At 40.1% G+C, this 72,089-nt stretch overlaps 3 protein-coding genes across 9 annotated transcripts; 2 read left to right on the top strand and 1 right to left on the bottom strand.

Moving 5' to 3' along the window:
- Positions 1-14,488: 14,488 nt before the first annotated feature.
- agr1 (anterior gradient 1) lies at positions 14,489-23,472 on the bottom strand. 6 transcript variants are annotated; one of them, XM_046054055.1, is made up of 10 exons: positions 23,365-23,414; positions 22,125-22,192; positions 19,571-19,698; positions 18,882-18,999; positions 18,627-18,690; positions 17,917-17,969; positions 17,022-17,098; positions 16,585-16,648; positions 15,902-15,985; positions 14,489-14,627 (listed from the first exon to the last, which is right to left on the bottom strand). In XM_046054055.1, exons 4-10 carry the CDS (start codon positions 18,976-18,978, stop codon positions 14,578-14,580), a joined length of 489 nt encoding a protein of 162 aa, XP_045910011.1. In that variant the 5' UTR covers positions 18,979-18,999; positions 19,571-19,698; positions 22,125-22,192; positions 23,365-23,414; the 3' UTR covers positions 14,489-14,577. The 6 variants fall into 6 exon arrangements, with proteins under 6 accessions (XP_045910011.1, XP_045910006.1, XP_045910010.1 ...); XM_046054050.1 differs by lacking the exon at positions 23,365-23,414 and adding an exon at positions 21,798-21,986 and having other exon boundaries at positions 22,125-22,351; XM_046054054.1 differs by lacking the exon at positions 23,365-23,414 and adding an exon at positions 21,798-21,923 and having other exon boundaries at positions 22,125-22,351.
- Positions 22,467-39,718, top strand: traf3ip1 (TNF receptor-associated factor 3 interacting protein 1). Of its 2 annotated transcripts, none has more exons than XM_046054049.1 (16): positions 22,467-22,714; positions 24,487-24,555; positions 25,884-26,045; positions 26,878-27,006; positions 27,212-27,640; positions 27,723-27,797; positions 28,206-28,229; positions 28,841-28,916; positions 29,381-29,401; positions 30,078-30,165; positions 30,744-30,833; positions 31,131-31,263; positions 31,374-31,410; positions 31,554-31,627; positions 36,878-37,095; positions 37,309-39,718. In XM_046054049.1, the coding sequence occupies exons 1-16, from the start codon at positions 22,592-22,594 to the stop codon at positions 37,472-37,474; spliced, it is 1,914 nt and encodes a 637-aa protein (XP_045910005.1). In that variant the 5' UTR covers positions 22,467-22,591; the 3' UTR covers positions 37,475-39,718. The 2 variants fall into 2 exon arrangements, with proteins under 2 accessions (XP_045910005.1, XP_045910004.1); XM_046054048.1 differs by having other exon boundaries at positions 30,741-30,833.
- A 1,822-nt stretch (positions 39,719-41,540) lies between these two features.
- asb1 (ankyrin repeat and SOCS box containing 1) lies at positions 41,541-48,000 on the top strand. The gene is made up of 5 exons (XM_046054898.1): positions 41,541-41,817; positions 42,681-42,819; positions 43,600-43,902; positions 44,421-44,803; positions 45,853-48,000. Exons 1-5 carry the CDS (start codon positions 41,721-41,723, stop codon positions 45,981-45,983), a joined length of 1,053 nt encoding a protein of 350 aa, XP_045910854.1. The 5' UTR covers positions 41,541-41,720; the 3' UTR covers positions 45,984-48,000.
- The last annotated feature ends 24,089 nt before the right edge of the window (positions 48,001-72,089 follow it).

Raw genomic sequence — 72,089 nt, 5'->3', positions numbered from 1 at the left:
TCTTGGGCATTTGAGGATCGGGGGTAATACTGCAGTGAAAGTAGTGATTGCATAAACAGACCTCTGAGATGTTGTAACTTTGTGGCAGGGATCCATGATAGCTGTCAGTTGAAGGCTCGGCCCATGTGCTGTGGTGCAAGTTACATTCACCAGACGCCACAATATTCTGAAATGCAAAACATGTTGTAATCCCTCCACGTAATTCTCTTTGGAAACACGTAGAGGAGCAGTGAAGGAACACGGAGTCATTGTATGAACAGACTCACATGTTGTATGCTTAATATCTGATCCACTCTACCTGTAGGTCACAAACAAATGTGTCACAGCGTGATGTCACCTTCGTCGCCCTCTCTTCTACATCTGCAGAAACATGTTAGTTCAAAGAAGACCTTTGTGAGCTGACTCGCCACCTTTTCACCCCGAGTGCATGAACGACCTCGTATTTGAAATTTGTAAGTGACGACATACACAAGTAACTGCAGTGAATTCCTGTTCCCAGCTGTGGGACGTGTGTGTGTGTGTGTGTGTGTGCGCGCACACATGCGCAAATCTATGTGTGTGCTCAGACGTCTTTAAGCATACTCTGTGGAGTCTTCACCAAAGATGATGATGTCCATGTTTGTCTCTGCCCCACTATTTTCTTTACAAAGATTTTTTTTTATATAAATATATGGCACACTTTTTTTGGGAATTGACCCTTTACTGTTTGGTTTTTGTATACCCACTGAACAATGTACTTTTTGATTTGTACAAAAACAGTGTATTACATTCAGTATGGGGAAATTGAATTGTCAGGCTTCTTTAGTGCATCTGTAGCTGTCAGTGGCCACGTGTATATTGTGACCTGCAATTATTATTGCTGCAGTATCGTAGTTCTGTGTGTATATAAGGAACAACAAAAATGATAAATTCTGTTCCCTGTACAATCAGTTCATCCCATCCTACAAACTGTTTTGACTCTTTCCCTGTTGCTGGGATTGTGAAGATGTTAATGTTCCTGACTAAGTATTAGTGGTTCTCTGTGACTCACTGGGCACCATAAAGCATGGCACTAACACTGCCGGGGTTAATAGGCTTCATCCCCATTGTAGCCAACAATGTTCTAAAAAAAAAAAATATGCACTGTAGGGTGCTTCAGCTAAAAGTGGCATCCACCAGCTGGCACGTGTGATGTCATAAATGTACCTTTTTTTACTTATATTTCATTGTTTTATGAGTCAGTAATAGAAACGCAGGAAAAGGGAATCTACCCGTAGAAACTTTGAAATTTGGTTTTAAAAAAAATAATCACAGAAAACAGTGGCGTCCAATGCCCTCTGACAAATAGACCCAAACCAAAGCCACTAGCAATACTCCTGATGTCTCCTTTAATGTGACCCCATCACAAACAGGAATCTGAATGTTTCCCTCCCTCTCCCCCAGTCTTTGTTCTTCTCCTGTTCTAGTCTCTACAAAGTTGTCTTGAGTGTTTTGGGGGTTTTTTTTGTTGGTATATTTCCCCCCTAAAGACTGCCTGCTCGTAGAGTTTTGTTTTTCTTTCGACTGCACTAAAGATGTCAACTGATGATGTCATGATAAAAAACCGTCCCCGTTTATGGATTGGATGGCAACTATCACAGCAAGAACTGAACTGCTTCTGCTTAACCCTTTGTGAATCCCTGATGATGGTCAGTGGCCCCTCCCTCCCCGCAGCTGCGTCTGTGGTGGGTTTTCTTTGTATTTATTTTACATTTTTGGTGACTCCAGAGTGGGCAGTGTTTCGTCCACTCAGGGGTTTCAGAGCCACAGTTCCCCGTTTCTCCCTCTCGCCAGCTGTCCAATGTGTGAAAACCTCCACCAACAAAATCCACAACCTTGCATGTACTACCAACACTGAAGCTGCACCTAGCATGACAACAAACTTTTAAAGGACTCGAGTAGAAAAAAAAAAAAAAAGAAGCTAAAGATAGATATATAAAATGAACAAAAAAGAATAAAAGAGTTCTTAGTTTACTTTTGCACATGGTTGTGATTCTTTCTCATCACCTTCTGAGTGCGGTGGTCTCTCTGTGTCTGTTAACCTCACAAGGAATGGAAACAGGAGAGAAAAAACGTCTTACAACTTGCACGCTGAATGGTTCATATAAGCTGCTTTGAACCAGATTGCTTGATCACAGTTGTCCGCACATATTAACTGTGTTTTGTGTGTACTAAATGAAGAAGAATGAAATGAACTGCATCATCATGTTGATGCTTTTGGGCTGCGATACCACAAGAACGTTTTGTAGAAAGCTACATCATTCATTATGAGAATCATCACAAAGAATAAATGCATCTCTCTCCAATCAGATTGCTTTGCTGAACTGCTGATGTAAGCAGTGGTGGAAAAAGTACGCAGTTTCTTTACTCGTGTAAAAGTAGTACAACAATGTAAAAAATACTCAGTGATACAATATTATTATTATTACATTATTGGTTTGTTCATACTGATGAATAAGCGGCATTTTACTGTTGTAGCTGGTTGAGGTGCAGATAGTTTAACCCTACTGGTTCCTAACCTAGCGGTCAGCCCCCCTCCCTAAATCTGAGGGATGAGATGATTAATGGAGCAGGAAAGAGACTTTTCTCTAGTGTCTGATATTGCAGAGTTCTACCTCTTTGGGCCTTGAACAGTTATTTAAATTAAAGTTTAGAGTGGAAATATCTCTGGCGTCACTGCTAACAACTCACAGACATCTGAAATGTGACAACTAGATTACTTTTTTTTTTTAAGGGGGCTCGAGCCTTAAAGGTTGGGGGCCACTGGTTTAATCTTTAAAGGGGACTTAATATGCTTTTCCATATTTTCTGGCATATCTATAATGTTAATAAGATAGAACTTTTTTTTTTTTACTTTGAATCATGCAAAGCTGATAGACGAGCCACAGAACTACAATATAGGTCTGGAAATGCAGTATAATAATCCCTTTAACAAGGGGCCTCTTGCAATAACCACTTCTACAAACAAATTTGTGGCTTGTACAAGTTATTTAGGAGAACTTGCCGCATTCACCAATGTCCTCGTACTGTATTTTGAATTTTCTCTTGTGAACACAATTTAGTATTGGTCCAGACCTGTCATGTGCAATTAGTCTGCTGATATCCTAACTAACTGGCTATTGATGCTATGGTGTAACACTACAATACTGAACATCTCAGACTGCAAAACAACTTCAGTGATGCACAAATTGAAGAATAATTTGTCTCTGTATGTAATTCTTAAACTGGCACATAGGTGTCATTTACACTGTGGACGCTGGGGACTTGTCCCCACCACTTTTTGAAATGGCTGATTTTGTCTCTTCTTGATACAAGTTTTGCATTCTCTCCCTCCATTATATTCTGTTATATTTATATATTTTGAAATGTGACATGCTTTACATAAATAAAAACATTTCCACCATAAACTGGTGCAGAAACTTCCACCAGAATGCAGGAAATGAAGTGTTTGAAGATTTCCTGGGGGAGGACCAGCAGACTCATATATCTCAGCATGGAGGATCTCTTTAAAACACTGTTTAAGGATCTTTTTGTCTCGTTCTCGTGAACCTAATATCGCGTATCGGGATATCTCGTGAGCTAAGTGTCTCTTCACACCTCTAATCTGAGCCCCTTTGTCCCCACCACTTTTTAACACAAAGTGACGCCCTTGACTGGAAGTGTAATCTTTTGGATGCCTTGGTGCATCAGGCCCTTGGAAGAGTGTGACAGTGTGCTTCTTGGCCGAGACAGATGAATGGTTGTTGTAGCAGTTTAGATTACCACGTGCTGTGCCTCTGCAAATGTGAAACTTGCTAGAGCTGCAACTCCAGACACAGACACACCGATCCAGCCCTATTCCCTTTATTCCACTGCTAACGCTCAGGGGTCTCGACACTGTACATGAGCATTCTCGATGGGCCCCTCCCCGCATCCACAGCTATTCATTCCAGCATCTTTGTGGGCCCTCCACACATGAGGACCCTTTTCCCTCCAAGTCCTACTCCCCTGCTGACGCTGTTATAATGATAGAATTTCCTTTTATGGATCTCCAAAAAGCTGGACTTTAATCTCCGAACATGTAAAGTTCTTCTTTTAACTTTTCGATGTCGTTTTCATGAATCAACATTCATTGAGGGCAGGATGTGTAGCCTTATACATGGTATTAGTGGAGCGTTAATTGTGCTAATATACAATTCTCATGGACATGCGCTCAATGCAGAAGGCTTTCTTCATGTTTACGCATGTGATTTACACAGTTATCTGAATTTAGGAGTGTTTGCTGAATCTGACATGGGACACTCGTATGGGCCCACCATACGAAAAAAAGTAAGAGAAAGTTAAGTATACGAAAAGGGTTTTGCATGAGGCGTGTGGTATTTTATATCTTTTCCAAAACATAGTATTCTGAAAACTACTAACTAAAGCTGTTAGATGAGTATAAAATATAAAGTTGCATAAGTACAGTTGGCTGGATTGCCCAAAAGTGGGACACTGGCTAATGTGGGACACCTAGAGTCTAGTGTTTGTAGGTCCCCCATAAATACATGAATGCCAGTGAAACTATTGGTTAGCCAAAGCTATGGTGATCAAGATCAAATGACTTTTCAAATGTCCAGTCACATATGAGGGTGGAGCAAGAGTGAGAGTTTTGACAAACTTGATATCAAGGAGTATAAATGAATTTTAATTAAAACAATCCTGCTATTTTTTTGGCTTATTCTGCTTCTAAAATGTTTGTCCATTAAAAAATGTTTAAACTATATAGTTTATATTTTTATCAAATTTCTAAGTGTCCCACTTTAGGAAATGTGGTTTCGAACTATGATTTATCTAATGTGGGACAATCTAGTGGGACAGTTGTAAAGTACTTCAGTCACTCAAAAAAGTGTAGTGGGGCATGGTTTGTGGGGCAAAAATGGTTATTTACAGGTTTTTAGTGGTCTTATGCACTATTAGGAGGAGGTACTGCATGTTTAAGGACATTGGAAATTGTTATTCTTTGGGGGATGGCGGTTTGAAGGCTTTTTGTGGTTTTATGTGTGTGTGAACGTAGTAGGTGTCTTTAAATGAAAAAATAGCTCTGAATTTAAAAACCAATAAAGCCGATCCACTTAATTTTATGTATCCAATGATTCATTTAGTTAAATGCATTTCAAATCACAATGGCAAAGCAGAGAAAGACAGGGAGAGATTTAAGTAAAATAAACTAGAGTCAGGAATTCTGATTGTGCATTTAACTCTTTTCGATCTGCATAAAGTAACACAGGCCTGTTATAACAGTTGCTTAATGTTTTAATTGCATCAAAACTATCATATTGTATTATTTGTTGATATTCAGTTATCAATGTTTCATTAATCCATAACCAAGAGAATTGCTAACTTAAGAAAATGTTTATGTTCTACATGAATTAAGTTGATTTTTCATAATAGACCCACATTAGGGACAGACCTGTCCCACATTCGGAAGATGCCGATTTTCTCATAGAATTTGCAGTAAGACCGATACGTCTGTCGTGTCCTTTAGGAATGTGTTATTTACATCTTCTCTTTTGATTTGATTAGGACACATCCTGGGGTTTGTTAAATGGTTTTGGATGTTTATTTAATACGTTGGCTTCACATCACAATATGCCACAGAAGTCTGAAAAACAAAAATTAGGGCAAGTCACCCTTCTTGACTTTCCACCACAGCATGTCCTTATGCATCCCACAGAAGATACAAAGTAAGTGTATTTTACATTTATTTTGTCATTCTACAACACTGGGCTGTACAATGAAATGAAATGCATCTTTTGAGTAAAACATTTGTCCATTAATCAGTTGCACGAGTGATCATTCTGAAATGGTTTGAAATATATATCATGAATATATTCCAAGTAGTTGTCAAATTCCAGGTTCAGTAGAGGAGCTTGTTTTGCTTGCTGAGAGGAAAATTTTAGCAGACAAATTGCTATGTGTTTGGTGTCAATCAGACTCAAGTTGAGGTTGGATTAGTCAGGCAGAAGCGTCTCAGGCATTTTACTGCTGGTTTTAATCTTCAACTCACACAGGGAGTTAAGTCAGGTCATCGACTTTTCTGTGTGTGGTGTCTGTTTACAGTACTTTTAACCTCTGGCTGTCTCACAAAATGTTAAGTTGTGGGGGGGGTACATATGTTAGATATCACCAAGACTTTTATTATACTAAGATCTTTAATTGTTTGTTAATCTGAGAGGCATAGGGGAGACTTTTAAAAATTATTTCACTTTTAAACAATGCTGATTCGCTGCGATTTTACTGAGCTTACTGTCTCTGTAGCATACTCAACACAAACCTCCAAGTAATCCTCAACTTCAGTCAATAAATTATAGAAAAGTCTAAAATTGTCAACAGGGTATGGTAGAAATCATGGACGGCAACCAGTCAATAGAGAATATTGAATATGCAACGTGAGTATGTTTGTGTGTCTTCAGTATCCCAGCAGATACTGCCATCAGATCAATAATAAATCACACATCAAACTTTGCTTTAAACACCAAGCCCCTGTGCTCAAAACTCCATTGACATGATGAAAGCTCCTGGAAAGGCAGATCCGTAACAGTAATAAAAGGCGAACGCGGCTCAGACCAAAACATGTTAGAAACTCTCTGGTCTTCAATAATTCAGAACCCATCTGCTGAATCTTAACAGCCACACTGCTGTTTACATAAACATTAATATGATTGCATCTGTCAGGATACAAGTGCTACATCTTACACCATATCCCCTTTACAATAGCCAGCAGCCATGCACATCAAACATGCCTTGGGTAAAGTATTGGTGTCAGATATTTTATTGGCTTGTAATAGTGTGCAAGAAAAGTAAAAACTGACTTATTATTATTGGACCCTGGTCTAAAGCACTTGGTGAATGCAGCTGACTGTGCAGTCCTGTGGATAATCAGTCAGGCTATTAACTGTACATATGTCATTACGTTTTACTAGAAGCCTCACACAGATTTCTATAATTCAACACCAAATTCAAGCTTCACTGTAAACAAAATCGTCCATGCTAAAATATGAGTTAAACAGAAACCATATACAGTACAAATTTGGAATTAACATACATATGTAAATACACTGAGTAAGGTGGAGGACGGTGAGGCTGCCCAGCCCTCTGGTGCAGTATGAGTGTGAGAGGGAGGGCAGCAGCTTGTGCCCCTGAGAGAAATGACAAATCATTAGCTCTAGTCCAGGGGTAAATGGGAGCCACACTATTTCAAGGCCCACATTTCCATTTCAATTTTCTGCTCAACAGAGTTGATGTATGTGGCGAATCACACGGCAAGACCACTCTCCCCCTCGGCCGGCTCCAGCCTCCTGTTATTCACTGGCTAGAGTACCTCTGTGACCTTGTGTCTCTTTCTGTGTGTGTGTGAGTGTTGTATATGCAAATATGTAAATATATTTAAATTGCCACTGGCTCAAAGGCAAAGAAACAAGTGAAGAGAGTCTATGGATAAAAGTGTGTTTATGAACGGAAAAATAAAATCAGTGTTTCCATTGAGAGGTAATGTTATACAGAAGTTGACAATGAACAATTAAGTTACCTATTAGAAGAGAAAACTAGCGTGGGGTGGCGATGTTGCAGTGGATAAGACGCATGCCACTGATGTGGGAGACCTGGGTTCAATTGCCACTACGACATCCACCAATGTGTCCCTGAGCAAGACACTTAAACCCTAGTTGCTGCAGAGGTGTGCGACCTCTGACGTAGAGCAATTGCTACATTGGACAGCATACCGTTAAACAACAAAATGACTGCCCCGGATGCTGATCCCCTGCTTACAAAAATGTCATGATAGGTACAGTGAAGGAGAACTTTGTAGAAAGTTGTAGTTCTGCCTATTTTCACTGCTGTAGCTCTGCAGGTACAAGTAGAAGGTTTGATGATGAAAACAGAAACATAGATAAAATAGAAGAATTCATGGAAAATGAAAACTGCCACGAAGTGACAGAGTGACATAATAAGCTGCAGTGGGACAGACTGCAGCAGATCCAGGCCACAATTTTTCCACAGCTGAAAATATAATTTTTCCTTTAGTGCACAGGCAGTTACATTTTAATAAAATTTGATTTTGAAACATTTAACAATCATGAAAAAGAAATGTTTTACATGTTTAACGATTACAGCACCAGTGGCTTTTATGCTTTAAACAGTATGTTTATACACTGTTTGGTTACAAAAATAAATTATTTAATTGATGGTGGCAGTGGGTCTATTTTAAAATTTTATTTTAATTTAGTTTTGTTGTCTATGGATGCATTTGAAGATGCTGTCAGTGTTTGGTTGTTGTTTAATATTTTTGTTGTGCGTTTTTGCACTAAGAAACCCTATTTAAGTCCTATTTGATGGTGTTAACAGCACTCAATGAATAAAAACATATTTAGAAAGAAAGAAAAAGGAAATCCATCTAGTCTTAAGGCAAAAAAATTGACATTTTAGATATCTAGTTTTTAAGAAGAATATATGAAAATAACTACACATTCTGCTGTGGTGCATAAAATGACAATTCTTTAACAGTTGCAAAGCAAATAGATTAAAAATGCCACAAAAAATCTGTCTTGTAAACCAAGTTTTTTTCTCAGGCCAGTTTCTTTGTTTCTAGAATAGCACAGAAAATCCTACCTTTTGTAGATGTCTGTGCAGAATAATAGAGAGCGGATCGATAAGTTGTTACTGGCTCCTGGCTTCTATATGATCTGAACCACCAGTACTGGACTTTAATCTTGTATCAACTAAATTTTCAAATCCAGCTAACAAGACGACACCCCACAGTGTAAATTAATTGACTCAACATCCGCAGTCAGATGGTAATTGCTTAACCATATCCTGTGTTCATACTGATACATTGTAATTTACTTTGAGGTACTGCTAAGTGTCGCTGTGTGTGTGAGAAGAGTGTAGATAGGCTAAGTATAGAGAAGAAAGTGTCAAGAGGAGACGCAGATTGAGCTTATCTGTGAGCTCAGGCCTTCCTTTGTCAGAGCAGCTCCTTTCTGATGAAGACTCTTTGAACCTGACAGAATAATTAAAAAGGAAGGAGGAGGAAAAGCTGACATTTGCATTTTGACCTTCTTGATTTAGGTGGCGAAAATTGCTCCCAGTTTCCTCCAGAACACATTATATCAGTTTGTCCTTGCAAGTGTGTGTGTGTGTGTGTGTGTGTGTGTGTGTATGTGTGGTGTGTGTGTGTGTGTGTGTATTTGTGTGTAAAAGTATGCCTTTAAGTTTGTATTTAAGAGTGCATGTGCGTAGGTGTACTTAATAGTTCTATATGCGTACAGGCAGTGTGTATTTATGAGTGTGTGGGAAGAATAAAAGAATAGATTTATGGCATATTACCCAGCCATCTATTCATTAAGGAGCTGTTTTCCTGTAAGCGGGCTCTATTTGAATAGCTAAATTGTCCAAGCAGTGTGCAAACGAGGACTAATAGCCCAGTGCCCTTGTCACAGACGGCCCCACAGCCAAAGTCAAACTGAAGAACATTGGACCTGAGTGTGTGTGTCAGCATCTTCAGTAACAGTATTTCTGTAAAATCAAGGGGTCCTGCTTTGTTTTTATAATGTCCACTTTGGTGGGACTTAGTTTGGTAAAGTAGTGTAAGAACAACTTTTTAAGTTAGAGCTAGCCACGCTAATCCTAGCCCCATGATACTTTGCATGAATTACGGGCGCATCTGTGCGAATTTGCAGTATGGTACTACCATCACGCAGCTTCAACAAGATAATATCATACCTCTGCCCTCTACTACCGAGGGATCTTCAGTATACCCAAAAAAGTAACCTTGGATATCTGTAAGTTAACTAAATTAGTTTAGCATTAGCTAAAATGTTACTGTGGACAAGAAATAGCCTAGTCTGGCACAAAAGTTGCGTATGTGACGTCGTAAATTTTTCTCTCAACTGAAGCTAACGTTACTGAAGCTAGCGTCAAAAAACTTGTGATAAAAGGACCAAGAGTGGCTGGAGTAAACACATCAGGTGAGATACATTTCTGCCTGGAACATAGCTAACTTACCTAGCTAGAAACAACCAAGCAATGAACGTTAGTTAGCATTACCACGCTAACATGTTGGTGACGTATATTATGCGAGACGAGAAATGAAGTTCATTGAACGGTTTTCACACAAAACTAACTTTACTGATTTACAACAAACTGCAACTTTCTTGATGGACAAAATTATCTTAAATTGACAAACGTGTAATTCAGGACACAGTTCAAACAGGATCAAAAAATAAGTTGTCTCTCGCCGTTGTCAACCATACATATTTTTTTCCTATATCAGGTCATGGGCCGGAAGCGGAAGCAAGTGACTTAGGCTCCCTATAACACTCAATGCATTTTTTTATCAACCAGCATTACAATAGCTAACCTGGCTAGTGGCAGAGATGCTCTCAAGTCTCTGAGCAAGAGTCCAAGTCAAGTCTCTGAGCAAGAGTCCAAGTCAAGTCTCAAGTCTCTGAGCAAGAGTCCAAGTCAAGTCTCAAGTCTTTGAGCTAAAGTCCAAGTCAAGTCTCAAGTCACTGAGCAAGAGTCCAAGTCAAGTCTCAAGTCTCTGAGCAAGAGTCCAAGTCAAGTCTCTGAGCAAGAGTCTAAGTCAAGTCTCAAGTCTCTGTGCTAGAGTCCAAGTCAAGTCTCAAGTCTTTGAGCAAGAGTCCAAGTCAAGTCTTTGAGCAAGAGTCCAAGTCAAGTCTCAAGTCACTGAGCTAGAGTCCAAGTCAAGTCTCAAGTCAATGAGCAAGAGTCCAAGTCTCAAGTCATGAGCAAGAGTCCAAGTCAAGTCTCAAGTCTCTGAGCAAGAGTCCAAGTCAAGTCTCAAGTCACTGAGCAAGAGTCCAAGTCAAGTCTCAAGTCACTGAGCTAGAGTCCAAGTCAAGTCTCAAGTCACTGAGCAAGAGTCCAAGTCAAGTCTCAAGTCACTGAGCTAGAGTCCAAGTCAAGTCTCAAGTCACTGAGCAAGAGTCCAAGTCAAGTCTCAAGTCACTGAGCTAGAGTCCAAGTCAAGTCTCAAGTCTCTGAGCAAGAGTCCAAGTCAAGTCTCAAGTCTCTGAGCAAGAGTCCAAGTCAAGTCTTTGAGCTAGAGTCCAAGTCAAGTCAGAGCACAACCCGTTTTTCACTTACAGAGCACAACCATGTATCCTAATGCATCTACAACTAATGACACATTATAACGTTATAACTAAATAAAACTGTAACGTCGCATGATCAACAATAAAACCTGTAATCTGTTAGCAGCTAACGTTAATAATTAACATGATGGCAGCCAGCGGGACATAACTGATTACATTAATCAACCACCACAAGTTTGGTGGGCCTTGTATGAAATTAATAAAGCCAAAATTTATGATGAATGGCTCAGAAGCTGCCCGTTTTTGTGGTCCTCTCTCATGTGTGGCTGCGCGCAGCTGATACTACATGTTACGTAGGCAGGTTATAGGTAACGCAGGGAGGGGAATAACAGCAAGCTCCTCAGACGTTTCCTAAAAATAAACATTGTTCACAAGTCCCGCTCTTCCGAGTCCGAGTCTCAAACTCGAGTCCCCATCTCTGGCTAGTTCTACACAATGGCTGGCCGAGCAAGGTTTTCAGACTTGTAACTACAACTTGTCATTCCCAGCTCCGACCTCCGACTTCCAAGGAAAATGGAACGCACCATAATATTTCTATACTAATACTATAGCCTATATCTTAAAAAGTATTATTATATTATATAGTGTTTCTGTTTTTTGCACAAAATATAGAACATTCCTATAGTAGTACTATGATGATGTTATAGTAATTGTTTGCGTTTTTTCTATAGTAATTCTTTATAGTAGTACTATAGTGATATCATCTCTATATAATGATGTCATACGATATGGTTTTGAATGGCCAAGATCTAATAATATAGTAGTAAATCTAATAGTTATTATCAACAAATTCCAACAATTTGAGAATGTTTTACACTACAGCAGACAGCTACCTTGAACACCAACACACTGGTCAAAGCACCCACAGCGACTACACAGTGACCAACAGTAACTAATGCATGAAAACTGAAGGAGGTGAAGAGGGAGAGACAGCGCCTGGATAAGAGAGAAATGTGACCCACAACCAGTTCATCAGAGTTTATAATATAGGCATCCACACTTCTGTCCATGTTTGCACACTCCCACTCTCTCTCGCTCATCCACATGAGGTCTCTCTCTCTCTCTCTCTCTCTCTATGCATCTACACCTTTTGGTTATTGATGGTTTTAATGCCTGGTTTATGGGTTCTGGGAGGGTTGCAGCATCCCTTCTTCCTGTGTCCATGTCTCTACACTTTGAGTGAAATAAGTAGGCCCGCCTAGTTTATTTAAAAAATGGGTGAATTATTAAATTCTTACAAGACAGTCGGGGCCCTGGTTCAGTTGAAACAGGTGAAGCAAAGCTAAGGCCACCTCTAATCACAGCCTAAACTTGCATATATTGTCAGACCTTGTGAGACAGTATTTCTTTCTGTCACACTGTCCTTCAAATTGCGTGTGTTGCGTGTGAAACACTCCGACACTGACATCCCACACAAAGTGTCCCTGAGTTGTTTGTTCAAGGTTAGGAGCTCTGGCAAAGAATTTTATAGAAAAATGAGACCTTCAGGCTTGCAGTAGGCGTTGAACAACAACCTTGTGTTTGACAGGTAACCTAGAGAAAGTTTAGGCATTGTAAAAAAAAAAAAAGACAAAGTTTTGTCTATTTGAAATACACAAATGTTTGGATTTACATTTTCTTTAACACGTGTACTGTTTGCTTGTGCATGCCATATAGTCAAACATTTAGCATGCCAAACTTATTTAGGGAGGTTGTCTTGGTAATTATCTGCAAATTATTTCCAATCATTCCTATTTTTCTGTTAAGTAATGGTATTCATGCATCATATTCGTAAAGCAATATTACCATTTTTGGAGGCATGAAGTGTTGGAAAGGGTTCTGGAAGCAGAGTGTTTTTTTACAGACCATTGAAAGAGCACTGCGGTGAGCCAGACAGGCCCAGGATATAGGAAAGTCTGAGTCGAAAACACATTTGTTATGAAGCCAGACGTGTAAGCCTATGAAACCTATTTCTTGAGAAAAGTAGCGAGGGCGGGGATAGTTCAAAATTCTCAAGAGTTTCTGGCGAATCATCTTGGGTCCATCTAAAAGAAAGAAATCTGAAAAAACATGAGGGAAATGCAGCCACACAATGCTTCAGATGTCTGCTCTGACTGTGAAAAGTGGAAAAAAATGCAACAGAAGTGTGAATAATTTAATCATTTCTCAGTGATCAGTTTCTTTAGTGGATGTTAAGGAAAAAATATACTGAGGAATGAAACTTATACTGACCCATTTAAAATGTTTCTCTGTTTTCTGTTTTTCTCTGAATTTAAAGAAAACAAATGGGGTTTTCAGGTTGCATCTTATTAGTTATAATAAGGTTTTGAGTGTATGATGACACTATTGCAAGTTTGCAGAGCAGTCACACTGGCTGATTTTTGTCTATACCAGTCAGCTTACTTTTCTTTCAAAAGGTGAATGCACAAGAATGCTCACCACAGTGGAGCCATAACAATTAAAACAGCTCATTAATCCTAGCTATGACAGCCAAAAACTGCATCTGGGCTATTTGTGGCAATGCAGCGCGGTCCCATTCTGTCGAGGCCTGAGTTGTTTAGGAACGGTTGTTTTGCAGTTGTCGGGGAGAAGCATCTAACAAGAGGAACAGAGATGCAGCGTGAGACCAAATGCACGTCTTTGGAGAATTGTGTAGGAACTATAGGTCAAGTAATGACTACATGTGCAACAACATAATGTCTGTCAAGCATCAAGAGATGTTTGATAAACACACAGTAGAGTATACACTATACTATATAGAAGATAAACTGTCTATTCAATGCAGGTAAGAACACATTGTGGCCTGTATGTGTGATGTATGTAATTACATATATTAAACCTGTGCTTATCATCAAAATATGATCAACTTTCAGTGGAAAGAGTCCTTCCACATTAATATTATGCTGCCACCTAGTGGTTAAAGCATGCTACACATGGAAAAACAGGTCACTTCAACAGGGCTATTTTAGTAAGAGCTCTTTTGAAAACCCACACCCAGATTCTGTGACTTAACACACACTTTCCAAATATATTTCATGTGAATCTCCTTCCATTCCAACAGGTTCAGTGTGTTCTTTATATTTTCAAAACTATACCTTTAAAAGCTCTTGACACGATACAGCCACAAACAATAGCATTTCATTGTTTTGTCGGTGAGAGATCAGAATAAGATAAAATGTTTGCTATTCATGTTCATTATGTATTAGATTTGAATTTAAGTTTAAAAGAGCAGCTACACATCAACACGTTAAGCACCCTGTATGCAAGCTTCATTTCCTAGTACAATTAATATGGTGTGAAAAAAATAGGACATTTTACTTTCTATTTATTCATTTTTGTTTTATTGAGCTCTGAAGAGCATGTAAACATTTCAGGGCTGACCACTGAGCAGGTTGCCCAGCATGACTGGAGGGTGGAGAGAAGTCTGATGTCAGCTTGAGCCATCTTAGAGTTCAGTGTGCAACAACATTTTGGCTTTCTTCATGTTTTCGGCCACTGTTAAAAAAAGAGAGGACAAATAAGAATAAAGATCATAAATATTTTTCCTTACTGACAAAAGTCTCACTGCAGAAATGCTACAGTCTCTCTGTTTAATGTAGATAATTCAATTACAAGCCATTGAATAGGCCTACTCAAGATTAGATCATCAAATTAATTAAGATAAAAATAGTGATATCTTGTTTCTAGATAATAATACTTTACACTAGCAAGACATGAATAGTGTCTCACACGACAATATTTGTTATGAAGCCAGAAGTGTAAGCCTATGAAACCTATTTCTTGAGAAAAGTAGCGAGTAAGCAATGGCAATGTCGATCTGTGGGTTCACCATTTTGGTCTACACTGAAATATGAACACACAGAAAACCTGAAGTAACTAAATCATTATTGGTAAAATGTAGCATCAAAGGTGATATTTGCTAAGTCTAGCAGATCTGCGATGCTGCACATTGGCATAATGTTCCCCTGCTGTTTCATCTAGCTCCATCATCAGGTCAAATTTTGTGTTGAACCAAATTGAAAGTGAGCGCAGTTTTATAGACATATCTTGGAAGCATAGCTGCAGAGGCCCAGTGGAGCTTTCCATTATGAAGTCTATATCATGTTAGCCTGTGTAAGTTCAAGTTCAAAGTACAGTAGTTAGATAGTCGTCTTCCAAGATCATAATACCCTGGTGCATTAATCCTTCTTCTGTTTGACCAAAACGTCCATTCAAGTTTAATGATAAACTGGACCTACAAATACCATTACACCCAATTAGGTTCATTTTGATAAGACCGACATCATATGGCAAAATGTAATTTGTGTTTATATATTAAAGGCACAATGTGTTATCCAAATGTGAACAACAATGTAGCCTCAGTACCAAAAATCTAATGCGAGATTGAAACCCGACCCTCAAATTGATTAACAGATCTTTTATGCTGAACAACAATTAAGGCCAAGCTATACATATTTTATGCTCAAGTTAAAGGTTTGTTTACATCAATACTGAATGTAAACACAGGTTTTTCATCTTTAAGTCAAACATAATACGTGAACGCGCTTATCTCTAAAAGTAGTTAGAGCACCACAGCTGCAAAACTTCTCTCCTCAACTGCCACCCTGCTCAAACCTGAAACCTGCAGTCCCTCGCTAACATTCATATGAAGCCAGTCGTTCTCTCTGTCAGACCCATCTCACAAAAACAGTCTGAAGTTTCACACTGCTGACAGGTGAGGCATGCACCCCCACCCAAACTATCATTAGAGAGAGTGGACGGTCACTCACAATGTGCCATGTCACCAGGCTTGTAGGTGTAGCGGTAGTTGCTGTACTTTCCTGCTATATCTGTGCGCACAGTCTTGGATGGATCTGCAGAAAGACGTGTCACACACATAAATTGAGGAGAGGGATCAACATTATCTGATTGTAATAACTCTTGTGCTGTTCATTTTGTTAACTGCTCGTGTTTTTCTGACACTCATTATAAGCAACTAGGAATGAAAATATGAATTGACAAGGAGGGAGAGAACAGTGAATGTCAAAGTAAAAGAGAGAAAGTGTGGGAAGGTAGAGGAAAGAGGAAAAAAACAGATGACAGGTGTCAGTTTCAGTGAGACATCATGTGGTGAAATCTGGTTATTTAGGACTAGTGGTTATTTGGGACTGAGTGAAAAGTCCTAGTTTCACCTCCCACTCCACCATTAATATGCAAAACTACTGAGTCTGTTAGCCCTTATCTCTTTCCTTCTCATCAGCGCCATGTGAATGCAATGAATCTCTTATACTGGAATCCTTATTCTGTTAAAAATACATAAAATATACTGTGAGAGATTTGAATATCTCAAAATGATGTAAGTTTTGCTATTTGACCCAGTCTTATCGATTCAAATATTTTTAATTGCCTGTCTTATTAGACTGAAAATTGATTAAATGAATTCTAAATTATGATAAATGGTGTAAGTATTTACCAACAAAAAGGATTCTGGGAATGTAGTAGCCATCAACGGCCAGATTCTTGTCCGTAGTTTCCTCCTATTAAAAAAAAACAGTAGCATGGCATAAATTCAGACAGTATGTATAACGTATTTTGTACTAATTTACTCACAGATGCTATTGCTCTTTGCACATCATTTAAACCTTTAATTATACCTGATATTGCTACACTGTCAATGATTCACCTCAAGATTGTAGACTAATTTGCATATCAATTTACAAAGTGCTAAAAAAATGCATACAGACTGGTAAAATGCTTATACCAGAAGAAGGTACCAAGATGCTCACTCATCACATTACCCCTTTATATCAGTCACTCGGTCAGCGTTTTTCTCTACTTAACGCAGCCTCCACATGTCTACACTGTTTTACAGTAAAACAAGGTTTCTTCACATATTCCCAAAGGACTCACCACCAAGTTGAGCATGATGAAATCCTCTTTGGCCATTTTCTGGATGGACTTGTCAGCAGTAAATGCCTTCTTCAGCACTGTTGAAATAATTTTGTTTATCTTAGATTTGACATTGAAAAAAACAACAACTGGCTTTTAAGTAAACATTAAAGTTATACATATGCTCAATATTCATATGCTTCCCCAAAAATGCATGCAGTTTCAATCCAACTTTAATAATTCAAACAGGGACACATGTGCAAGCAGGAATTGTAAATGTGGCCAATTATATTCACTTATCACAGACTGTGTTCATAAAAGTCCTGCCCATGCATTTATGTACAATTTGACTGACACAGAGGGTTTCAGGCAAGTTAGAAACAAGTTTTGAAGGTGGGGCCAGCAGATTATTCATGCCTAGTTTCATTGCCGGAGATTACACAATGTAATAAACTATAAATGTATGAAACCCAACTTATTTAGATTGTCCTCAAATACTGTAATTGAGTTGTGAATCAAACAGAAAAATAATGGTTTTCACAATTAAATGAAGTACTGATATGTTCAGACTTTGAAAGGCAGGCTGTAAAATATTCAGCTTTTTTCCCCTCAAACCTGACAAAAATCCAAAGAAAAAAACAGATTTTGCCCTGTAGGTGGTCTTTATTGTTTATGTGTTTAGAAACACCAGCAGAGATTTCCATTGTGCTTACTTCCAGGAAACCAGCTGCGTGATAAATGAATGTAATTCTAACCTATTTTCATTGCCTGTTTGGCAGGTATTACAGAACACACCCATTGTGTTCCCCATGACACCAAGCCCAAGTCTGGGTTAGAAGGACAGTGGAGGATATGCAAGCCTATATTTTTATATTCAATGTTTTTCAGATGTAGTAAACCAGAGTTACTGCAGTACCTTGACTGTGCGGGCAGTTGTCTCGATGATGGATGACCATCAGAGGCTTCTTACTGTGAGAGCAAAACCACAGAGAAACAACTCAACACATTCGTGAACACAGTAAGCACAACGATGGGTGTCTGCGCGGTCTTGCAACATGATCATTGAGAAACGGGTCCCCATGCCAGACTTTTCTATATCCACACATTACATTAATGGTGCTGCATTCCATTAGTAATAGAGCAAATGTAGTAATGACTTATACAGTATTTTAACCAACTTGAACAAGTCTTTCTTTCCTTTCTACGTCACCTCATCATCCGTATGGACACATTAAGAGGAAAATACATCCTGCTCGCAGACTGCATATAAATTGTTGTATGAGATTCACAAAGGTATATATTTTTTTTCTAGTCAAATGGTTGCTGGGAAATCTGTCAAAGAATCCTTTTGTAATACATTATTATTGTTGTTGTTGTTATAAACATATCTATAATCAGACAGCAGTATTTTGAGGAGCTGTATTGTAAGTGAGAAAGTCTGTGATCAGATGATAGTAATGTATATGCATGCCATCTGTTAGACCACCAGCTTGAGGATGCAGTTACATCAAAGAAATAAAGGGCACAAATTACACTTTCCCATTTACATTCTTTTCTCACAGCCAAAACTCATATCCAAACAGATTTTTTTTAATTAAAGGCTGTTATCAAGGTGTAGAGTCTTACCTTTCGACCATCTTTGACAGGCCCTCCTCATAACTTTTGACCCAACTAATTCTGTCCCCCCATCCTGCAGGACAAAACAGCAATGAAGAACAATGAATGTGGCACACTGCTTGGTTCACTTAAAATTCAAATGCAGGCCTTTATTTGTGTGTAGAGTGACCCAAACTAGCGCTCACAGCTATGACTTCTGTTAGCTGATGATTGCTGAGATTGAAACTACAGTTGTGCATGCTTGAGGAAAGGAGGGTCACCCACCTCTTGACAAGGACTGAGGATTTGCCTTCTTTCTTTTCTGTTCTCCGGCACTGGCACAGATACCAAAGAACAAAGCAAACAAGACCCAGCGAAACATCACTCCTGTCTTTTGAGAGAACTGCAGTGACAGTTGGCCATTAGATTAGAGTGGAATTCAGTGAGATGTTAACTTGAGAGACAATTGGATTTGATTTTTTTCCCCTTACAGATGTCTGCTGTTCATGTTTTTCTCTGCAATGCTGACTCACCAAACAAGCTTAACATGGCTAAGAGTCAAATGGCTGTATATAAAAAGAATTCCTTAACATAATTTTCATATAAAATCTGCAGTATTATTAAAAATGCCATCTGCTTCTATGTTATTATATTAATTTATGTGAACTGTTACTTACTGTTATGTATATTGATCACGTGTTTCTTAAAAAAAAGAAAATACAAAGCTTTGTGTGCACGCTTTCTGATTCTTTTTTTTTAAGAAATAGGCATGCTGATACAATCACTGTACCATTACTATAACTTTAAACACAAATGTAAAAAAAAATATCTCACCAATCCCTATCTATAGCCGACACATTTCTCTTTACGATACATCTAGCTAGTATTAAAACACTGTGGTCATTTTTATAGCGAATGTAATACATAATTCAAGTATTTCTGTCTCTTGAAGTCACATTAAGTAAATGACTTACCTTGAGAGCACGAAGCAGCAAGCGCGTCTGATGCAGCACCGTCTGTAGGCCTACCTTGTTTTTTGTCAGGTATTTTTTTCTTTTCACCAAACTCACCAAACAGGTATATCAAAGTCGTGCGTTATAGCCTATATTAAGACAACGGAAACATGCTCATTGTTTAGGAGATCTGGCTCAAAAAGACCTACTCAGCTTTCCACATTTCCCCATACTCAAAATATTTGATCTTTCTGATGCCAAAACGTTTCAGTGTCTATCTATCTATCAAGTTCAGTGTGCTTTATTGGCATGAATGTTTCAGTTAAACAATGTTGACAAAGCAGAGGTTTGAAGCGAAATCATGTTTACACTTCAATATGGCATAACAAGAAAATGAATTAATGCAATCAAGGCCATTCAAGTTACAGTTTTGCTGTAGTCGCTTTGGTACATTTCTCGAATCATCCTCAGCATTTGTAAAACTGTAAGTGCACTTCTCGAAACAGATCTTACAAACAGCACAACAGAGTGGATGACCTGCAAAAGCCCTTACCTTGCTCAAAATCCTTAGTCTATCACTCAAAAGTAAATATTTAGGTCATTGAACATGTCAGTGCCATCAGAATGACAAGTGCTTGTGTCATTGTTTACGAACAAGATAGTCAAAATGTTTAGTCATATTATCAATATAACAGTTTAGTCTGTAAGGATTTTCTGATGTACAATTTAGGTTTTTATGACAATGATTGAAAATGAACAAGGCGGCACATTTTCTATACGTCATATATCACTTTCACCTGTACAAAGTTATACATTGCAAAAGATTGTACAGGATTCACAGTTACGCTTTTACTGTTCAAACTGCAATTTGTTGACAGACCATGTCATTGTGATACAGAAAAGAAAAAGATAAGACCGTTTTACAGCAGTAAATAGCACGACGGTAACAATTACAATTGGAAACACCTTAGGCTGAGGTTCCTGTCTGTGTGTATATATATATATATATATATATATATATATATATGCATACACATATATATACACGGTTGACCATTTTGCATGTAGTGACATATGCATGAACTTATGCCTAGATGTTTTGGGGGGTAAGACTATTCAACTGAGACAGGTCTAATACATTGTGATCAACATGACATAAGCAATTGATAATGTAGGAAACAGCAGACAATTGTACATAATCATTTGTGTCAATGTGTCAAAGCTTGCTCAAAGTAATGAGAAATTGCTTTTATGATGTGCACAAGTGAATAGAGGATGTGGATGCTGAACAATTCGTTTTGAGAATTTCAATTCTGATCTGAGAAATGCAACAAAGCGACTGAGTGCAACAGTTGGCTGAAGCACTCACTCTCCCTCAGGCTGGGACACAGGGACACACACATAGGCCTACTAGATGGCAAGGTTTGCTGTATCTTCAAGTTCTTTGAAATCTGGTATTAATAGATGGAAATGAAATTCTCAAAATATTGGTCTCTTCTGCTTGGATATTTATCACATTTCAGGAGAAAATGTGTCTCTGTTTCCATCTCACCTGTTGTACAGTGCTAACATACTGGATATTCTTTCGGTAACCAGACTTTTGATGTCAATTGCAAGGGTGTGGCCCTGTACTTGGTAAGAAGTACCAAACCTCTGCTTGATGACAGCATAACCTCTGTTTAGGGCCAGATAGCATTCAAGTTTTTTTTATTTTTGTTTCCAAATAGGTATTTTTGCTTTGAGTGATCATTTGGTTTACTCTAATTGGTGTTTGTAAAGCAGTGCTGGCTTGAGAAAGATGTCTGTGACACATTGCAGGATTTGTTAGTCTCAGGAGGACTAGCTGGCACATGTGACTCTTTTCTGGGATCAGATCTTGGGTTTTAAGAGCCTTGAACTGGAGGCAGGGGTGCCGCCAGTAATTTTGGGCCCCATGACAAAAAAATCTAATTGGGCCCACAATGGCAGGCATATAAACAGTATATAATAAATTATGCCATACACCAATAAATGATACTAACACTACAGAACATTGACCCAAATTACCTACAGTTCTGTATCACCACCACCTGATTAAATACGTTACAATAGATTTGTGTGTCTGTGTGTGCAGGCTTCTCAAATAAATTGCCATTCATGATTGGAATAATAAAGTCTGTATCTATATATGTCATTTAATGGCCATAATTTAATCTAAATGAACATATCATATCATGTCTGTAACTTACATGCAGGCTGAGCTACTTACTGTTTCCAAACTGGGTTACAGATTGACATCCTTTCCTTTGTCTTTCCTCTCTCTCTCTTTTCTCTCTTTCCTTTTTTGAAAACCAGATTTTGGTTTACTAGGCACCTCACTGATAGGCTAAGCGTGCTAAGGCAGGACCAGGCCATTTCATGCAGATGCAGGCAGGTGGTCGGTCCATATGGATGTTTACTTATTGGTCAATTTGGATTTTATTGCCAAAAACAAAGTGATCATTAATTTTGTTAATATATTTGAAATATATATATATACTCAGTGATGATGGTTTATATAATGTAAAAAATAATATAATGTTATATACGTTTTTACCTATTTTTGGGGCCCCTGTCAGTCATGAACTTTTCCCCCCTGACTGGAGGGAGTCTTGGGGATTTGATCTGAGGTGCATAAGAAAGTTTAGTGTCTTTTTTTTGGGTATCTATCACCAGTGGAATCCCAATTCTGCTCTACACGCATTTGTAGGAGACTTTCTTTGAATGTATAGGATGTTTTTGCAGAATGGGATGCTTCTCCCATCGGTTGTAGTTTTGATGACCTCTATCTGTTGATCTATCTGTCTGTCGGTCTAACGATTGTTAGCCGTTACTATGGGCACACGCAGCGCTTAGCAACCGAAAGCCCTCGGCGCATGCGCAGTCTTAATTAATGATGCACTGTGGGATTGCAGAATATTGACATAGCAACCAAGCGGAGGTGCCACCAAGTTTTTCTCTGTACCTACTAGTTCTTGCTCTCTTCTGCGCTTAAACGGTTTAGCTTTCCTTTCTACTGCTGCCATGAATGGGGCAGTGGTAAAAAAGACCCAGGACACGCTGGGCAAAGTGATAAAGAAACCGCCTCTCACGGAGAAACTGCTAAGCAAGCCGCCGTTTCGATACCTACACGACATCTTCAGTGAGGTGAGATTGATCTGCTACATTTACGATAACGTTAGCAAGCTGATGATTGTTTAAGTAGTTCAATGAGCCTCTTCCCCCCCAATATTTATGAAAAGGCTAATGTCAGAAAACACACATACAAGCGAGCCAGTTAACTGGCTATATCACCAACGTTAGCATGAACCAACATAAGTGACGCTAACTATAAGTTAGCTAGCTAACACTAACTTCACTGTAATGTTAATACCTTTTATACCTTTTTTTTCCCCAAACCACTACTGAATAGGGATGGTCAATCAGTTAAATCATTATGGTCAATCATCAACCGAAGAAAGAGTTGCTAACGTCCACCAGCAATTCATGTTACGTTTCCTATTAAGTTAACATAGTGGGTTAGCTAGTTAGCTAGCTAGCAATACCCAAAGCTGCGTTTAGTTGCTAGGCACGACCTGAGCCCACATGAGGACAACAAACCAGTTTAGTCCACTATTAGCTAACTAGAGTGAGATTATTGTTAGTATTAGCTTGGCTAAATATTGTCTGGTTCTTCGAACCCGTCACGTTGTGATCACTGATGCTGAGCAGCTTATCGTAGCTGGGCTGTTTGATAACGTTAATGCTAAGGGTTACGTTGTGCTATAATTAATCGCTGTGTATGTGTTTAACGTTACCGTTCTTGGAATCTGTTTGTGTTGTTCAAAGTTGCTTGCAAAATAAGCTGAGGAACACATAGATGAGTAAGTTACAGATATACTCGAAGCCGATCTGGTGCTAGTGAAGGAAGTGATGCTACACTAAAATGTCTGATTCCTTGGCAGCTGGGATCAGTTTAGCAAGCCACAGCAGCTGTTACTCTCAGGTGAAGAGACTGTCAGGTACAGACCGGGGTCAGTACTAATCACAAGCATCTAATCTGTGTTTAACACAGAGGTGATATACCACTTGGGGACAGGATGAGTTAGATGGCATGAAAAAAGTTGTTACTCAGTGATGGAGAATGTAGCTAGAATAGTATATATGAAATACTTGACGTCAGAATAAAATCTAATCTACATTTTTTCATTTAGCTGACGCTTTTATCCAAAGCGACTTACAATTGCTATACATGTCAGAGGTCGCACGCCTCTGGAGCAACTAGGGGATAAGTGTCTTGCTCAGGGACACAATGGTGGATGTCTCACTGTGGGAATTGAACCCAGGTTTCCCACACCAAAGGCAAGCATCTTCTCTATGCGCCATCACCAACTCAAATCCAGATACCAAAGTTCTTCTTTCCACAACTGAATTTTATTTCTGTTACACTGCTAACTTGTTACAACAGAATCCTTTTGACACGTGGTGTCAATCACAGCAAAATCTGTTTCAAGATCTCATTCTCACTTGCCTTCTAGCAGTCTAATATTTCACTGTAGGTGTATATTTGATCAAGGGAAGCATGTCAACATGTGGGACTCCGTGCTTCTGATTATGTGTTTGACTGCAAGAATGGGCCATCAAATAACTGAATTTTCACCATAAACTCTTGAACCGGACTATTAGGGCCAAAAAAGCACTCATGAATTAACTACACAGTGACAGTAATTCACATGTAGATTAAGAAGCTGCAATGTTAAAGTTTAAAATGATTTTTGACAAAATAACTTTGTTATCACTATAAGCTTGCGTTAGAGAACCACTAGTGCTACATCCTGGGACATCAAATAGATTTGAGGACTAGATGTACATCAGCCACTTTATTTATTTCTTAATTTTTAGGTATGTGACAACAGAGTGTTTATTTGTAATCATTTCAGGTCATCAGGAGCACTGGTTTTATGAAAGGCCTGTATGGAGAAAATGAAATGAAGTCAGATAACGTTAAGGTAAGTTGACCACACACTGTACACCTGGTTAAACTGTTTGGATATTGTTTTGTTTTTTTGTAACCTCTGGCCTCCTCCTACACAAAACTGATATCACTATACGCGGGTTAATAGTGTTCCCTTCATATAAATTTGTCTTTGTTAATGTGCTGCATGTGTATAGGATATGTATATGTCCTAAGCAGCAGCGTGACATGTGTTTGAGATCACCTGTGCGTTACATGGAACAGTCTGCGTGTCGCGGTAACACTACACGCTGCGTGACACACTGAGTGAGAGGATCTGGCAGGACATGACAGAGAGGGCCTGCCAAGGTGTCAGAACTCAAGTCTGCTGTTTGAGAGCTGACCCCAAATCAATACTTGATGGGAAGATGCTAGGCTTTGATAAATGTCACTGTTCAAAGCTGTTAAGGTAGGCTAATTTGGTCTGAATTGAGCATTAGTTCTAAGTCCAAAGATGACACCAAAATTTCACGTCTGTTGGCTGGGGATGAAACTTTAACTATAGTTCACTGTAACCAGGATACCACTGTGTGTGTCACTCACTTGCATTGGATTTTTAAGATGTGATCAAAAACATCATATCTCTAGAGATCACACTGTTGTTCCTCTACATTGATCCTTGTCATCTCTTATCTGAAAGGCACTCCATTGGGTTGAATTAACTACCTCTCTTTCTGTATAATGTTTAACATCAATTATGTATTTTATTAAACTGTCTGGAGAGCACCTGTGCAAGAGTGGGTTACTCAATAGAAATGTCATAAATAAAGGGATCAACGCTGCATAGGCCAGCCTATTATCAGATGTTACACAGAAGGCCCAGGTGGTTGCACCAGCTACAAGTCCTTATATTACACAGTTGGCAGGCTTCTTAGATGTGGCAGACTGATAGACTAGAAGCACTGCTTAGCCGGGTCATTTGTCTGGACTAGGGTCTGTTTTATTTACATGCATACAAGAATGCAAGAAATAAATCAAAGGAGGGTTGGATATTTGTTCTTCCAAGATTCTCACTTGAAATTAATAATGAAAGGTGGGAAATCAGTTAAAGGGTGAACACATATTGAGATTGTTAGGCCAATTATAGTCAGAAATTGGGTGTCAGGACAGTAACTATGCATGGCTATGCACACTATGTAGAATTGTAGCATGTAATTCGTGTTGAACACTGCAAGGATATGTGTATCTCAGGGGTTTAATCATTCAAAACAATGTGTTGGAAAATAACTCCCATTGGAGTCCCTTTGCTTTCACAACCACATCCTATCTCTTATCTCTCCTGTGCACTTTCCTGCTCATCACAGCATATTTTTTTCTTTCTAGGATAAGGACTCTAAGATAGTCTTCCTCCAGAAAGCGATAGATGTCGTGATGCTGGTGAGTGGTGAGCCCCTGGCAGCCAAGCCAGCACGCATTGTGGCCGGCCATGAGCCTGAGAAAACCAATGAGCTGCTGCAAGCCATAGCCAAGTGCTGCCTCAACAAGGTCTGTGTTCTTTGCAAAATTACACACATCCACAAACTGAAAAGCTGGTTGGGAAACACTCACTCTTCAATTCTCCAATGTCTCCTATTCATTCATTGATCCTGAACAAATGTAGTATGGCACTACATAAAAAGAAAATTCACAGTGGTATTTTTTTAACTTCAAAATATTATACTCTTGTGGAAATTTTCTAGTCACCTTTGGGAGAGCTTTGAAATGTTTTAATTGAACCCTGGAGGTGGAGTGTAAACAGATGAGTTGGTGCCTTGAGGATAGTTGTTCTTTAAACAGTATTTTGATATCATGTCATATAGACAATCCTTGGTAATTTAAATGAATTCATCTCAGATATTATGCAACATTTTTGCTTTGATTTTGCTGTTCTGAAGACACTTGATTACGATTGTATTGGAGATGGTATGTCAAGTTTCTCAACTTTTATGCGTTTAGCTCTGAAAGTAAGATATATTCAGATAAGGAATGCGCCACTAGTCAAATACATGCTACATGCTGTTGAATCAAATTAGAAACACAAAAATTAGAATTTCTTTCTGAGCTTTTCTGATATTTATTTGTTCTTTTCCAAGCTTTTGTATCCATCTTTTTCTTTGAAGAACATTTAACACTGGTAAATAGAACTTTTACATTGTTGCCTCAGTGTTAATTTGTGCTGCACTCTTGAAACCTTTTCTTTGCCCCTTCCACAGGGAGGACACACAGCAGAAGTTTGCATGCTGCTTTAACCTCCTTATTAAATATATTAACAGTTAATTCTACTTAATGATATTATGGCTAAATTAAATTGAATGATTCTCCTGCACTTGATCTGCAGATGTCCAGTGATGATGCGGTGAAGCGAGTGCTTGCAGGAGAAAAAGTGGACCCGAAGACAAAGGCCAGCACCTCCAGGTCACAGGACAAGGAAAATAGGGAGGGACGTGAACGTCATCTGGATAAAGAGGTGAGAGATCTCATCCCACTCAAATTGTGGAGTTTTGTATCATGTATTGTATTGTATGTATTAATCTGCTCAGTCCAGCATATGGTGTAAAATGTATTAGCGGGCTTGAAAAAAATCAGTCAGATGATCAAATGATGAGTTTTCGAGTATGTAGCCGTGCCTGGTATTAAATCCTCACCCTCTGTGCTGACATGAACTTTTCCAGGAGAAGAAAAAGATTACAGAGCGCAGCGGGAGCCAGGACCAGAAGGACCCAGACCCGCCCAAAGAGCAGGAGAGCCGACGAAGAGATGTTGAAAAAGAGAGCCACCGTGACAGGGAGCGCTCTGACAAGCACCACCGCAGTGAGCAGGACCACCACGCCAAAGACAAGAGCCGCGACCGGGAGCGGGACAAGGATAAAGACAAAGGACGAGTCAAAGACAGGGACAAGGAGAAGGACAAAGAGAGGGATCGAGAAAGGGAAAAAGACAAAGAGAGAGACAGAGAAAAGACGAGAGAGAGGGATTCCCACAAAGACCGGGAAAGAGACAAGGACAAACGAAGAGACAGAGACAAAGAGCGGGAGAAAGAGAGAGAGCGATACAAACAGGGGGAAGAGAGGAACAAAAATGGAGAGAGTGGCAGTAGCAAGGTATGCCACTTAACCCCACTCATGTGTTAAATGTTAGCAACACATGCGTTTTTTTACATTCTGTGTGTATGTTTGTGCCCAGGTCAGAGTATCAGAGGAACTACAGCAAAAACGCAGCCACGAAGAGCCCAGCAAAACAGCCAAACCTGTGCCAGCGGTAAGTCTGGAAGTTTTCTTCTCTTTTGGTAGAAAGTCCACACGTTATATAATGTCTATCGTTGTGGCCATTTTTATTTTCTTATCTGCAATCATGGTGTGGCAGAGTTTCCTGTATGTCCAGTCAGCCAATTCGAGAAACATAGATATTTTGATTTTACATGTTAAATTAAATATTGTAACACCTTTTCTTATAAACCAAAATCAACTATTAAGCCCTGCACAATCAGTAGAGAATTAGACCTGTGTATTGCAGACGTTTTAGTGTTAGAATCTAGTCACTTCTGCAATGGCCTTGTCGAATAGTGTTTAGCAGACTTGTGAGGTCTTATTTTCTCTTGTTATCTGTGTAATTGATACATGTGAAGATTTTGTGTATGCGGTAATGCTGTGTTCTTTGCCTGTGCAGCCTGCAGAAGCAGTTGAGAACCAGGTAAGAACTTTCTCAGTAAGTCTGCTGTAAAACAACTAAGTTGCCATTGTAAAGTGTAAATGTTGGTGTGTGGTAAGGCTTGAGATGTTCAATTAAGCAATACCAGCCATGCTTTGTTTGGTGCTGTTTTGAGGAGGGTTCTCACACTTCTTCTTCTTCTTTGCATCTCAAAATAGTTTTTTGTCTTCCTGGCTCTTGTTCATCTTCATTATGTTCCTTTGCATGATGCTTCTGCAAGAATGTCTGCTGTTGAAGCTCCCAATGCATATTCTCTGACCAGTCACTTTTGTCATTTGGCTTTTCCTAAAGGAAGCTGCTCTGTGTGCTGTGCTAGAATGTTGCTGCATCCCAGAATGTTTTTGCATGGAGAGCTCTGTCTGTAGCATGCTTTAAAATATAATTCAGCATGTTTATTTGTGCTTAATAGCACTATACCGTAGCTCAGTGTACCCGAGGTTTAGATAAAAAAAAAAAAAAAAGATTAATGTTGAATGGTTAGCACAATAGAGAGCCAAATCATACCGACAATTAGTGAGTGATATGTTGCCTTTAAGTGCTTATTGCCCTAAAGTTGTATACGTTTTTCCTGCTCGTCTTTCCTTCTCTCACAGTCTGATAGTCCAGCTAGAATACCACGGCCTTCATCTGCCAAAGGGCAGAGACGAAGACCCAAAATTGGAGGTCAAGGTACCACCCAACTCTTTTTCCACCCCAACACCCTATTTTGCTCACCTATACCAATGAGGCATATCTCACATAGTTATTACGGATGTTTACAATAACTGAACTTTAATCATTGGCAGAAAGGTTTTTTTTTTTTTAGTATGTCCAAATAGATTTTACAGTTGACTGCTTTCTGCTTGCACTACTCTTGTCTAATAAAATAACTGACTAGTTTCCCTTAGTGGGGGGTAGGAATGACTCATCAGGATTACTGTTGGCAGAAGTAATAAAAGCTTCATCGAACTGATATTAAGAAAAACTTTTCCAAAAAAGATCTAGTATTTAGTATTACAAATATTCAACAAATATCAGTTCATCTATTTTTCACACCCCACACTTAGGGTGTCACAGTGCTCTGAAATGACTTTCTTTTATGGTTGTATTAAAATGGGAACTAACAATGCCTTGTGTTTTTCTGCTCTCAACAGATGAATCTGACAGCGAGGGAGGTAAGTGTTCCCTTTTTCATCTCTCTTGTGCAGTTGCATGCAATAAAAATGTTACGGTTTTTAACATTCACACAAGAAATTATCAAGTGGAAATGGGGTCAGCATGACAGCAGAGCTCGTGCACTTGATCTAAAATGCATTTTGAGGATTGTTTTGGTAAGCTTCAATAATGGAAAAGGAGATTATTGATCAAATGAATAATCCTCTAATGTGACTCAGACAGCAAGTGTCTTTCTCAAAATGTCAGAGAGCTCCTTTGGGTTCAGGCTACACATCGAGTCATAAAGTCAGTGCAATCACTCATTGAGTGACTGAGTGACACACTCGGTGATTAAGGGCAATGATATTTTTTGTTAAAGCATCTGAGCAAGTTTATTATGAAAGGCCAATATCATATACAATGTCTCAAAAAAACAAAAACAAACCCTTAGCACAGATGGACAAAAGGAAGAAATCCCACAAGAGGCAAAACAAAGACACATCCCCCCTCATTATACAGTCGGGTTTGCAATAAGAAAATGTACGTGGCAAAAAGACGTAATATAGATATAAACATAAAGTTTTATCAGTTTGTATTAGTTCCAGAAAAGTATAGATGGCAGAATTTGTGTCCTTGTTGAAATTGTGCCACAGTGTGTCGAATTAATAATTCAAGTCACTGTTGTCTTATTCACAGATGGAGATGATCAGTTAGCCCAGAGGCCTGCCATCCAGGAAAATGGAGACACTGCAGGCTCCTCCGTGCCATCCGACATGGCCTCCAGGTCTGTGAAGTCAACACTTACAGCACTTACAGCTTTGTTGAGGGACTGTACGGGGTACTAATCAAACATTACTCTTCACTTACAAAATAAAACAGCTCACAGCTGTTTGTCACATAAAAAATCTCACTTTCACTACTGCTCTCACATTTATCTGTAAAACACAGACATAAACCAGGCTCGATACAATATAATCAAAACCTGAACAAAAGAAATTGCAATATTGTGCAATAGCCATTTAATACATGATACATTTATGAAGCTTATGAAGTGTAATGATGACATGTTAATTTAGTTATGTCGTCATTTTCGGGGTGTGGTATGAATGTTATTGCATTATTCATGTTACAGTAGGTCACTTGCATAATTGCCTTTAATTATGTATTATAATTATGAATGCTCTGTTTTTAAACTGACTAATCAGTTAAAATGAATTGTCTGGGCAGCTGTACTGTTATTAATATTGTGAATGTTTGTTTTTCTGGGCAACATGTATCGTCTCACAAGGTGTAGCCCGTGAATCAAAATAGAAATTGCTCGTAGAAATACACACGCATCCTAATCCTTTCATCCTCCAGCAGCAGGCGAATACCACGGCCCAGCAGTGCTCGCCCAGCACCTCCCCGAGTCAAGAGACAGGAAAGTTACACTGATGTGACCCCAGCTGAGAGGTGACTCCACCACACATATTCATTAATGTCACGAGTCAGTGGTTTTGAAACTGCAGGGGGTGCGTGGATGTTAAGCAAACCTATGGATCATGACTTAGATTATTAAACAAAATGCAGTAAACACACTGGATGAAGATGGTGTTTGTGACTGTATAATAATAGAGCAAGTGGAACGAGGGTAACCAGTCTAACCAGTCAACAGTTACATGAAAGATAAAGGTGTGACACCTTTCACACAGTATAATATGATATGTAAGTTTTCAGGAAGAAATGAGTCAAGCTCTTTCTGTCTTTCAGGCTTACCAGTGCCAAGCCCTCAGCACCAGTCATCATGGATGGAAATCGGCTGTCTGAGGATGAGGAGGACGACGATGAGCAATTTGTCGTGGAGGAGGCGGTTCCTCCACCTTCAGATGCTCCTAAGATGGAGGTGATAAATGACTTGAACAGCGAGTTGTTAAATACCACTGGTAAAAAATTTAAAAAATAAAAAAAAGCCTTGGATACTTATCTACTTTTTTTTTTTTTTTTCAATTACAGGACACTGCACAAGAACTCAACAGCGAAGACAAACATGGTACATGGTCATAGTTGTTTTGTCTCTTTTTAGTTCACCCTTATTTTTGAACGAGCACTAATGCCATTTTTCATCTTGCTGAATTAAGCCAATTTGAGGAAACAGATCTTCGACTTTTACCCTCGTTGTTTCTCTCACTGTAGGTGGCCTAGTCAAAAGGATACTTGAGACCAAGAAAGACTATGAGCTGTCCCCATCTCCAAAATCTAAAGAACAGGTATGTACAGTTATAGTAGTAGTTCCACTAGAGGGCAGTATCAGCCTGGTTCTCTTCTCTTCTCAGCTCATCTTTATCTGAGCCTGTCTCTAGCTGTAACACATAATACAGGTAAATGTTAAACCTCACCATCAGTGCAATCAGCCATTCTTTCTGGAAAGTTTGCTCTCCAGGGCAAGCGTTTTAACCTCAGTGAAATGCCCAGTGCAACACTGGTTATTATCAAAAGAAAGATGTAAACAAATGGAGTGGAGAGGTGTAATTGCACCACCTTCTAACCACAAAAATGTTCCCCTTCAGTGAAGCTGAAGGCCTAATAACCAGACAAGCAAGTATGGCCCCTAACAGACCACACACATTAAGATGTCTGGAGCAAAATGAGCTTGTTTTCTGGGGTTGCTCAATATCTTAGGTATGCTTACATTTTTTGATTACAGACTTCTCTGTTCTTTGTACAGTTTGAGGGTATTTGCCATCTTGCGAACTAGCTTTTAGAGCAATCTTGTTCTGATTGTTCACACCCCTTCTCCGTGTATGGACTTAATCCAGTAAACGGACAATGCACAACCAGTTTTTCAGTCAAAGGCTTTCAGTCCTGCTGTATTTTTGTCTCTAAACGTCCTCCATTAAAACTCAGACACACACACAGGTTGAGTTATATCTTTCTTTTCATCTTCTCTTTGAGTTAGACTTTATATTAGACATGAAAGTCCAACTTTTTCAAGGTGATGCATTACTGCTGTTTCTCATGCGTTCCCCTCTGTCAGCTTATTTATCAGCCAGAGAGAAAGAGAGACATCTTTCATCATTATTTGGAGTGTGAATCAGTGTGAAGCTTACAGTTTGGTCTGTACTCCATGGCGTGAGGTGGCGTACGCTGTCTGCTTTGGGTGGTCCTCGTCACTGAAGCATGCTCTCCCAGAATCCCTTCCTAGCTGACCACCCTGACTCTGATGGATGCACTGTTTTGGACTGTCACTCATGCAGAAAGGCCCCCTGATCTATCCCTCTCCTGACTGTGGCTTCAGACATCTTCCCTCATAACTCACACCTGACATTGTCTCAGCTCAGCCACCAGTAAACGGGAGTAGCTTGACCGGAATTTGTAGGCCCAGTATTTAACCATGCTGACGTTTTAAATGTAGTGTTTACAAATCTCTGCCCACCTCAACAATCTCTTAAAAATAAATTATCTCCCAAAAACTATGCAAGTACATGCATGCACAGACACACACAGGCAACACATCCAAAATAGTGGCGCTCTTTATGTAACATGAGCTTTGCCTTGTGGAGTTTCAGAGGTTCTAAACCTCCATTTCAGAGTATCCTGTATGGCCTGCGTGGTCAGCTTAGAGCAGGTATGTCAGCACATAGGAACTGTTCAGTCCTCCTGACCGTGCTCCGTCAGCTGGATAAAGAACTATAATGACTTCCTTCCAGACATGAAAGGGTGGAGAAGTCAGCTTAATGGAGTCGTGTGTTTTTTTCTTTTTCTTTTTCTTTTTCTTGTAATCACGGTAAAACACGCAGGGTCAAAAATGTAAATATTGAGCTTCCTCATTCTATGTGGTATGACAGGTTTGAAATTTCAGCTGCCGCAGTTCATTTTTTTAAACACCAAAGTTTATCAAAACACTGTCTAAATGAGTCACAAACCACCCTGATTTAAGACGCGACATCTTTCTCAGTTTCAAAAATCTGTATGTTATTGTCCCTATTATAATTTGTGTTCTTTGTCATTTCTGAATTCATTTTGCTATAGTTAATGTCAGTGCCTAGGAGCCCCACTGCTGTACTGATGTAAATAAAGGGAATTCTTAAACAGTCAAATGATTGTATTAAACCATGTCCCACCACAGTGTGTGTGACCAAAGAATTTGCTGTATATTTTCGGGGGTGACCTTCCTCATGACCCCTCGGCGGTATTGTATATTATTCCAAGATACTTCTCGTTTTATTTAGACAGAATCTGCCCCTTGCAGCAGCTGCGTTTTCATAAGAATTTTTGTGTACTCTTTCCCCCTTTTCTTTGCCCCCATCAAATTAGCCTTGATGAAGGTTTCTAATGTATAAATAAACCCTGTGGCATACAAATGGATGGCTGTTGAGTGAGAGTCACGGAGGAGAAGGGCCAGAATACTCTCTGCAGAATTGTCAAGAAAATAAATACTCCTCTCTGCAGACCTCTGTGTCTTCATAAACATCCAGCGTTTTTTGTGGAAACATAAGGAAGTGACCCTGTGGCGTTCCATTAGTCATATTACTTTTGTAGAGGTCATTTTGACTTGTTAAAGGAATTTGGTCATGGTTATGAGGAGTACCTACCTGAAGCACTCACAAGCTGTTATCAGACAAGACCTCAACCTTGACAGCACAGTTTGATTATGATGTAAGAAGTCAAATCTTTACACTCTTCAAAATAGCCCTTTTCTCCCATGAGAACCTCTGAATGATGCACCACCTTTTTAAAATACAGTTTCCATTTTCAGGTACTGCAGTATAGCAGCACTGTAGTAGCACTGGCTAGTGGTCCCTTTTTTGGAGGTTCCCTTTAAGTTCACCCTGTAGCCCAGAGTGGTGATCTCAGTTGTCTCCCCAAGGGGGCTACAATGACCCTTGCAGCAACATCCTGTAACCTCATCGGCCATAAGCTTTTCTCCTCACCTCACTGACTTCAAGCTATTTTTATGATCTAGCTAGACTTTTGAATGGCCTTCTATGTAAAATGGTGAGGAAGCCCATAAACAACGTCCAGAGCCAATTCTTATCCCATGCTTCCCTCCCTGGCTCAGCTCTCAGGGACAGGTTGTAAAAACCATCAGGATGTGCATCAGCGTCTTCAAATGGCCACAAGTAGCCAGTACAATTCTTCCCAGAAGCTCTCAAGTTGTTATATGTGGTCTTTAATGATCTACATGTCCTTTTGACAGACCCTTTTTTTGTCATACTTGTGTTTGTGATGATGAAAGAGTTCACGTGAGTTCAGAAAGAGGGATGGTCTTTAGCAACTGAAATCAAGCGCACTGCGCCACAACCTATTGTAACCGCTATACATTGATTGTGGGCAAAGAATGAGAGGTTTGTACATTTGTCTCTCATCTTCCCGTTTTGACCAGAGTGGCTGATTAATGAATGAATAAACTATAATGAAGCTTCTCCCCTTGTGATGGAAGCGCCAACAACTAGTCAAAGTCTAAATTATTGTTTTCCCAGCTAATGATACCCTAGAGGTTGCTCTGCTGCTGACAGGTTCTATGCATGCCCGCCATTTTTCTCGTCAGAGGATACTTTGAAGCATGTTTTCCTCTTGCCTAATAAAATCCCTATTAGCAGTCCATAAATAACCATTTTGCCCACATTTCTTAGCTAAGCTTATTATGCATTTGGGTGAATTTCACATTTTATTGTTACAATACATCCATGAGAATTTCATTCTGTTGTCCCTCCTTTGAAGGAGAGCCAAGCAGAGAGTTTAGAGTCAAAAGTAAGTGTGTTTCCGTTCAACAACAACATGAATGCTGATGAAAACAAGATTGAGGTATTTACTCACGTACTTTGACAAGATGGTCACCTCGATTAACAAAGCTGTACTGTAGGTACAAAACACTTTAAACCAAACTTCCTACTCTTAGTCCACCTGCCCCTTCTAGCACCATTGTCATCCCATTGCTTGGGCTTTTTGCCACTGTCTGGGATAATGGGAAAATCTGCCCCCCCTCCCCTCTTACCTCCTACTCCTCTGTGGTCACCACGTCTAAATATTGTTCTGTGATCTGGGCGAGAAAAAGGAAAACTAGGAGCACTCAGGTCTCGTAGACCCTGACAGAGACCTCCATAAAGCTGTGATTTATATCTACCCCGACAGAGTGCACACGAACCAGGGGTCATGTTTTCGTGCCAAGTTTTTTATTTTCCAACAGAGAAGGGGGGCGGGGGGTCCTGTCTGGGCTGCGCAGACCAAACCGCAGCCAGGCAGGCCGAATGAGCCGTAGTGTGTTTGTCTAGCTGCAGGGTTCACAGCACCCATTGGAAAGCCACCCACCTTGTTAGGGGACCGCTGGGCTAAGGCGTTACAACCCTCACACTCTCGAACAACCACAAATGGGTAACGAAGAGTGAGGTTGTCAGAAATTTGTACTTGCTTCCTGAAAATCAATAATGTCAAACGGTGATGTTTGATGTCATTTCTGCACTGTGGTCTTGTCTATTCCAGCTGCCTTTTTAAAATTGTAATTACTGTGCTGTTTAGTTTGTTTCAAGAGATGTTTGGCTTGATAAGGCAAATGCTATATGCGCCAGCTATGCCAAGCATATGTGGCCGGCTGCCCGAGCAGGCTCTGTGACAGATCGTATGTTTTGAAGAGACTGTCATTTAGTTTACACACTGTCGCAGATATAATTTCTGCTGCCTCATGAAGGCAGGTGTTCCCATCTGTGCATAAATTGGGCCAAGAGTTGAACTTAAAAGGAGGCATAAGTGTTGAAGTTGCTACTTACTGCTGTAGTAAAATAACCCCACTGCCACAGCCTGTTACTGAAATAAACAAGACCTTAATACCAAGAGTGCGGGTGGGGGCTGTGTGTTCACTGTATGCTTCGCCTGAACCTGTGTGTGTGTGTGTGTGTGTGTACACACACTCAGAGGCCTTGGTAAAGCCCAGCTGAGCAAACATCCTTGGGTTTGCTCCCTGCCAAGGGAGGTCCTCCTGATACCTTCCCTCCTTTCACCATGGATGGACAACCCCCCCCATTACACACACACACACCATACACCGGAGGCCTTCATTTACCAGTCACCCTACTTTGGCCGACACAATTCAGCCGCACGTTTGATCTTTATATATACAGCTAGGTTGGTAGAATTCCTGCCTAACATTTTTAGCCTTGAAATCCTAAACCACTAAATGCAGCCCTGCTCTGGTTGTGGTCATTTGAGACTTTTCTGGCAAAGGCAGAATTCCTAAAGAGGGTTTATTATGTTTTGGTCTAGGGACACAAGTGATTTTTGTTAGTGTTCCTACAGCTGTTTGATAATGTTTTGTTTAAATCATGCAGATTATATCAACTGTTTTTTTCAATTCCCATTAAGACTTGGATGTAGAGAAACTTGCATATGAAAATAAATTAATCATTTAATTTAATCATACACTCTTCAGATTTAATTCAATGTTCAAATTCTTCGCAAGTTGACAATACCAAAAATGTCATCCCCTGAACCTCACCCACTGTGTTCACCACCTCCACTTCCAGAATGGGCTCTCTGAAGCAGCACGGAAAAAGGAGCGGGACATGGTGACGCGGGAGATAGAGCGGCTCCGCTCCTCCATCCAGACAGTGTGCCGCAGCACCCTGCCTCTGGGTAAGATCATGGACTACATACAGGAGGACATGGACGCCATGCAGGCTGAACTGCACACCTGGCGACGGGAGAACAAAGAGCATGCACAGGCCTTGCTGCAGGAGCAGAGGTTGGTTTGGCACATCCATAACAATATGGCAATATACTTCATTGCCAGTTCATTGACAGACTCGCGCTCTCATTTACAGATTCCAAAACATCATATACAATTCTGCTTGCGATATATAAATAAAATGAAATGAATTAATAAAATTATTGCATGTCTGTAATGAATCATCCCTTCTGTGTTTCTGTGTGTGTGTCATGCTTGTAAATTCTGCAGAGCGACAGACAGGGCAGTGGAGCCTCTTAAGGCAGAACTAGCTGAGCTGGAGCAGCTGATCAGGGACCAGCAGGACAAGATTTGTGCTGTAAGGTCCAATATACTGAAGAATGAAGAGAAGATTCAGAAGATGGTGACTGGAATCAACTTTTCTTCCAGAACCTGAAGTGAGACACAAGGTCTACAAAGAAAAACTTTCCTAAAAATGCACTAAAGATGTGAAGATTTAGTGATAAACGGTTTCTCCTTCAGAATAATGGTAAGACCAATTTTCTTGATGATGTAGGATGGGACCAAACATTGCACTTTTAGGGGTTTCGTCAGAGAGGGGATGGACACAAACATATTAGACACCATCAGTCAGATTTTGATAAATGAAAGCTCTCTATGATGGTTTGGAGGTCTGTCTCTCATCTAACACCTGCTGAGACTGACAGGTAAATACATGAATAAGATATCTTCCTGCTCTGCACACTAACAGTACCCCATGTGTTATCCCTTTTCTGTAATGGTGCCTTTGTGGAATGAGCCAGTGCACAGCTCATGACCTGAAAGTTAAACTAGATAGTTATATTTAATGCTGGGTCTGTTCATAAAAAGCTATATATTCTAAAATGAACAATAATTAACCTGAGCATGATTTGCTGTACACTCGGCAATCACTGGACCAACTTTAAAACCCATATCATTTTTTTTTATTAGCCTAGAAGAACAGTTTTTTGGAGTGTGGCACATTTAGTTTCGTTGTGTTTCATTGCCTAACTTACTACTACACGTACTACACAGGACGTGTAGGTTCTTTGGAGTAGTAAGCAGGCTTCTGATTTGCTGTTTTCCGTGAGGAAATGTCCAAATACATTTTCTATGTGGTATCCTGGTTTGAGTTTGTCCTGGGACCTTTTACATGTCATGCCGATGTTTCATTTATCTTTTAAACATTTTCTTTCAAGCTACCCTCCCTAAAAAATGAAAAAAGACCAAAAACATTTAGACTGTTTTCAACAACATTTTCCTGTGCTTACAACAACCTTATCCCATCTTGTAAAAACCGATCACAGTTCATCTGTTGTTATTTCGCTCTTCCACTTTAGAAGCACCACTGCACTTTGATAAGGGAGGTACTTCTAAGTTGCTTGGATAAAGCTTTTTGGCAGCAAAGCAGTGTTACAATTTGTTCTTCTCTCTCTGATAGATATCTTCTAAAACATAGACACACTAATATACTTCAGGGAAAGGTAAGCGTGTACTCACTCTCCTTGCAGTGTCTGCCATTGTGGAGGACCCTCCATTTTATTTGTACTGTAGGATTTGCCAAACTGTTTCTTTTTCGGGACAGAGACAACATTTGGTCAGATGGCAACTTTTTGTGTGAACCTTCAATTCTTAGCTCCTTTTGTGACTTTGAGAAATGTACAGATTAATGAAAATATGAAGCAATACCGGGCTGATAATTGAAGCTGGACGGTAGAGACGTGGGACTGAAAGTAACCACTGGCCCAGTTTTCCCGCCATCTATGTTGACCATGTGGTAATGAAAGTGCAGCTGCCAGTTGTACTGCAGATTGGCCTCCCTGAAGATACATACTGCCAATGTTTACAGGAAAATATTAAATAAAAACAAAAAACACACTTGCTGTTACATCCTGGTTGGATTGATGAATGTAAACCAATAACTTTAAACTTTAAAAATTCATACTTTTTTTTGTCATGCCCAGTTGTATCAAACCTAGTTAAACTTTTTCAGATGTGAATGTGATGACCATTCATACTGTAGCTAGACCCACTCTTCTCTGCATAGACCTCCAGAAAATATATTTTCTGCCAAAACATGGTTTTTCCTGCAGTGTGTTACCGAGAGGAAAGGTGGCACCACGTCTCATAGATCAGCTCTCTGACATTACTAATGTCTGAAATTGAAATGTTTAGCTTCTGACTAGCAAATTGTGTTTAATGGAACTGTTTATTGGCATCGATGGCTACAGGAAAACGTTCAAAATGACACTGATATTATCTTTTGAAAAAGGCGCACACTGCATTGCTTCAGTGGGAAGAATTTACACTGATGCTATTCATTTGACTGATCGCTTTGAGAGCTATTCAACAGTAAAAATGTTATCTCATTTAGTCTGATTGTACTCCGTTTTCATCTCAGTATTATATTTAGTCCTTCAAATATAAATGCTAATTACAAATACATTAAACATAAAAAAAATCTTACAAGCAACACTCCTAGAAAAGTGAGGAACTGTGTGTTCATGTCTTATATGAAAGTACAATTTACACTGTAAACTATTTGTATCATATGCTCTGTTTCTCTTTAAACTGTACATTATGTATATGTGGAGATTGTATTATAGTTTAAATAATTATATAATTTTGTAGTGGAGTGAAATAAATGGTTACATTGTAATAAATATTTGTCTCCTCTTGTTTTTGTAAGAGTAGTGCTCGGAGTAGTTAAGAGAAAGCAACAGACTCACAGTTAAGTTAGCCTTAGAATAGAGGTGTGGATTGCTGACCAAAATGATAAATGACCCTGGTTTGTGTTTTTGACGAGTTTATGTGAAGTCCTTGTGGCGTCTGGCACGGCCAAGTCACACTCAACGAGACTTGTTTCTTTTGAAGCCTTCTCCGACACGGAGACCCTCAAGTAACATTAGCAGCAACGTTTCCCTGGAAAGCCATGAAACAGCTGCAACATGCACAAAAAGCATATTAGGAAGGCCCTTTAACAGCAATTAAGCAAGATTTGGACAGAACATAAGTGATGCAAGTCAGAGATTTAGCCAAAGGCCCCTTGCAGAAGGCATGGACACCTGCTTTCAGCAAAGACGCTGGCCCCAGTCTCAACAGATGGATTAAAAAAAAGACTACAGCACAGTCCAAAGAAAGGACAGCTTTATATTCCATCTGCATTTCCCTTTTAACTGTGGGACTCCACAAAGAAAAAGTGACTTAAGACACGACTGCCTCTTAACTATCAAAAAAGGCTCTTGAATTTTCCCTTGAATATCACAATGGACCACGCTGCCAATGAGTGACTACACCTTTTACTTTTACTTTTGTTGCCTACATTCACCTAATCCCTGTGTTAGGCCAAACTAAAAGGCCCAATCACTTTTTCAACTTTAATCTCGAATATTAACTACACTTATATCCTCTCCAATCTGACTTTGTTTGTGTTCTGCTTCAATTAAATTACTATCAAATGGTTATTGTTCTGAGTGTTGCAAGTGTGATCAACTCTGTGAGCCAAACACACTGCTAGCTGTTCATAAATACAATTAAACTAATTAATGGCATTTCAGAATTGTCTAATTATCCTCCTTGAAACAGCCATGTCTTCACAGAGCTGGAAGTCTGTAAACGACCCCTCGCATGGCACTGTTGACCTGTTGGTTTATTTTTAGAGCATCACCAGGTCCTCAGTGTGGAAGGTTCATCTGTCATCAGGCAGCATAGAGCCATGTCTGCATGCTTCCCTGGTGTGTTACCCACCTAAAAATGACGGGTGAAGAGAAGGGTGGCACTGCACTTAAGGTATACATTCTGCAGTTACTGCCTACATGCGACCAGCAGCTAAACAGAATGCCTAATACTTGAGTACACAGAAACATGGATATAGAGTACGTAGAAGCTGTAAGAGTTAATAAGTAAACTCCTTTCCTTGATCATGTAAGTCATTATCATGAGCACTTCTGGTATTCCTCTTTGACCTAATGTGCCATAATGTGCCTCGGACAGTATTTTGAGTGTAGTTTCTGTATTGGTATCTGTTTATAAGTTATATTGGCCTATATATCCTCCTGCTGTATGTTATGACCACAATATTCTAACAACTAGGCTAATATAAATGATGCAGAGGACATGTGTGTTACATCTTACAAAAAAAAAAAGTATGTATGGGCTGATTCCAATATATAATTTTAATTTTACTGGTTATAGGCTTAACAAATAAAATAAATCTGTACATCTGTCCATCTATGGGCTACTGCCCTGCTTTTGTTCAATTCTGTACTGTTTTTTAAAATAAAAAGTATTTCTTTTACTAAGCATACATGTGTGTGAATTGCTTATGTTTATCTATGTATTTAACAGTTTGTAATTGACTTGTCTGCCTTTTATAAGGTGTTAAAAGTCTCCAGAAACAGTGGTCATGTTCCCCTCACTGCTGTCCGGGCGTTTAAAGCGACGTTTCCCCTTTAAATCCGTCCGGCTGAGCGCAGTCAGGAAGCTGCGCAGTGAGCTGAACAGACAGCGTCATCAGCACCGTCACGTTTGTTTATTTTGATGTGTCTTGTCTGATTTCGGTCGTTGGGTTTCGTGTATTTTTTTGTGGGGGGGGGAGAACCGCTGTCGATCCACCGCCGAAGTACTATAGTTTCAGGTTGACGGCGTGACATCTCAGCAGCATGGCCGACGGTCCGGAGGGTGATGCAGACGAGCCGCCCAGTATCAACTTCCCTCCGCTCATTACCATCTCTGATCTGCCCAGTGCCACTGCTGCAGGTAACCACGGCTGAATCAACTGTGCACGATGAGTCATCGCTCCTGCCAGGGGCGCGTGTGTGCTCCACGTGCAGTGTGCGTGCAATAACTTCAGTGAGCATGACAACAATAATACAGATGTGTGGCGTTGTTAAAGGTGTCTCCTGTGTAATAAGGTGTGGTCCACGACAGTCTGTCTGGAGGGAGAGATCGGTTGCAGCCAATTGCCAATCTGCATTTTTGTTATCATAGCCGAGAAATGATGGTGTTATATGGATGTATTTGGATAAGAGAGCTCATATGCATTATTTACTACAAGCGGTGGACACAATACTCCTGTACAATGAAATGCAATTCCACACTATAGCCCTGCAATAATTACATCTAGGGAGCTTGTGTTCAATTTCCCATTAGACTGCGTCAGAGAGGTCTTGATTTATGGTGCTCTTGTTACAACTGCTGTGTGTGGGTCCCATTAGGAGCCCAAGGAGGGCCAGCTGTCCACCAGAGGTTTCAGGAGCTCCCCAGAAACATGAGGAGTAATTTTAAGGCACAACTGGGCAATCTTCCCACCTTCAGCAAGGACGTTTGTGCAGTCATGTAACAAAATAATAGGCAGTGATAGAAGCTCTCAGTGCATGGTCCTCAACAAATGCTGGGTGTATTTTCACTAAACATGAAGATCTGTGCTGTGGGAGCCGAAAAATCATTTAAGGAGTATATACCATACGTTAGCTTAAAAAAACCCCCAAAAGATCTGATGTACTATCTATTGGAAGCGTGCAAGCAATTTCAGTATTTTTACGTAGTTGACAAATGATGATTTATGGCAAGTGCACAACAAGCCATAGTTGGACAGTTTTTCTGTGTGTCCTCCTCACCAGGCCGTAACCTAAAGGAATGGCTCCAGGAGCAGTTTTGCGACAAACCACTGGAGCAGGACGACATGCGGCTACACAATACAGCCTACGTCGGCGATCTTGACACCCTGAGGAACCTGCTGCAGGAAGACAGCTTCAAACGGTGGGAGGGAGTGATGATAATAGTAAAATTGAATTTGTGTAGCAAACAGCTTTTGTTAGTGCTTTACCAGGATAAGTGTAAAGCAAATGATAAAAGCCAAGCTAAATGCAGAATGCTGGGGACCCCCTAAAGGGCCCCTTTGAGAACCACTGCTGTACAGAATATGTCCATACACATCTCTACCATAAAACAGTCTTGCACTACCAAACATGTCCTTTTATCAATGCGTGCTTCATGGTTTATCGTTGATGACCAGAGGGGTATTGGCTTACTATCCCTACAGGTAATGAAACTTTTAATGCTCACAGTTTCAGGGCCAGGCAGGACCATTGTAGAATGGTCAGCACTCACTTAACCCCAATCCCACAGTGGTTGCACGCCACACTCATACTTGCTCCCAATCTCCACACCCAGCCAACCCATTATTACTCACTTACGCCAGTTCATCTCCATCCCACATGGTTTGCAACATGCTGCTATTTCAATAAAATTTATTGGGTTCGCCCTGCCCTGCCTAACCCAACTTGGCTGAGGCAGAAGTGTTGAAGGCAGTATATTTTAGCAGGTAGTTGCTGTAAATATTTAAATTGTGATAACCGCACAGCAATGATATTTTAAGACTTTGCTAAGTTTCTTTTTTTTATGTGTTTTTGTGGTCATTGGCCTGCTTTTATTCTACAAAAATTCATAGAGAAAGTCAAAAGCTCAAACATGACAGATCCAGTATGTTTGATCTAGGGATCCAACTAATAACCCCTCCCCTCTCTCCCTTGGTGCCAGGCGTATCAATGAGAAGTCCGTGTGGTGCTGTGGCTGTCTGCCCTGTACCCCTCTGCGGATCGCAGCCACAGCGGGGCACGCTGCCTGCGTGGCCTACCTGATCGCCCAGGGAGCCGAGGTAGACCTAGTTGATGTAAAGGGTCAAACAGCCCTCTATGTGGCTGTGGTTAACGGTCACCTGGACTGCGTCCGGATCCTCCTTGAAGCCGGAGCCGATCCAAACGGAAGTCGCCACCACCGCAGCACCCCGCTGTATCATGCTGCACGGGTGGGGAGGCTGGACATACTGCAGGAGCTCATCAGGTGAGGTTAGGAGAGTCTGAAACGTGATCTGTGTTAAGCCCAAAACATTAGATTTCTCTGACTTCTCATATATGGGTTGAATGTGTATCACTGATAATAAGAGTAGGTTTATATCCTCCCCCACTACTGAAAACCGGTGGCAGTCGATCTTTCAGTCATCTTTCATGTTTTGTTTGTGCGGTGGGTTGTCTAGGGGTCAGCATTCTGATCTACAGCCAACTGTGTGATGCAGTGTGCTCCACTGCTTCAGGCAGCACTTTGGTTATTTCCTGACTTTAAAAAACAGCTTCTTTCATCTCTCCCAGAATCCACAAAAAATAATCTTTTCAATCTTAGGGTCCCAGCAGTCAACAACAGCAGGCCACGTGGGACAGTAGTCACATTGATGAATATTTGACAAAACAAACATTCTGAACAGACTGAAAAGCAAAAAATTGGCCACTTTTTAAAACTAGACACATTAATTGTTTGCGCACTTTTTCTCTCTTTAAACTGTGTCCATGGCTCCCTCTGTCCAGGTTCAATGCTGATGTAGACATGGACCACCAACTGGGTCCCCGGCTCCTCTTGAGTGCCCGCACCCTCAACACTCTGGTGGTTTGTCCTCTCTACATCAGCGCTGCCTACCACCACCTCCACTGTTTCCGACTGCTGCTCCAGGCCGGTGCTCAGCCTGATTTCAACTACACGGGGCCCGTCTGCCAAGAGGCTCTGACCCGCGGCCTGGCCTCCTGCCTGCTGGATGCTGTGCTGCGACATGGATGTGAGGTGGCCTTCGTCCACCTGCTGCTGGACCACGGAGCCAACCCGGCCCTCGTGCCCTGGGACGAGTCAGAGCTGGAGGCTCCCAATCGGAGGAAGGTGGATCCGGAGGCGCTCAAGGTCTTCCTGGAGGCGAGGAGTGAGTAAAATATGTGAATATACAGACATCAGTGAGGACCGGCATTTTATTAACTAATAAAGTCAGGAGGTAGTTCAGTAAAAATCCCTGTGGGCGCTGTTCAAGGCTGATTGCTGTTCACAAGCTGAAGTAATTTCTAAAGAAACAGTAATGTTTTTTAGTTGATTTTTAGTTATCAGATGAATGGGTTGTTGGGGGTTTCGTTGTCAGTTGGTTGTGGTTACCTCATTCCCACCTAATAATTTCTCATTTGTGTGTGTGTCCATATCTATCTTTTTATTGAGTTGAGAGGTGATCCCAATAAAATTCAATGGGTTTTGCAGTGTCTGTATGAGGGAGTCCGGTGTGAGCCGCATGTCACGTGACTGAATTAGGGCCCCATAGGCAGTTGCCTTGATTGCCTATGCGACAGGTTGATCCCAGCCAACAGTGCCCCACTTCTTTGTTGTTGTTTTTATACCCCGCTTCATCAGTGGGCCACTCTGCATTTGATCTGACACAGTAGGAAAAGGTGTAAAAAGTAAAATGAACGACTAAATTCCATTTAGTTGCTTTGGTTCAGGGTCCTGCTATTGGGCCTGCTGACTCACTGTCACACTGTCATGATTACTGGGACACTAGAATAGAACGGAGCCATTGCTAATCTTATTATTAACACCTGTGACAAGTCAAAGGGTCTGCTGTGAAAAAAGACCATATGGCACATTGCCAGTTTATTGCCATTTGGTCCAAGGATTTCAACTCATAAATGTTCTTAATAAATCTGATTTCCCTATTTGGAACATTACTGCGTTTACAATCCATAGGCAGGTTAGAGTTACACTTAAAATACATTATGTATCACCATTTGTTGACAGCTCAGACAACAAAAGCGAGGAGCTGACTAACTGACTAACACCATGGCTGGCAAAGAAAAATGGAAAATTACATAATTTGAGTGATGATATGAAAAAAGTGGCCCTCCCCTGTTCTCATGGTGTACCTGCATCTGTAATATGGTTCTGCTGCAGCTGCTCAAGAGATCCGCCTTTGCCCTTTTCTCTCCTCAGGATCCCCTCGTAGGCTGACACATCTATGTCGCATCAGGATCCGCAGAGTGATGGGCAAAAATCGTCTGAACCATATACCGTTGTTACCGTTACCACAACCCATCAAGAGCTTCCTGCTTCACCAACAATGACAGCCATCCATCCACCTTCTCTCCTTCCACTGAGCTCATCCCACCCAAACCTTAGAAAATCTCATCCCCCAGGATAGAGCCTTTTGTGAACCCAATTTGCTAATTGCTTATTATTTTCCTATAATAAACAGTTACTTATATTATTTTTCAAACATTTTGAAGTTAACAGTTATGTTATACTCCTATCTTCCAATTACTGTAATAATTTATTGAAATGCTTCTAAAGTTATCAGAGAAGCCTTTGCATGTCCTGACTTGTGGAAACTATATGTGTATCCTAAAAGTTTGCCTTGTGACTTCCCAAATCTGGTAGCTCTTTTGCAGCTTAACAATCATAGTGAGAATGTCATTTGGTTTGAAGCAATGACTTAAACACGCCATGTATTAAATACCCTGTTCCAAGGCAGAGGACCATTACACAGATCCAGCTCTTAGAATAGTTAATTTCTCTGTTTTATGTAAACTTGGATTTTTGGCCTTTTACCAACTCTCAACCAGAGTGAATGGCAAAATGTGCTGCATGCCAGTATTGTTAAGTTTATACTGTGTACTGTATCACTTACATTATAAGTCATCAATTATTCTGCTTCTTTTGATGCATAAAGCACTTTAATATGGCTATCAATATCAGGGCTGGACAGTGGGTTAGCACACATCTTACACTGCCGTGATGCACTTAAATTCGGTGCCGGGTCGTGATGGAATCTTTTTTCTTTCTTTGTCTTTTTTTGCCATATGCCTTAACATTGAGTTTTGGAAAATGGCCGCAAAGATTGATCAGACCAGAAATGTTTTACAAGGAACAATTAACAAAAGCTTAAAATGAGCAATCTGACATCCTGGATCTTAACAGAAACACTGGTAGCAGGAGAAAAGCTTTTATTTTTAACACACCACATTCTTTGAGTAAAATGCATTTATGCTGAATAGAAATTACCCAGAAAGCCTTCTCTGTGAGCCTGTTGTACCTAGTGTCTACTATGCATGTCTGTTGCACAGCTTTGCTTTGTTTCTCAAACATTTTTACTGGTCACTGTTGGTGCGTTTAGCTTTGTATATCTCATATTTATTTGCATACAGTAAATGTACAATCATTCTATATTCTCTCCTGTATGTTTTTTTATTATCTAAAACTACACATGAGGGCCTCACCACCAGAAAGCCAGGCAATTCTTTAAAAGTAAGATCACTTTCTGTGCTTCCTGTTCTGTTAGCCATCTCCTTCAGTGACCATGAGAGAATTATCCCTTCTTCCTTCCTCACAATCCCTTCCAAGATCTGCTCTAGTCCAAAATTACTGAGCCAATTTCGAGGACAGAATCTCTGGAGTTTAGGTTTGGTTGAATCTAGTCAAAGAAAATCACCCCTCTGTCAACACCAGGGCAACACAACCCACAGGGCTTTTGATCCAGCAAAGCTTCAGCTTACTATTCGTTCATCAGCTCTTGAGGGAAATTCCCCCATTATGTATTATTTTTACAGGTTCATACCTAGCAGTGGTGGAAGAAGTTTTATCAGCAACATTGATCTAAAGTATTAAAAGTAAAAGTACTGTCAGTGTTTAAGTATTATATATGATGTTTTTGGATTAATATTACTGCTTCATTAATGTTGCATCATATTCTTTTCTTTGTGACAATGCATTCTCCCAGCTTATCCAAGCAGGGTTTTCGATGGTTTGTTTAACTTCAGAAGTTGCTCAACTCATAAAGTAACGCTTCATCCTTCCATACAGAGTCAAATTCAGAATTACCAAATTTCGAGGTACATGGTTTTTGCTAGACAGGAAGGGTATGAAAAAAATTGTAATCTGCAAAGTAATTTGTTAATAAAGCTGTCAGACAAATGTAGTTAAATAGAAGTATAAAGTTGAATATGATGGAAATACCCGAATTTGTACTTGAGTAAATTTACTTAGTTACCTTCCACCTCTGATACCCAGAGGTAGATAAGTGATTGTTCGCTGTCACTGGAGCCACATGTTACCACTCTATAAATAAAATTGGATTGAATGTAATCTGCATTTGGGTCTAGGATTAAATCCTACCAGAGTGTTTCTTTCCTGTTTCCAAAAATGTGTCCGTACACATCTAAATCAATCTTTATACAGTGGGAACTGAACAAGTAGCATGGCCTCATGGGCTCATACAGTATGTTTTTTTTAACCTAGCTGATATGGAGGCTTGTTGGACACTCCCAATGTGTTGCACACTAAATTGAAGTCTATCTGTCTCTTCTCATATGCCTGCAGCCTTGTTGTTGTCTTGTGACTCATGACATCTCCCAGAGAAAGTAATACAGGGTGATAGAGCTCTGGAGAGGGACATTTGTTATTGTTGTGAAGCAGATAAATGAGCCAAGATGTCATGAAGTTTGAGAAAACCACAATTTGGTGTAAACCCAACTGGCCCCGTGGAAAATGCAGAGCCTGGGAACCCCGAGTGGAAGCAGCAGGGAGCGCAGGGGCCGAGGGAGAAGAGGGATCTCGATCCAAAAAGTTCTCGTAAAGACTCAAGAAGATGGACTGGGTTTCTTTCTAAAAAATGCATGGGTGGAATGAAATATATTGTGCAAACATGTTTCAGAGAATTATTCTTTTTTAAGAAAAAGCCTCTGAAACAGCATTTAGGCTCTCATTGGAATGTTACATTAAGAGACTTAATCATTCATTTTTTTTAAAATGACAATTAATTAACAAAAAGCATGCTGTGAGCATGCGTGTGCACAAAAAGGCACAACTGTCACATGAGGTCTCTAGATGGCACTGTCTTCCTTTCAAGCATGGCAGATATCTCGATGTCTCCCAGTAATCACTCCTTCCCTTTGCCTTTCTTTCCCATCTTTGCCCTTGTCTCTCGTTCTCTCCTTTGCCTCTTCGTTTTTTTTCTTTCCGTTTCACTCCGTCTATCCTCTGTCGTCCTCCTCTGAATTTGCTACAGAAGATTCAGCCCTAGACCTCAGCGTGTGTCCTCAAGAGCCTCATCCTTTCAGAAATCATCGAGGTCTTTCATTAACAGAACACACACACACAGAACAGGCCTCTTTGCACCAGTGCAGAGTGAAGCAGAGGATTGGACAGTTTGGTTAAACCACTATCTGCCTGTGGGTAGTTTCCATTGCGAGGGACTTCTCTTTCAAGTTAAACTCGTTTTATGTTACGTTTTATTTAGGAAGCCCCTCTCTTATGTTTCACTAAGACAGACTTATTAAAGAGTTATTAGAGAGAATTCTCATAAGAGTTTATTTCCTATGTGATATTCAGAAGTAAGCCCAAGCTTATTGGGGGAAAAAATGATAGAACAAGATGAAAACACATTACACATTTTAAAGCACAGAAGGTGCACTTTCACGGACTCGTTTGAAGTCAAAATATTAAACATCAGGAAATTATATTTTATTAGTGACTAGAACCTCAAATCATGATCAGCATTAAAAGCATTTAAACACTAAAGAGACTTTCTTTGGTCGTGCATTGCAACAAAAAATAACAGAGATGGTAAACGATTTATTTCTTATTTCCTGGGCCTGGAAAAGCTGAATGGTGTTGTTCATTCCTAAGTTTATTTGCACCGCAAACTGCAATCAAAATCTCAACAGCCTCTGCTAATATCACCGCAGTGTTCCGCTTCAACTGGGGACCAGCATGCAAAGGGATGTTAAAGGCAGTGCAGCTCGCTTCATGAGGCGACCACAGCTTTTAGACGTGGATTAAAGGTTGTTTCCATGGATTTGGTGTTTTCATATAAAATACTGTTTATGTGTGTATTTGCGTGTGTGTGTATGCATATGTTAATGGTGTTTGCTTAACAAATATAATTTGAGTTAGGGTTAAACCGAGAGAGTCTAAAATGCATGTTTGTTTAGATTTAAACTCACCTGTAAGTTGTTAAGTAGTCCAACCAAAATCACTTTGTGTCTGCCTCTTTATCAGATGGCCTGCTGTCCTGCACTTGCGCTGGCGAGTAGCCTGTTACCAGCGCTTTCATTTCAATGATCTCATTCCTCAGGCTTTCCGGAACTCTTAGTTTCATCCAATGACCACATCACTGCGTGTTTACTGCTGCCACACACACACACACACACACACACACACACACACACACACACACACACACACACACACACACACACACACACACACACACACACAGGTATTCTGACCCAGTGTGATTCAAGAACTATTTCGAGAGTTCAAGCTCCGAACATAAAGCAGTTACACGTCAGTCATGGAGATGACATGAAACTGAGTTTGTTGTATGACAGTCCAAGAAAAGCAGCCTTTTCCATTTGAGCTCACGTCAGATCAGTTGAACAGGAAAGCCTGGGTGTGGATGGAGTCTGAAAATATTGATCTTTTTTCATTTTTTTGTCATACTGTAACCCAGCACATGTGCATTACAACTGCAGCACTTTTCCTCCATTAAGGCCACGTCTTACTCTATAAACCACTCAATCAGTGCTCTAGCTTAACACACACACAGGGAATTCCTTCAGCTTTATTGATATAATTAAGGAGTATATGGTTGGAAATATTGAAAGAATCTTAACTCATAAAAGTGTGTTTTAATTAAAAACCTGAGAGGGGCTTTATGAGTCTTAATTTGACTTTTTTCCAAAGATGCCGGCAGTCATGAAATGTGGCAAGGGCAGGAAGGATGTAAAGTGATTGCTTCTGTAATTACTGTCACAGTCTGTAACTTGGCTTAATTAGTTCCCTCTCATTTGAGAGATGTTTCATTATTGCGTGTGTACTACAGTTTTTCTGTATGGTCCAACTTTCAAGAACAATGACGCTGTGTGTATACTGAGAAGGAAAGTTGAATTCAGGGTAAACTTTAAGGGGGTGTCTTGGACAAAGAAATGGCATATTGGATTAAGCTGATATTATCCATATTCACTCATTAGCACTGATGATGGGAAATGAGCTAGTGGACTGTGCGCCTGGTGTGGAAAATAGATCCATTATGATTGTCTGGTTCTGTTCTTCACTTTAGGTAATGCTAATTAGGCTTTATGAAGCATCATCAGCTCATTATAAGAAGGAAAATGTTCACAGGAATCAGAGTTTGATGAACTTCAAAATTGTGCTGGTTTAACACCGAAGCCGCTGCACACGTAACAGGACACTGAGATATTTGATGTTTCTAAAGTGTAGTTTTAGTCATGCTAGCTTGCTAGCACAAATTTGGTATAGATGTCCATGTTCCCCAAGATAAATTATAACAAGTATGGTGATCCTCTTTTCATCTTGAGCTGTCAACACATCAAAATCTCACTTTGTCCAATACTTTGGTTTAGGACCAAATACCTGCTAAAATAATGACATTACCATTAGCCTCGATCAGCTACTTCAAATTTAGTTCTAATCAGCTATTATTAGCATGTTAACATGCTAAACTAAGATGGTTTAACATTGGAAATATTATACCTGCTAGACATAGGCATGTTAGCATTGTCACTGTGAACATGCTTACATGTTGTTCTAAACACCACTGTGCACTGACTCACTCACAGAACCGCTAGAATGACTGTAGACTCTTGGTCTTGTTATTTAAAAAAATAAGCTGCTAGTTCAATGTTATTCTATTCTTTCATTTATGTCAGTCTTCACTGTTGTATCTAAAGATCTAAACACTGACAACACTGTCTGCTTCTCCACCAGCAAAATACACAGATGGGAGGAGCGTGTCCTCCCATGATGAACTGAAAAGAACATGAAAAACTGACTGATTGTTGCTCTATTACATGTCAAAACAGAACATTTAGGAATAAAGAGTCTTTTTTCTTCATCAGTACTGACATTATGCTGTGTATCTGAGTTTGTGAGTCTGGGGATCAGTTAATGGAAGCATGACAATGTCCATTACACCAAACTACCCATGTTTAATTACTTCCGTAGAGCCGGCCCGCTCATGGGAAGGATTTTCCGCCACTGAGAAGATCCTGTGGTTAGGAGTGGGAGGGGGTGTCTTGGATGGGCAACAAAGCTGTGGAGCTGTCGTGGATGGTAGGGTCGGAGGGACTGTGGGTCTCCTCCTTCTTCCTTCTTCTCGCCCCCCTCACAAAATGAACCAGGAACTGTTGGGCAGCTTCCCAAACCGCTGCCTCACAACAACACGGGCAAAAAGAAACCCTAGTCAAACAGAAGAGGGGAGAAGAGGAAGAGAGTCATTTGGTGGCCACCACTGTGGGAATGTTGTAAACTGTGTTTTCCTGGGGCCTTGGGAATCCCACACCAGAGCTGGAACCTGCGGGCATGGAAAACGGGGCCTGCCTCCCCCGAGAGAGGAGATGTCAGATGCAGAACAACATCACTTGATCACTTGGTGTGGGGGAGTTGGCAGTGACGCACTTTCTCTACTACTGTGCATCGGGGTGGCCGTGTAGGCCAGATTCACGGTGCAGTAATCAGTTTGTTGCAATTTCATCAGTTTATTTGGTAATATACACGAACGTATAATGTATAAACTGACATGATAAGGGCCTCAAAGGTCCCATATTATGCCCATTTTCAGGCTCATACTTTTATTTTGGGTTTCTACTACATTTAAAATTCAAAAAACCACATTTTGTTTCTCATACTGTCCACTGCTTCAGTACCTTCATTCACCCTCTGTTCATCACATAGCTTTAAGACCTCCCTCCCTTAAAGCCCACTTTCTTCTGATTGGCCAGCTTCCCAGAAGCCCTCCAAAAGTCCAGGAACTCGCTGAATCGATTTGGAGACAGGGCTAGCTATGCGAGACTATAGGCTTCACTGATTGCTGTGCAGAAATACAACTTTATTCACTGATTTTGGTGACTATCCGTGCTATTAACTGATTCTGCACAGACTGAAAGCTTTGTGCGTTGGTGTGTACACCTCTAACATTAGTACAGAAGCTTTAAACGCTGGTCAGACAGAGCATGATGATAACAGCATCTACAGTTAGCAGCATCTAGCTGTTATTGTAGCATTAGCAACAAGTAAAGCTATCTGTCCATCAGGAAACTTTGAAAAACACAGGGAGCTCTGGCAGAGCAGACAGAGGACATCAGAGGGGGGAAAAAAGACAATATTTCCTTCATTACCGTAACAGCACTTGTAAGACATACTGAATAACCTCCAGCTCGATGGAATGACTGCTTGGTGTTGTGTGTACGGTGGGGCTGAGAGCTTCGCAGATCCCTCAATGACGTCAAGAAGGGAGGCAAATTTAAACGATGTGTTTGCACACACATTTACTGAAAGACTGAGCAGGAGAAAAAGAGAGGAGGTGTTTTTTCTCATAGTTTGGGGGACTTTAGACACACCAGGGACAAATATTTAGTTTGAAAAGACATATATATATATATAATATGGGACCTTTAAGGTAGCTCTTCACTAAATCCCATAGCCCGTTCTTATCTGTCTCTGTGTGTCAAAATCTAGTTTTATTACGACTACTTCTTGAGTCGATATTATATTTATAAGGTGCATATCTCTAAATCAATTTGTGTTTAATGAAATACCTTCAGCTGACACATACACACACAATCAAGTGTAGGATACACACACAGCGTAGAGAGGAACCAGCGGGCTGATTGGAGTCCACAGGTTAATTTTGACCTGGAGCACCCCAGCAGGTTAATCCAGCTCTGCTTGGATCAAATGATACCATACTGTGATATGCTGGTGTAGTTCTGTTGGCCATGGAGGCACACAGCAAAGGTCTCAGCATGCTTTAAACAAAGTAGTTTGTAGGGTGTTTTGTCTAGATGTAATAAAAGGATCCAAATTACCTCACTTGAAGGTGGGGCAAAAAGCAGCCTCCTTCTGGCCGCATCCCTCTGCCTCCTCGATCTCTTTCCCACAGCTATGTATGTGCCTTTTGTAGATCTTTGTAGTCTCAATACAACTCGGATACAAATGGGGTTGATGACAAATACTTTCAGTTTCTCCTTGAAAGCAGTCAAGGTGTTGCTCAGAGGGCATAGAAAAAGAGAGAGAAATAATATACTGGCAACCACAGCATTTCCTAAGTACCATTTCTGAATAAAGTTTTCAAGTTTTCAAGCTTGTGTACACTGTTAATTGTCAGGAGTAAGCCTACTTGTGTGTACTTAGTACTTAGGCTGCAGACCACGAGGTGCACCACACTGCCTTTTTTGATGAAGCCAGCAATTAAAAAAAAACAAAACCATCAGTGCTCTGTATTTTTTTATTGTTGCTAGGCAAACACCGAATCACCTGTCCTTAGCCCAGTGTTTCTCAAACTGGGAGGCGGGCCCCCCAGGGGTGGCATAGAGCCACTGCAGGGGGACATGGTTTTTGCTGAAGTCAGGAGGCATAGACTGTTTTGGCTTCTAAAAGGGGGTGTAACAGAAAAACTTTGCCTTAGCCTAACTGATTTTGAAGTAAACTCACAGATCTGTATTTATTTATCTCTTGTTAAATGTACTGTGTAGGCTATACATATATAGCAGAGGCAGGGGGCCCTTGCTCTGGCTCTGACTGAGGGTGCGAGGCTGCTCCCAAATAGCAGCTAGACACAGGAGATCTGTGCTGAATACCACCAGCTGTCCAGGAGCTTCGCCTGGATGATAGTCAGTTCAAGGCTTATTTCAGGATGACTCTGGGACAGTTTGAAGTTTAAAGTGAGCTAATGTTAGCATAACACAAACCATGAACTGTATGCTACCAGTTAACTATTAGTAATAAACTTACCATGCTAATATGCCTTAAGACCTGTTGTTTTCTGCTGAAATCATGGTAACAATGGTTGGAAAAGTCATATAGCTCCAGGTATCCAGCAACAGCCACCACTAGTTTGTCCTCCATGATTGTTATGTTATTGAATGTTATTGTTATTTAAATTTTTTAAAATAATAATGATTGCTAATTAGACTGTGAACAATGACTGGCGCCCGGAGAGTAAGTCTGGCCCAGGTATCTACCAGCTACACCAGAAGCCCTGAAACATTGGTCGTTGTTCCAAGATGCTAAATCAGTTGCTCCTGACAGAACTGAGCAAAATCGGTGATGTTTAGCTCACAACAGGAAAGTGATATAGCACAAATATCATCATCATCATTAATCTGAAAATAATAAGCATTGATCATAATGTGATGATTGTTTTTGCTAAAATGGTTTTAACAAGTAGAAAGTAACTGTAACGCTGTAGATAATATCCCACAACGAACAGTATCATTCTTCCCAAGTGCAACAACTGAGTAAATAATAATTTAACAAATTAGCTGACTGATTGATTTCCCTGTGACTGCTCACTTTAACGTGGGGAGCCCTCAGAACATTTGTTTATTGTTGTAGTTTATTAATTAATACTTGAGAATGAAATAAAAGCCTGAAAGTTCTGAATGAAAATTTGCTGTAAAATAAGTATAACTTCAAATAAGTAAGAATATTGACTGGCATGCTGATGCTTAAACAGAAGCCTGCGTACAGTGTGTGCATGCATGTTTGTCCCTCTGTACAGGTTCAGCTGCGCGGCCACAGTGGAACACCACATCAAATCGACCATTTCCTCCTCTGATAAGCAGCTTCGCAGATCTGCTAGAAAGAGCAAGAAGAGTTAAAAAAGACATTTAGGGAAATGGTTTTGGCAACAGCAAACTGAACTCTGCACACTTAAGAAAATATGCCCTTCATTCCGTCGTTGAAACATAAAATCTGGCTTTACTTAAGTAAGTGAAACAATACGGTGTGTGAGACCTTTTTACTTGTTTCCAGCGCTCATATCACTGTTTCGCAAACTTTCTTGAAGAGAATGAAAATTTCCTGAAAAGTAGAATTTGACAGCCACTGTTTAATGTTCAGTAATGCCACTTGATTTTAAGAGGATTTGTTACTTAGCAATGGAAGCGGAAGAGCCACTTTGTAATGTGGCCTGCATAACTGCTGCACAATCATTACCTTCACATAAAATGCAGACTCCAATAACAACGTCTTGTTCCATTCTGGCAGTGTTCAGCACTTGATACAGATACACGATGATATATTGTGTAATGGGAATAAAAAGTGTAGGCTGAGATGAGTACAGCATTGCGTGACCGTGAAGCCAACATCCTGTCCTCAGTGAATTCCATGGAGGAGTGTGCGGCTCCTTTGGTTTCCGATGCTTTTTCTAGAGTCCCAGCGAGTTGGATGTGTGTGTGTGTGTGTGTATATGTGCGTGCATGAGTATGTGTGTCTTTATATATGTGGAGAGGAGAGTGACTTGATTTATGTTTCTAGAAGTCATCTCTTGCACTGCAACATTCCACTGAGACTAAAGTCAGAGGACATTTCAGTATTTGACATTACTGATACACAGCAACTGATGTACCGTAAATCTTCAATTAATAGCAGAGTCCCAAACAGCCTCCAGTCCCCTTTACAGGCCTAGTGTGGGTACACATTTTGACAAATAAACGCAGGTCTCGTTTAGATGCCTGGACTGGTTTTTATAGAAGTTTGTTGGATGTCTAAAAAACCTCTTGAAGTCCACAGGGTCGCCAGCTCGAGCTAGTTCTAAGCTGCTTAGATTGTGAATACACATATAAATGTTTTTAAACTTTTGTCAGTATGGACATGCTGCTTAGATTCTCCACAATTCAATGGTTCACTTAATTTTATGGAGACAACAAGCCCCTTAGTTTAATTCATTCAGATTTACCTGCATGGTAAAGAATGTGTCCACTTCTCAATTATTTATATTCCTTTAGTCCGTAGGGGTCCACTAATTAGAAGAATCAAAAAACATTTAATAAAATAAAATTTGGTCCTGTGAAAACTGCCACATGAAGTCCATTGCTCACTAAGTTCTAACTCCTGTCACACGTTTTTCTGCATCCTGCACCTGTTGTTGGGTATGCTGGTTTTTGTTACCTTGCTGCCTACAAAATAAAAGCTGTCTGTCGGAGCTAGATCAAATGAATTATTTGATATGATAGCAAGTAATATTCATACTGGTCGAAATAAACAATTTGATAGTAGCCTATTTCAATTTTGTGCGGTAGGAATTACAGGCCTGTCCCAAATACAGGCAGGGTCAGTTTGGTGATTTTAGCAAATAAAAGCCCAGGCTATTAATCGAAGTTTTACGGTGACTGCTAATAAACAAGGGTTCGAATATATTGATATTTTGAGCTGATGTTACAGCAAAGGTGGATGGGTAAAATAATTTGACCCACAAATACCTATACACTCACTTAGGACATATTTCACTTATTGGAATCAAAAACAAAAATATTAAAGTGGGCCATGCTTCTAGACCACTGCTAATGGATGCATAGTGTGGTTTATAGCACTGATACATCCTCGATAAAACAGGCCTTTTTCACAGAAAACATTTTGCATGTCATGGTAAGGCAGGTGTGTTGATTGGTGAATTCCATTTAGCTGCTTCAGTTTCAGGGTCCTGGTATGGACCTTTTTTCACAGCAAAATTTGACTTGTCATAGCAGGACAAGCACAGCTGGAACTACTAACATTAACAATAGTTGTGTTTAATTAAGGATCCCAGGAAGCCTCTCCAGTGAGTCAGCATGTGTAACACCAAATCCTGGAACTGGCTCACCTCAATGGAATTCAGCCATCAGTAATGTGATCAATTACACCTGTGTTTTTCCTGCTTTGATGTGTCAAAATGTCTGCTGTGGGAAATGGCTTATACTAAATGAATCAATCAAAATGTAATGGATTGTTTATAATTCTATATTTATACTTGATACTGTAATATGATGTAATATGGGTCTGAACAATAGTTCTAAAACAATAATCTAATTTTAATTTATAAAGCATTTTATGAATGTGACAACGTAATTACTGTAAGATTGTATTATATTTAGTTTTATGGAATTTATTACTTAATTAAAGGCTTGATAGATATTTCACTGACGATGTCACAGTGAACTTTCCTATTGGATGAGATCACTTTGGAATCTCAGAAGTGACTTTTTATTGATCCAGCACAAAATTATTTACACACACTGTGGCGAGTCAGTTTAGCAGCACACTATAATCTTCTTTTCAGTGTTTGCTTCTCTGTTGGGACTTTCCATTCTAGGAGTACACCAAAATCATATACTTTTGTCAGAAGGTTTTACCTTGCCTGCAATTAATGTGTACAGTTTGTAAAAAGATAATGTAATAATTATATTGAATGATAAAGTAATCACTTATAGGAATAAAATGAGAATGTAAATGAAAGAGCTAATTTTATTACTCAGTATTAATTACATTTAGTTCACTGAATTCAAAATCAAAATGTAAACAATAATGACAAGGGCTTTAAAATATTTGATGAGTAAAATTATATTTCAAAATTCTGAAAAGAGTCAACCTCCAGAGTTTCTTTTTCACATTTATCTGACGCTTTTATCCAAAGTGACTTACAATTGCTGTATATGTCAGAGGTCACACACCTCTGGAGCAACTAGGGGTTAAGTGTCTTGCTCAGGGACACATTGGTGGATTGGTCACAGTTGGGAATTGAACCCAGGTCTGTCACACCAAAGGCATGTGTCTTATCCATTGCGCCATCACCGCCCCAGAGTTGATTGATCTGAAAGTGTATCGACTGCTGAAACTGCTCTATATCTGATTGAGGGACGACCAAACCCAAACCAGACCTTAAAGATAGGTTAAGACCAGTCTATGGTTTAAACAGGCAGAATTTCTCCTGCTCTGCTCCTCTCTGGGTTGAGTTATCTGTCATTTGTCCTCTCCTGTGGTCTGAGCGCCACATAGCATTAGCACAACCCATCTCTTTAATCAAGCCACTGGAGGAGGCACCGAAGGATGCTCTGCTGACCGCAGTATGCCTCCTCTCTTATTTTCTCACCCACTGGTCGCCGCACCCCTGAGGTTTGTTAAAGTGAGTCAGTGACAGGTGGACAGGTGGTAGTTCAAGATCACAAGTGGGAGCCTCAGTGCCCCTAATTAAAAATATGTGGGGTGCCACCACCAGTGCAAACTGAAAAGTATTTATTTACAGTTTACATTTAACAGTCAAAGGGCAGAAATTAAAATATGTGCTGTAGTTAAGGCTGCAGCTAACGATGATTTTAGTATTCGTCGATAGATTATTTCAACTATTCATTGATGCGTCGTTTAAGAAGTACTTTTGCTTGGCGGCGGCGGCGGCACCCCCCCACCCTCCCGACCGTAACAGGATCAGCATATTTATTAGTCCTTTTGGAAATTCATAGTGTGTCATACAGCAAACATCAGACCAACAACCAGGCAGCTGCTTTACAAACACAAACATCACCGGAGTTATACTAAAGGCTCGTGCACTACTTTCAGCGTTGGCCGATGGCCGTGCAGTTCACACAACTTGCCATCATATGACAGAAGTCTTGAAGTTGTTGTGGCGTTCACACTACGTGACTGATCGGTGACAGGGACACAAACACACTGCAGGAGCTGACTGTGGATGTGTCACCCGACGTGAAATGTGAAGCAGGAAATGAGCGATCCTGCACACGAAACAGCTGTTTGTTATTATAAAGATGGCAGTTATAAAGAAAAAGAATCTGGGTGAAAGGATGGATTAGCACACGCAGGTAGCAGGGATTGTCTGAGCTAACGTTACAGAGAGAGCTGGAGGAGAGTTAAAAGGTGCAGCTCCCCGACACCCAGTTAACTCCTGACTTTGAGGTTACAACTCACGGCCCAAAAAGGAGAACAACAAACGCACGTGTGCACATTTTCAGCTGAGGACTACAGCTTACTTTGGCTTCAACTCAAATCAATCATGATTTCAGTTAATTGCTAAAGCTGCTGTTGCTGTTACCTTGTCTGTGGTCCGCTGGCAGAACACCGGCTGCTTTCTGATAAGGCGCCGGCGTGCTGTTGCCAAGGCGACATTAGTTTTGTTTTACGGTGGACGGACGGTAACATTACAGAGTTGTTGTTTTCTTTAGCTTGAAATAATCACATACTTTGAACACTTTCTTCTTTGTCCCTCGCTATTTTCTCTCTCTTCCTCCACTTTGCAAACAGCGCCATCATAATCATGTTGTGTTCACAGCGTAAGCGCGATGTGCGACAGTAATAAATGTCCCTGCGAAACACTGTGCTGTAAAGTTACATGGATTAAACGAAGCATCGATGCAAAGAATTTGTGTCGATGAATTTTAATAATCGATTTTATCGATTTAATCGATGAATTGTTTCAGCCCTAGCTGTAGTCATGTGACTTGAGGTACTAAATAATTTGTTGTTTTTTGGTGATACTGGAAATTGTGCTATTTTACTCTTGCTTGACCTTAGCGCGGCTTTTGACACTGTCGATCATTACATCCTCCTTGATCGCCTCCAGCCAGGGGTTGGTATCCAGGGTTTTTCACTACTGTGGTTTCACTCCTACTTGAAAGATAGGACCTTTTCTGTTAACATTGGTGACATTTCCTCCTCTACAGCAGTTATTAAATGCGGAGTACCTCAAGGTTCAGTCCTGGGACTAATCTTATTTTCTTTGTGTATGCTCACCTTGGGCTCAATTATCCGCAGACACAATATACCACTGTTATGCTGATGATACACAACTATACTTACCTCTGAAACCAGGTGATTCAAAGTCTTTACAGTCCATTGTCTAAATGATATTAAGCACTGGATGACAATAAACTTTCTCCAACTAAATGAGAATAAGACAGAAGTAATATTATTTGGTTCCCCCAACTCAGTTCAGGAATTGTTGAAAAAAATCTGATCCTCTTGTCCACAAATGTGCAACCCTTTGCTAGGAATTTCGGTGTCTTTGATTCGGCATTAAAATCGACAAACATATAAATTCTGTTGTCAAAGGTAGCTTTTTCCATTTAAGGCTCATAGCAAAACTCAAATCCATTCTCTCTGTAAAGGACTTGGAGACTTGAGATTGCATGCTTTTATATCCTCTCGAATTGATTACTGCAATTCTCTGCACTCATCATTATCACGCTTGCAGCTTGTTCAAAATGCAGCTGCTAGATTGATGACTGGTACAAGGAAGAGGGACTATATCGCCCCAACATTGGCTGCTCTTCACTGGTTACCAGTGAAATATAGAGTCGATTTTAAGGTGCTGTTAATTGTTTTTAAGGCGTTACATGGACTGGCTCTATCTTATATTTCAGGACTCCTAATGTTTTATCACTCTTCCAGACCCCTCAGATCATCAAACCAATCATTTTTTGCCATCCTTCAGTCTGATACGAAAACAAAGGGTGATCGTGACTTTTCATTGGTGGCCCGAGACCTGATTATCATATCGTCCCCAACCATCAAGACTTTTAAGTCTCGTGTTAAAACCTATGGTTAAAACACATTTTTATTCTTTGGCGTTTGAGTCTTTTTAGGGGCACTTGCGCTTAACTGTCTTGCTTTTTAACTGTTTTTCTATCTTATTGCTGTATGTCATTAATTATTTGGCCTGTTTTAATTTATCTGGTTTTAATTTTTATGTCTTCTACTGTACAACTTTCTTCAGCACTTTGGTCAATTCTATTTGTTTTAAAATGTTTATAAATAAACTTGACTTGACTAAAAAACTTTTGCATTTATGATCTTTATCTCGTAACTATGTTTTTCCATTAGTATTTTCCCTTGTCATATATCTGATGCCTCTTTGGAATATGGGTTACAATCTCTAGTTTAACGTTCAAAACCCAGTTAGGCCAAAGAGCACTGGAGTATTCAATTCAATTCAATTTTATTTATATAGCGCCAAATCACAACAACAGATATCTCACAACGCTTTTCATAAAAGAGCAGGTCTAGACCGTACTCTGTGATGTTATTTACAGAAGCCCAACAATTCCCACCAAGAGCAAGCACTAGGTGACAGAAGCAAGGAAAAACTTCCTTATCCTACCTATTAACAAGATAACACTAATCTTATATGAAGTAATTGAATCCACTGGTATTGGGAGCTTGTTGGCTTGTAACTGAATTAAAGCCAGGGTAGGCAACCTTTGAGAAACCAGCAAGAGATTTTGAAAGTATCCAACTGAAACAAATCCCACCCTTCATCTTCTTGTCCAGATAGTGACTTGTCAGTGCAGAGAAAACTTTTGGACATCAGTTCCATTTGTAAGGAACATACTGGGGAAGCATGATTAGAATTAATGCCATCCAAAAGACAATTGGCAGCAAAACATTTCTAAGATATTCAAATGGTTTATAAGATCAAAAAAAAATCTATGCATACTAGGGGTTGGGAAGAACAGATTTTTGCCACTTTTCCAAGTTATGCACAGGGCAATAAATATAGACCAACAAATAACATTTGATTTTTTAAATATTTACTTCATTGTTGCTGATAAAATATAGATACAGTGTCAAATTAAGTCTGATGTTGACAGCTGTCTAAGATATCAATCAGCAGTTTTGAAAAAGTAAATGAAAGCTTTGCTTTTGCTGTGATGGATTCTTTGGTATAAATGGCAGAAAACACCTTCTTTTGAAGGGACGAGAACAAGTCCTGGTCTGGAGCTACACTGACTTAGGTTAGACACCAGCAGGACTAATGTGTGTAAAGGAGAGGGACAACAGGTACAAACATTGGAAAACACTTCTACGGACATTTAACACTGTAAAAGTGATTTACCTACAGTGGTGCTTTCAGATTTGATCTATACCTGAGGTCTGCTGCAGGTGCTCAAATGTGTAGGTCTGTTGGTGTGTGCATGTACAACAATCCGTCCTCCGATTTCTTTTGTGCATTTAATTTGGTCTTTGTTGAATGGGGGAGGAAACAGGCCTGCTCTGGTTTCTTTATTAGAACGCACTGCATAAACATTTCAGATTCTGATCCCGTTTTATTTATCACAGCTCACATCCACATCCTATGGTAATGGCCGCCACATTTCTAGGATGAAAGGCTATGACGTGCTTGCATGTGCCAGGAAATTGTTGATAGGGTGAATGTGTGTGTATGTATATATATTCCCAGAAATATGAAGGAGTTCAGTTGTGTGTACAGTATATGTGGGGGTCTATATAGATTGTTTGTGGGGGTTTAAGTGTACTGTGTGTGTGTTGGTCTCTGTGTGGGTGTTTCACAAGCAATGTGGTGAGCTCTTTTTTCCCTGCCAGTGTGTTTGATGGACAGCAGTCCTGCCAAGCACGTGCATGCGTGTACTTGTGTGTGTTTACTCTGTCAAATGTGTCCCATATGTGGGTGCAGGTCTAAGCCCATGCACACTTCCTCTCCTCTCCACTAATGCCTGCAACCACCACACTTGAGCAAAATTGTGTTTGCCAAATACATTTTCAGATGATTGGGGTTCCAGATGGATAGCATTTTTCACACAGACATAATAAAATCTCAGCAATATCACAATATGGTATTTGCTCTGACTTGGGAAGTGAAAGCCCAACATATTTTTTCCCTGTAATAATGTGTACTACTGTTTGGTTGTTAAAACTTTATTTTAAAAGTTAATAGCAGCCAAAAACAATGCAGTTACATATCATAATATGGGTTACTTATATGCTATGGGTTTTGTAGGCCATTATAATTCTGTTAATTAGAGGCATGTGGTACTTAGCATCCATGAAATTTATTATCCATTATTGTGAAAAAATATCTCACTTACTTCTTATGAATTATGTGGTGTGATATTGATTTTATAAGCTTTTCAAAATGTACAATTTGTCTTCAAAATCTCAAATTCTGCTGCTGTACCACTCAAAAACTCTTTCCTCTTGGAGTGATATTGGGGTACCACAAGACAATATACCGGGCCAATTGCTTGCTTTTCTGGATCTCCTATCTATATCTAAATATTCTGGTTCTCTACTATATGCTGATGACAGATGGATACACTGCCACTGTTTTTGAGTTAAGTTTCTCACTTGAATCTCCAGACTTTTTGTGAAAGTGAAAACAATAACGTGTTAGTAATATTTATATTACAGCTTGGATAAAAAAAATACACAAAATAAATACAAAAAGTCCAAGACAAACATGCTCTTCAATTAAAACAACAAAGAATTCTTCACAGCACTAGAGGGAGATGGTTATAGTCAGTTTAAAAAAACAAACCTACACCACATAGCATGGCAAAATACTCATTGTGGCTATAAAACCTCATCTGGCTGTGGCTTGTTGTTGTGGGGGTCTCTGTCCACAATATAATACGAATATAATCCATGTTTTCCTGCAGATCTGCATAGTGTAACATGAGCATCACAGAATGCTGTTTGTGTCATGGCAATTTTGCAGTCATGGATCTCATCTTTTTACCTTTAGACCAGGGCAGACACTTATTAGCTCAAGCTAATCTAAATCATTCTGGTTCAACCAAGACATTTAATGGTCCAGTGCTCTTCACGGTGTTGTAAAGCGTGACCTCATGAAAAGCTCAGTGCACAGCAGGTGAGTTTGGACGGAGAAGCAGTGTCCTGCAAACATTACCTTTGACATCAATGTCTCAAATCTTTTACTCAGACACTCTTTGCCAATGGCGTCTACAAAGCACACCTAATTCAGTGTCTCTGAAAGCTGTGTGTGAGGAGAAAGAAATCAACTACATGGAAAATGTCTGAACCTCTTTGTTCAGACATTGTTAATCCAAACAGTACAATGACTTAGTTTCATCACACAGGATGTCTCTTCTCTTTGCTTTTTCACTGATGTAGAATGAATTCAGTAGTTTTAACAATAATCCCAACCTTTCGATGTCCAAATATGTTGATGTAGAAAGGTTTTTAATCACTCATAAGATAGAAACCAAATACATATCACATGGATCAGAACATATTTGCAAATATATTTTGAGGCAATTTAGTTGATGCTTACAGTATATGGAATACTTAATAAAACTTGATAAGACAACAAAGAAGAGGAGACAGAAAAGGATTCCTCTCCATTCCAGGTTACGGTAAGGACCATCAGGTCTCCTCCTTAGGACTTGAGCATCACTCAACCCTCGCTCCGCTCCCTACCTCCTCTTCTCTCCTAACATCCCATCCTGCGGCTTAATTGAAAGCATCTTGTTGGTCGACTGCAGCGGAGAGAAGGATGTGGCTCAGGCAAATAGAAGAATTACAACAACAGGATCAAAGCAGTCCTGCAAATCTATTCCTTCTGGACATGGCAGCTTTCGCATGAAACAAAGAAAGTCAAAGACAAGACAGAGAGGGCGATGCACAGAAAGGGAAGGAAGGGATAAAAGGAAAGAAAAAGGGAAGAGGAGGGGAAGAAAGGCAGAGTCATAAACTCTGTATCTCATGGACAGGGTCATCGTCAGCACGTGCTGCTGCTGTTTGATTGATGCCCCGCGCCTCCAATCTTGCTTCTTTGTGCCTCTCACTCTTTTGTATGTCGCGATAACACCTTCTTTCCGTGAATATGATCAAACAGCAATGTGTTTTTTCTGTTCTATGTCAGTACTGTGAGTTTATTTACTGTACATTTTTGTATTATAGACGCACGAGTGTTGTTCTGTTGATGAGCCATCACAATCTTACAAATATATCTCAAATTTTGTCTGCTTTGTACATGTGTATCTGTGCATGTTCACACATATAAGACGTACATATACTGTATGTGCATGTGTAATTATACAAACAACTTGCATGAGACAGAGCTAGATAGTTATAGGAATCTTTGTTTAACCCTCTGGAATCTAGATTAATTTTGGTTAACTGTTGCTGACTCTCATTCATTTCTGTTTAGCACATTTTAAACTGTCCTTACTTCATACGGTATAATATCCATTTATTCAGCACAAACACAGCTTTAAGTCTGATTGCTACAATTAAGCAGGAATTTGCCTGAAACCCAAAACACAAGAAACAAAAATGATACGTTGATACAAATTTTTTTGTTGGTAATTATTTAATATATTATTCAAGGTTTCAACTTTTAACTAATAGTTTCAACTAAAACTACATTGCTGTCTATTTAAATTTAAAATTATATTAGGTATGTTTGTGCTTGCTGTAAAAATATGTTATAGTTTCAAAAAATGATATAAATGAGAAACTGTGTGAAAGCCCCACATCAACACTTTCAACTTATTTTCTCAGCTTGTCCATACATAAGACATAAATAAAGTTATTTTACTTTAAAAAATATACCATAAAACATACTCAATGTATTCACAGATAAATAGAGAGAAATCAGATAAATTGGATAGGTTGTTTCAGGGCAGAATAGAAAAACTTGCAGTGCAGGTAAACATAAAAATCTTTGGATTTACAAGTTACTGTGGTAACTTTTTGTGGCACCTGTTGTGTTCTCACCCCACACATCTAGCAGTGATGCGGGATTAACCAAACCATGATAAGTATTTGCGGTGGCAAGAAGTTCTTGTTTTCCATGAATTGTTACACTTTTTTAACCTTTGTTAAGGTTTAGCCTTTTAGCCTTTTACTTCTTTACTCTGTGCCACTCAGAGAGCTTTTGGCCTTGCTCTGAACCAGTGGTTTTCAAACTTCTCCTGTCACGCCCCCCTTCAGAAAGTTCATGCTTCCCCGCCCCAGCAAAAGTGGTTTTAATTGTATTCAATCATTATCAGTTCAGGCTAATTAAGTAAATTAACGATTCAGGTTAGCAACATAGTCTTGCTAGTATCAGAGCACTTTTGTTTGTTGATGTCACCACATGAATCATTTTCATACAACTGTAGGTCTGCTCAACATTCAGCCCCACCTGCTATTTTGAGAACCACTGCCCTAAAGCGTCACTGTCTGGCCTCACTGAATGCATGTGAGATTTAAGAAAATTAAAGACACAGAAGTTTGTAGAATCTGGTGCTCAACCCTTAGGACATTTCTGCATTTAATACATTTGAAAGGAGCGTGCCGAACATCTCTTCTATTAGTATAGATCTCATAGTTTGTGGTAAATACTGCTATTCTTTTCCTGTGCTCCTCCCTGTTTCACCTCCCTCAAGCTGGAACAAAGATTTCTGCATAAAAAAAAAAACCCCAGAGCAGGCCAAATCTGCACTCTGCACGAACTGCATATTTAGATCATGATGCATCGATCCCCATAATTCACATGGTTCTGTCATTTTACACTCAATTTGCAATATGTTACTGCTTGGGAATCCACAACACATTTTGTCAGACATAAAAGAAGGACGGAAATTATGGAAAGACACGGGGCAAAATCAAACCAGCGTAGCTGCTCAAATCGGGCACTGTCACTTGGACTGCACACTCTGTTTTGAAACACATCAAAGAAAATCAGGATTTTGTCTAAAAAACCACAACATGACTAGTATCCCCCGCCCCCTCCTTGCTCCCTGGCCTTGCAGTTCCCTAGAGGAAAGGAAAATGTTGTTTCTCAGAACTATTATTACAAAAAATATACACACTATGAACAAGAGTGAGAAATACATATTCCAGATCCATCAGTAAAACCCTCATGTTTGGATCCAGGCCTTTTTGTTTGACTCTGTTGAGATGCCAGGGGGTCCGGAGAGATCGGCAAGTTTACAGTTGGGGGGTTGGTGGGGCTTTTGGGAGATTTGGGTGTTTGCTCTGTAAAGAGCCACCTCCTGAAAGTCTTTCTGAAACAAAGAAGTCGCTGTGTGACAGTTTAGTGGAAGCTTCCCAGTCACTGTATGGGCCTTTGTAATCACCACAAAAGAACATACCAGCAGAGTAAGTCCATAACTCATCCACACAAACAAACTCTGATGTCGGTAAATGAGGCCTAACTCCAACCCCTGAAGGGTGAGACTTGGCTTCTGCGGTGTAGCTTGATGAAGGCAAACAATGCAGCTGTATGCTGACAAGAGGACGGGACAGGAGACTGGAAAGTGGCAAAACGTTCCGTCCAAACCTAATATCCATGCCATGAAACTTCCCATTAACGCTCCATAGACACATGGCAAATGTCTTGATAAATTGGTTTTAAGGTCAACTTTACTGGTCATATCCCATTTGTGCTGCTGGGTATTTGTGCAATCACTTTGGTGTAACTCAGTGGTGATGACAAAAGTTTGGGATGATGGTTAGATTGAAAGCTGCTGGGTGTTTTTTAAATCACTTGGCTTCTTTATAAGACCGTCCACAGACACACAATGTACACTCTCTTTAAAAAACAATTGAAAGTAAGAGTTTAATATGAAATTTTAGCACAATTAGAATATAATAATATAATGCTTTGAGCTTACTTGATCTGTACATTTATGAGACATATCAGTGCCTCACTTAACGAACTCACTGACATACTGACAGCAGTGCTTGGGTGGCCTACGTCAGGGTTCACACGAACCTTTATGCTGATCTTGTGAAAAACCCTCTGTGGCCAGACCCCTGTTTTTGGTCTAAACTTATCAGTGTATGGTTTGACGAGGCTGCCAAAGACCTCACAGTCTATGACTGAGAAACACCGAGGCCTGAGGAAAACCTCAGCCAAGGCCGTCCATGGCAGCTGGCACGCCACACGGCCTAAAACAATACACAATGTGTCGCTCCTGACTGCCATCAGTACACACTAGTACAGTCATGGCAGGGGAAGAACACACGCTTGTGTCGAAAATAAACGGACAGATGGAAAAAGAAGATACATAATGAATACCAGTGGTCTGGGAGAAAGGAAAACTGATCTTCTTCTCCATCATACAGAACGATGTCTACGCGCCGGGTGTCATTGTGTAATAAAGATCTTGCTGGCCCTTTTCAGTCAGGATCCTTCTATGTGCAGGCTCCCAAGTGTCATTGGAGAGTTAGCGCCAAGACCATGAAAGCACTTGCCGCAGGTCATTAAAATACCTTTGAGAATATGGGATGCTTATCAAATAATATGAACCACATTGCTCCACTTTCCCCCTGTGTAAATGCGGAGTGGATGTGGGGTTGGGGTAGATATCTCTACCTATTCAAGTGCTCTTTGAAGTCTGGCATTGAAACAAGCGCCTGGGAAAGTGGAAAACTTTATACACAAGTACATCTACTGGCTTCTGTAAAGGTCATGACCTGGCTGTGCCTTCTAGTGTCTTGTCTCCCCGTCCAAAAAGATTCGAGTGGAGGGTGTGAACTCATGTTGGTAATATATACGTTCCTGTACGAAAACAGCTGTGAACACATTTTGCAGCATAATTTGCCCACCAAATTTTCTTCCTTTGTCATCTTTCCTCAGTTTTTTTTTTTTTTGTTTAAATAATAAGGCCTACAGCTGAAATCACTAACCTTAAAGACACCACTGGATGCCTTGTAAAAATACCAATCATCGTCTCCTCATAAAAACAAAGGGATGGACGTTCAGAAAGAGGAGGATTTTCCATCATGGTCTTTTTTCCAAGCTTCAAATGTCCAGCTGATTTAACAAGAGGAGAATACCGGAACAGCACTTCAAGTGTGGAATCTGCCAAAGTCACTTAGTCATGTAATTTTTGCCATGGTGCTGTTAAAGAATAAAAAAAACACACAAATGTAATATGGATATTTTCCTTTTGTTTCTTGAATTGAGAATATGTCTCATTTGACATATGGTCCTTTGAAGCCCATGGAAAAGAGAGACAAAGCAGTGCCAGTTTAAAAGAAGCAAAACCTCTTCATACCCAGATGGGACAACAGTGGTGGCTGAAACCGTGGGAGGTGTAAGCGCAAGAATGGAGAAAGTGGGGATTCCCAAGCAGGACGCATGTATTTATGAAAATGCTAGTCTGATGACAGATGACAGGGGAAGGACCCAAGCATAGACAATGGAAGCAGACAAGAACAGTAATTGAACTCATTGTGAAAGAATATATAGGCTCACAGAGAGGCAGGTTCAGGTACAGGTAGGGAGGCAATCCAGCAGACAGGGAAGTTTAGAGTCAGGGTCAGGTGGCTTGAAAGCAGGGGCGGAGGCAGACATTGTAAACATGAGCCCAAACCTAGGGGGGGGGGGCATGCTTCCCCGTGGAGGGTTTTTTCCCATTTACAGCAACTATATGCATAATTTTCCCAGTCGCTTGAGATAATAGAAGGATTAAAAATCTGTACGTCATTTGGGAAAAGCAACCTGTACAGCTTATATTCAATATTGTAACTGTTCTCCAACTGTCTTCACCATTGTGAAACCATAACACAACAAATGTCGAAGAACTTTCACTCCTGCCACCTAAAAAGAGGCAGAAATTCCCGGATGTTACTATTTTTAAGTTACATAACATAGGTAGAATTTGGTGTGAACCACAGACTGTGTATAAGAGGTGGACGTAGTCATCGTGACGTCACCTGTTGGTTTGTGGACTGACGTTTTGAAGCCTCAAGTTAACGGCCGTGTGCGGAGCTAGCTAGCTTGCTCTGCTAGGTGCATCTGTCATTTTAACTGGGCAGACAATTCTGTCAGGGAACAACAGGCTTAACAACAGGCGGTGCTGGTTAAATTTACACAGTGCCGTGGGTACGAGTCACTCTAACCTGATTGAACGGTTGACATTGTAACGACTTGCCAATCACAGATAATCCCGCCCTGAAGCATCCTCTGCTTTATGGTCTCTTTTCCTCTAAATGGGACCATAATATACTAAATGAACATCATGTTGTATTGAAGAAGTCTTGAAACTAGTGATTGAGACCTAGTGATTGAGACTAGTGAAGTGTTTACTGAGGTAATATAGAAGTAGGGTCATTTTACCATTATTTTTAATGGAACTGGACTTCTTTTTGCAACCAGAAGAGTCGCCCCCTGCTGGCCGTTGAATAGAATGCAGGTTTAAGGGTCTTCCGCATTGGATTCACTTCTCAGACTGGAAGCTTTCCACTTGGTGTAAACAGCATTACTAATCTCAAAACCTATTGTTGCTGGCAAGACAACGCTGGAGTTCACAGAATGAATGTTTACTTAACAAACCTGCTACATTTAAATCCATGCCTTGATAGTCGGGGCTACTCTAATAGCAAATGAAGGATCTCCAACAGTGCCCAGTAAATGTAGTCTTCAATACTCTGAATTAAATTTTCAGACAAAGAACATTTACTCAGCAAACACAGTAACATCTAGGAGCTTGTGAAACTCATAGCAGCCCATCAAGACTGAGGCTGAAGCACCACCACACCTCGTTGAAATTAATAGTGATGGTGGCACTGATGCTGCTCCACTTTGACTCTGGAATCAGAGTCAGTGAGATGACTGGGACAGGTGGAAAAGTCAGAGGGCATTGGGTGGACAAGGAGAGAAGTGTGAGGAAGAGAGTGTGGGGCAGTTTGTCAGAATGTGCGTTTGAATTTGCATACTATAATAATGTCTACCACATACTCAATCAGTATGTACTGCATACTGCCTACTAAATTAATAATTAAGTGTACCATTACCAGCAGGCTGTTCACGCTGCAGTATGTTCAAGCAATATTCAAGCTGCATCACATGATTGCTATTGCGCTGTCTGGAGAGACGCAGTGCATTTTGGGAAGTTTGAGTATGTCTAGTAAGCAAAGGTGAGGTTTCAATTGAACAGTGGACGGGACACATATTAATGAGGGGGGTCTTGGGGTCCACCTCTATAATATTTTGAACATTATACACATTTCCTGCATTATGCTGTTTTTTTCTTTCTTACCAGACTATTGAGAAAGAGGACAACGATATTAAGGATTAACACTGTTCCTGTACAACTGGGTAGGTCTCTATTCACTATTATAGTCATTATAAAGCAGAACAGTAGGGCTATATGTCTCTGTTCTCTGACATTTAGAGATTAAAGTCATAATATTTTGGGAAAGAAGTTGTAATATTACGAGAATAAAGTCATGATTTAATTTACTTTTGGTCTTTTGTGATCTGCTGCCTGTGTTATTGCTCTGCTGAAATGGTAGTATCCCCTTCAGACCATCTGACAGACACAGAACCTCATTTTGGGACTGTACTGGATGAGGCAAGGAGGTGGAAAACCGAAACTAACTGAAAACACTTCTGATCAGTCTCAACACAAATCCAAACAAATGTTAACTTCAGCACTTCTGATAAAAGTGCAGTTTACATCCACTTCAGTGGGAAGCATCCTGAAGAAGAGAGACAGTCCCAAGCAAAGCAAGGGGGGTGCAGAAACAGCAGCAACAATTCAGCTGGATGCTGGTAGGGACGTGTCCCTAGCTAATTTTACACCCATGGCAAATACTCAGAAATTCTTGCTAACATGAGGGAATTTCTCATATAGGCCTACATCACATTCACAAACTATGCAGTTGGAGTGCACTACATACTCAAT

This window comes from Micropterus dolomieu, linkage group LG07, assembly GCF_021292245.1.
Source record: "Micropterus dolomieu isolate WLL.071019.BEF.003 ecotype Adirondacks linkage group LG07, ASM2129224v1, whole genome shotgun sequence".
Taxonomy (NCBI): Eukaryota; Metazoa; Chordata; class Actinopteri; order Centrarchiformes; family Centrarchidae; genus Micropterus; species Micropterus dolomieu.
This window is presented reverse-complemented; position numbering and strand designations above follow the sequence as displayed.

Coding starts and splice junctions, on each gene's coding strand:
- agr1 (XM_046054056.1), bottom strand. CDS start 18,978: ATGTTTCGCTGGGTCTTGTTTGCTTTGTTCTTTGGTATCTGTGCCAGT. Junction 17,970..18,626: donor CTGTCAAAGATGGTCGAAAG/GTAAGACTCTAC, acceptor TTGCTCTCACAG/TAAGAAGCCTCTGATGGTCA. Junction 17,099..17,916: donor CAACTGCCCGCACAGTCAAG/GTACTGCAGTAA, acceptor TTATTTCAACAG/TGCTGAAGAAGGCATTTACT.
- traf3ip1 (XM_046054048.1), top strand. CDS start 22,592: ATGAATGGGGCAGTGGTAAAAAAGACCCAGGACACGCTGGGCAAAGTG. Junction 22,715..24,486: donor TACACGACATCTTCAGTGAG/GTGAGATTGATC, acceptor TAATCATTTCAG/GTCATCAGGAGCACTGGTTT. Junction 31,411..31,553: donor CAACAGCGAAGACAAACATG/GTACATGGTCAT, acceptor CTCTCACTGTAG/GTGGCCTAGTCAAAAGGATA.
- asb1 (XM_046054898.1), top strand. CDS start 41,721: ATGGCCGACGGTCCGGAGGGTGATGCAGACGAGCCGCCCAGTATCAAC. Junction 43,903..44,420: donor ATACTGCAGGAGCTCATCAG/GTGAGGTTAGGA, acceptor CCCTCTGTCCAG/GTTCAATGCTGATGTAGACA. Junction 44,804..45,852: donor GGTCTTCCTGGAGGCGAGGA/GTGAGTAAAATA, acceptor TTCTCTCCTCAG/GATCCCCTCGTAGGCTGACA.